The sequence below is a fragment of the Bufo gargarizans genome, chromosome 8, assembly GCF_014858855.1.
Source record: "Bufo gargarizans isolate SCDJY-AF-19 chromosome 8, ASM1485885v1, whole genome shotgun sequence".
Classification (NCBI taxonomy): domain Eukaryota; kingdom Metazoa; phylum Chordata; class Amphibia; order Anura; family Bufonidae; genus Bufo; species Bufo gargarizans.
In genome coordinates, this window is record NC_058087.1 from 3,081,843 (window position 1) to 3,153,931 (window position 72,089).

General features: G+C 44.4%; 1 protein-coding gene across 1 annotated transcript; it reads left to right on the forward strand.

Moving 5' to 3' along the window:
- Positions 1–14,883: 14,883 nt before the first annotated feature.
- Positions 14,884–43,395, forward strand: RND3 (Rho family GTPase 3). Its single transcript, XM_044303734.1, has 5 exons — positions 14,884–15,191; positions 15,645–15,732; positions 37,521–37,630; positions 39,724–39,858; positions 41,613–43,395. Exons 1-5 carry the CDS (start codon positions 15,042–15,044, stop codon positions 41,862–41,864), a joined length of 735 nt encoding a protein of 244 aa, XP_044159669.1. The 5' UTR covers positions 14,884–15,041; the 3' UTR covers positions 41,865–43,395.
- Positions 43,396–72,089: the final 28,694 nt, after the last annotated feature.

A 72,089-nucleotide genomic window follows, 5' to 3' on the forward strand; every position in this document is an offset into this window, starting at 1 on the left:
GGCCACCTCCTGACATGCAGTTAGATAGCCCAGGCTTCTAGCTGTCACGAGGAGAAGAGTTACCTCCTGAGATACATGCAGTCCCTACAAAGTACAGTGCAGAGCAGAGCAGAAGTGTTTCCAGCTGAACCAGAGAGCTGAAGGGCAGAAGGATCTATTGTCACGGATGGTGTTGCAGAAAACTAGAAGACAACAAATGAAGATCCGACTGACTTGATCCCAAACTAAGGAACATAAGGGTGAGCCCTGTAAAATCCCTAGAGCTCTCCCTGACTTCTCAGCCCATACAAAGATCTCTATGATAGATAATTGCATGCCCTCGTGCCTCGACTGTATGACACCTGAACACCCTATAATAGTGAGGGGACACGACCACTGGCTCCCTACACTTAATACGAAGGGAGTCAGGGTCACCTAGGATCAAGCCAACAGGAAACAAAGGAACAGACTTATCTGTAGAAACATAGGAACAGACTTATCTGTAGAAACATCAGTTGCAGCATCCAGCATGGGCACACTCCAGGAAGTTGTATAAACCGCAAAGTGATGCAGTATGGGAGGGGATTTAAAGGGATGCAATCAGTGCAACTAGATGACAGCTGAGAGAGGGAAACGAGATGACAAAACAAAAGCAAAACAAAAGAACCTCAAGCAGGAGGTTCTGAAGAACGTCTGTCAGAGCTTCTCAGATATCTGGCGGGGACATCTATTTAATGCAAGAAGATATATACCTGAGGAAGTTTCCCTAACCAAGGATAAAGCCATCAATAGGGCATACGGGCCTTGGGATAAAGACAGACAGGATTCTGAGGAAAAGTGCAGCCTGATCTGTAAGTGTTTAACCCTCTGAGTATCTTGCAAGAACATTAAGCCTGCCATTTGTGTAAGCCTGCTATTGACTGCTGCTGTTATATGGAACTTTGCCAAAAAGACTGTAAATAGTTGCTTGTTCCAGTAAAAGGACGTTTTGGTTCACCACAACATCATGTTCCTCAATTATCGGTGTGCCACCGTTACCGGCACTGGCGTCACAAATCTTAAAGGGATCTTGCCACCAGCACGTTAATCCTGTAACACCCAGGGCACCTCACCTACCACCGGCCTGGTCCCTATACACAGAGAGTGCCCAGAGGACCCCTGTGCCAGCCTCTCCATCACTGCTGTACGCCTGCCCAGGGTCTTCTATGAACTGTGAGTACTCTGTGCAACCCTCGTTCTGCCTAATAACCGTGACCTACCACTCACCTAACCCTGCAGGGCTGTGTACTGCACTTGCCTTACTTCAGCCGCAGGGTGCAATACATATATATCTTTCTCTTTCTGTGTCTCTTAATCTCAACACTTCTTCCCAAATGAACAACTACTGATACCCAACTGTGGGGTGTAGTTTTCTCCAAACAGATGGCCAGTCTGTCCTCACGTATGCAGGAAAGTTTCCGCTTTTCTCAAAGATGCTATGTAGCCCACAATCTAAAGGCCGGTTATCTCCGAAGTCCTTTAGCACACACCTCTCCTCTCACAGGATGATACACTGCAAAATAACGCTCAGTTGCTTCCTCAGAGGCTGATGCAGTCTGTGTCGCTCAAGCCGGCAGGATTATTTCCCCCGGGCTGTTTTGCTCAACTCAACAGCCTACTAAACTCAGACCACTTCATATGGGGAGGGTGTAGCAGCCCTGCCTTTCAACTAGCCCTACAGACTGTTGACCCTATTGCAACTAGTAAAAGGAAAGAAACACATCCTAAGGCCTCATGCACACGACCATTCCGTTTTTTGCGGTCCGGAACGGAACGAGCGGCCCATTGTAGACATGCCTATTCTTGTCCGCAAAACGGACAAGAATAGGACATGTTATATTTTAGTTGCGGGGCCACGGAAAGGAGCAACGGATGCGGACAGCCTATTGCAGTGAATGGGTTCGCACCCGAGCCGAAAAAACTGTGGCTCGGAGGCGGACCCGAACAACGGCTGTGTGCATTCGGCCTAAGTCCCACACACTTTTAACCCTTTTAGCAGAGGGCTACTGGCCCACTGCAAATAGATTGTAAGCAGCCAGGTCCTGAGCAGTGCACTACTGTAGGTTGTCCTAGAGTCCTCCTGACACGTGTACAGCTGGATGTAGATGGGGGCATGGCTGAGCTGTGTCAATGGGTGGAGCTTAACCAACAGAGGGAGGGGCTTTGCACTTGAGGGATTCAGTGTGCTGGAGGTGAGTATTCACAGCAGTGGGATAAAGCGACCAGTTTATAGTGTCGGATAATCGATCACATGTGGTGTGTGTCTCACGTGTGCTGTGCTTGTAGGATGTGTCTGCTATACTTCAGACGCAGGTACGGTATATGTTTTTGCTGAACGATGCCACTTGAGTGGGGGCCCATGTTGATTTATTTAGCACTCACATATTCCCCAGTGCTTTAGGGCTCATGCACACAGCCTTAGCTGCCTTTGCGGCCCACAAATCACAGATCTGCAAAACATGGATACGGCCAGCCAGCCTATCGCCTTTTTTTTTTTTACTCCTTCACAAATGTCTATCCTTGTCCGCAAAAAGGACAAGAATAGGACATGTTCTATATTTTTGAGGGCCGTGGTACAGATTAACGGAGTGCTGTCCGCATCTTTTGCTGCCCCATTGAAGTCATGTCGTGTGCATGAGGCCTAAGTCATGCAAAAATCTTTAAAACATACAGTATGTCAGCCCATTCCTGTTGCTAGTCACTACTAGTTACTAGTCATTATGTATGTAACCGGTAGTCAGGGGTGCACCTAGCCTTTCTGCTGCCTGAGGCGAAAACTGAAACGGCGCCCTTCCCCCAGTTTCTTAACCCTTTCATGACCTGGCCCAAAAAAAGCCTGAATGTCCAGGCAACTTTTTGTGATTTTGCGCACGTGGTGGTTCAGTGACCATAGCTTTTTTTTTATTTGTTTAACTACCAAGATATATTTTTTGCTTGACACTTAGGACTTTTTATTCGAATGTTTTTTGAGAGGTTTTTTTTTCTCTTTTTTAGGTTTAATTTGGAGGAAAACTGCTAATTATTATTAAAAAGTAATTTTTTTTAAGTATAGTTTTTTATTTCTTAAATATTAAAACTGACACAAAAATTACTTATTGCAATGGGTTCCCAATTTTGTGACAGTCGTTTTCATATATAACATGTATAGGTTTGAGAGAACGGGGCGACTGCGGTGACGTTTCTGTTAGTGACTGCATTTAAAAAAGAAATTATTTTATTTGTATTTTTTTTACTTATATTTGAATTTCATTTTGGCACCTAATATGTCCCCCAGGAGGTCATTAAAAGACCTCTGGAGGACACTGACTATTTTTTTATTAACTTTTTTTTTTTTTACTGTTTCCACTGTAAGGCCTCTTTCACACGAGCGTGTCTGGATAAGGTCCGGATGCGTTGCGGCAAACCCGCTAGAGTAGGTATGCAATTGCGGTCAGTTTTGACTGCGATTGCGTTCCGTTGTTCAGTTTTTATCGCGCGGGTGCAATGCGTTTAGCACGCACATGATAAAAAACTGAATGTGGTACCCAGACACGGACTTCTTCACAGAAGTTCAGGTTTGGGTTCAAGGTTGTGTAGATTGAATTATTTCCCGTTATAACATGGTTATAAGGGAAAATAATAGCATTCTGAATACAGACTGCATAGTACAATAGCGCTGGAGGGGTTAAAAAAAATAAAAATAATTTAACTCACCTTAATCCACTTGTTCGCGCAGCCGGCATCTCTTCTGTCTTCTTCTTTGAGGAATAGGACCTTTGATGACGTCACTGCGCTCATCACATGGTCCATCACATGATCGTTTACCATGGTGATGGATCATGTGACAGACCATGTGATGAGCACAGTGACGTCATCAAAGGTTCTATTCCTCAAAGAAGACGACAGAAGAGATGCCGGCTGCGCGAACAAGTGGATTAAGGTGAGTTAATTTTATTTTTATTTTTTTTACCCCTCCAGCGCTATTGTACTAAGCATTCTGTATTAAGAATGCTATTATTTTCCCTTATAACCGTGTTATAAGGGAAAATAATAATGATCGGGTCCCCATCCCGATCGTCTCCTAGCAACCGTGCGTGAAAATCGCACCGCATCCGCACTTGCTTGCGTATGCTTGCGATTTTCACGCAGCCCTATTCACTTTTATGGGGCCTGCGTTGTGTAAAAAACGCACAAAATAGAGCTTGCTGCGATTTTCACGCAACGCACAAGTGATGCGTGAAAATCACCGCTCATGTGCGCAGCCCCATAGAAATGAATGGGTCCGGATTCAGTGCGGGTGCGCCTGTGTGAAAGGGGCCTAACTGGGGCATTCACAGGAGCCCCAGTTACCCAGGAAACAGCCCCCTGTGGGCGCATGACACACAGGCAGAGCTGACCAGGGTCTCCTTAGACCCTGCAGCTCTGCTCCTGCCCCTGCTCCAGACCCCCCCTTCCCCCTCAGAAACCAGGAGAAAGTTCCCTGGATAAAGTTAGAGACCAGATTACAAAGCAAAGTACAGCCTACAGATACAACCAAGTTCTACAGTTATCCTGTTAGCACAGCAGAGCCAGAGAGCAACTGACGTAGCAGATAGGAGTTTGCCTGCCACAGTTAAGACAGAGCCTGTAAATTATGTTGGAAGAAAGTTTGTTCAAGTAAGGCCTCATTGCGGAACGGCACGGACAGCCATTAATATAAGTGCCTATTCTTGTCTGCAAAACGGACAAGAATAGGACAGGTTATATTTTTTTTTTTGCTGACCACGGAACGGAGCAACGGATGCGGACAGCACATGGAGTGATGTCCGCATCTTTTGCGGCCCCATTGAAGTGAATGGGTCCGCATCCAAGCCGCAAAAACTGCAGCTCGGATGCGGACCAAAACAACGTTCGTGTGCATGAGGCCTAAAGCTGTTATCAATTTCATCACAAGGTCTGGACTCAATTTGTTTCATTATTCCCTTCACCAACTATCCCTGCGGAGGGCCACGCCTGGGGTTCCAGCATATCCAGGTAGGAGCACCGTCACAAGTGCAACACCATTAAGGGACATTAGGCCACACCAATCTGGCATTCCTACCCTGGGTACCATCCATATCACTAAAAGGGACCCTGTGCCCTTGTTGCTTCACTGCAACTGGCGTCATGACAAAATATGTATTTTAAGGGGAAAAAAACAGGTACTGCACCCGACGTGTGCACATGCGCTCGTTCAGCGCTCTCCTGCCGGCACAGGAGAAGGCAGATGCGGTAATAAACCACTCCTGTCTTCTCCTCAGGGTCCCTACTGTGTCTGTCAGCCGGGACCCGACCTGTTCCTGCTAGATTGCTGGAGCAGGAGCTTTAATCCCAGCGCTGATCATTGCTGGGATTAAAGCACTGCCTGCACGTGTATACATGGGGCATGTGCAGATAGGACATATATACACAGTGGGCAGTCGGGAAAGGGTTAACCTAACCCCTTTGCCACAATGAAAGCGCTCATTGCCCATGGCCCTTCTGCTGCCCCCCTCTTGCCCCTACCTGGTACTGCCTGAGGCGATCGCCTCACCAGGCCTCATTGGTGGTGCCCCCCTGCCGGTAGTCACCCGTAAATGAGCAATACTGTAAAAATAAATACGAGTCCAAGGATTGGCCATAACCCCACAGCCGAATGTGTGAACACGGTGGATTCCTGTGGTGTCCACATAAGTAGCCAAACACTCGGTCTGAAATAAAGAGTAAAAGACAAATTGCAAAAGTACTAACACCCCCCTTCCCTTTGCACACTCCACACCTTCACCTTAATTTTTCCTCCCCAGTCAAGAGTAGAAAGTGAGGACATGGGATTGAAGCCAGGATCGAAAAATGTCATCTCTCTTCGCGGTCTCAGTGATTGCTATGGCAACTGCAATGCACTGAGCCCAAAGGCCGAGCAATGGAGGCAAAATCATTACAGCTCATCTGTGCTGACGGATGGGAAGCAGAGTCGCAGGGGATACATATATTACAAAATATTCTGTATACTGGGTACAGATGGTTTATTACATGATATGTAATATTATAATAACTGATCGTCAGGTGTTTCAGTGATTACAGAGGTCATTTTTTTCATTTCTTTAGAAACACAAAGTTAAAGGGGCTGTCCAGAACTCGTCCACTTAAAGGGGTTTTCCAGGACTACCAAAAATTTAACAGAAGGTCAAAAATATTCTAAACCAAACGAAGTCCCTGAGGCCTGCAATATTCCGCACTGTTACGCAGCTGACGCTACGGGATCCCCTCACACTTGTCTGCGGTACTGCAGCTATGACGTCACCACCTGCTCCACTCCCTGGAGTACAGATATTGAAGACCTATCCTTAGGATTGAGGGGAGATTGAGAACATAGTAATGGGGTCATTTATCAAACAGGTGTAAAGTAGAACTGGCTTAGGTGCCCATAGCAACCAATCAGATTCCATCATTCATATTTCAAAGGAGCTGTCAAAAATGAAAGGTGGAATCTGATTGGTTGCTATGGGCACCTAAGCCTGGTCTGCTTTACACCTGTTTGATAGATGACATCATAGGGGTTTTCGTCTACTAAATATTTGGGGGACCTGGAAACCCGGACATCTGACTGGACCACAGAGCGCAGCACATAATCAGCCGCTGAGAAGTAAACAGAGAATGGAGGGGATTGGTTATTTATTATTTTAAAGTGCGCCGAACCTTTCTAAGAAACAAATGTATACTAGACAATCCCTTTAATTTGACAAAATGTATGTGGGGGTGAATAGTGAAGGGGCTATAGGCAGATGTATAAAACTAGTGCAACCCCTCCTCCCCACCCAAAAAAGTAAAATCGGCTATAGCATAGAGGCAGGGGCGGAGCTATAGGGGAAGCTGCTGCTTTGGGGCCCTGACCCAAAAGGGGCCCATCCAGGAGGAGGAGGACTAAAAGATTTTGTCAGGGCCCCCTTAACAGTATTACACAATGAAATGATATACAGTGACAGTATGGACATTATAGGAAACGGATGGAACAGCTGCCGGGCCTAGTCTGAGAGAGCGATCTTTAGTAGCCACAGAAATGGGGGCGGCATGAAAGGAAGGGGATGCGAAAAAAATTACTAGGGGAGCCCAATTCAAAAATTTGCTGTGGGGCCCAGTCATTTCTAGCTATGCCACTGCATAGAGGGGTTTATAAAACTTTTTAAAAGAAAAAACTTGTTGTTGCCCATAGCAGCCAATCACAGCGCAGCTTTCATTTCTTGCTGTGCGCTTGGCAAATGAAAGCTGTGCTGTGATTGGTTACTATGGGCAGCAAACAATCTTTCTTATAGACAGTTTTCATAAATCTGATTGGCTCCAGCAGTCAAATGCTATATGCCAACACATTACCACTGCTGTTTGTAGGAGGATTGTATGTATTTTAGGGTGTGGTTTGGGGGTCTGTATTCTGGTCAGAGGTCTGTATTCATTAGGGTGTGGTCTGGAGGTTTGTATTCTTTTCGGTGCGGTCAGGGTTCTGTATTGTTTAGGGTGTGGTCTGGAGGATCTGTATTCTTTAGGATGTGGTCTGGGGAATCTATATTATTTACGGTGTGGTCGGGGGGTCTGTATTCTTTAGGATGTGGTCTGGAGATTTGTATTCTTTTGGGTGTGGTCTGGGCTCTGTATTCGTTAGGGTGTGGTATGGCCTCTGTATTTGTTAGGGTGTGGTCGGAATCTGTATTCTTTAGGGTGTGGTCAGGGGGGGTCTGTATTTTTTAGGGTGTGGTCTGGGGAATCTATATTATTTACGGTGTGGTCGGGAGGGGGTCTGTATTCTTTAGGATGTGTTCTGGAGGTTTGTATACTTTAGGGTGTGGTCTGGGGTCTCTATTCTTTAGGATGTGGTCTGGAGGTTTGTGTTCTTTTGGGTGTGGTCTGGCCTCTGTATTTGTTAGGGTGTGGTCGGGGGTCTGTATTCGTTAGGGTGTGGTCGGGGGTCTGTATTCGTTAGGGTGTGGTCGGGGGTCTGTATTCTTTAGGGTGTGGTCTGGAGCTCTGTATTCGTTAGGGTGTGGTCGGGGGTCTGTATTCGTTAGGGTGTGGTCGGGGGTCTGTATTCTTTAGGGTGTGGTCTGGAGCTCTGTATTCTTTAGGGAGTGGTTAGGGGGTCTGTATTCTTTAGAGTGTGGTCTGGGGAGTCTATATTCTTTAGGATGTGGTCTGTGGGCTCTGTATTCTTTAGGGTGTGATCTGGGGTTTGTATTCTGTAGTGTTTGGTCTGGGGGGTCTGTTATCTTTAGGGTGTGGTCTTGGGTCTATATTTATTAGGGTGTGATCTGGGGTTTGTATTCTTTAGGATGTGGTCTAGAGGTTTGTATTCTTTAGTGTGTGGTCTGGAGGGTCTGTAATCTTTAGGATGTGGATTGGGGCTTACATTCTTTAGGGTACGACCACATGGCCCTGTCGTATCATGGTTGTTATGTGTTCAAGTTCTGTATGGCCGAAAGGGCCGCAGCGGGCTCTAGTTAAACTAATAAAAACTACGCTGTTCAGTGGGTTTGTATTGTTAATGGCTGCGCCTTCAATACTGTGCTGCCATTACTCATACAAACCCACTGAATAGTTCCGTTTTTAGTAGTTTAATATAGCGTGCTGCGGAATTTTTGACTTCATGGCACTTGAACACAGCATGATAGCGTGTTAATCGTGACATGACTAGTGATGAGCGGCAGGGGCAATATCAGAATTTGCGATATTTTGAGAATATTTGGTAGAATATTCTTCATATATTCGCAAATTCGAGAATTTGCGAATATGGTCTTGATTGTGAAAATCAAGCTAACTAACTATCTAATGTAATGACACAGGAAAGCACAGAGCACAGCAATGACACTGCTGTCTCTATCAGATCTGCAAAATACTGCGTACTAGGGCTGCTGGGGAGGTTCTTATATAGGAAGGGGTAGGCAAGTTTCCTATTGGTTGCTAGGGATGTTGCTAAGCTCAGACAAAGACATTGCAGCCTTCTCATTGGCCCACAAGCAAGAAGGGAGGTTACCGATGAAAAAAATCTCCAAATATATATCAGTATATTCTAAATATTTGCAAATTCTCAAAGTGCCAATATTCGTGATTCAAATATTCATGCCCAACACTAGACATGACCACACCATGTGCTTGTACCCTTAGGGTTTGGCCTGGGTGTATGTATTCTTTAGGGTGTGGTCTGGGCTCTGTATACTTTAGGGTGTGGTTTGGGGGTCTGTATTCTGTAGGATGTAGTCTGGGCTCTGTATTCTGTAGGGTCTGGTTTGGGGTCTGTATTCTGTAGGATGTAGTCTGGGCTCCGTATTCTTTAGGGTGTGGTTTGGGGGTCTGTATTCTGTAGAGCATGGTCCTTTGGTCTGTATTCTGTAGGATGTAGTCTGGGCTCTGTATTCTTTAGGGTGTTATCTGGGATTTGTATTCTGTAGAGTGTGGTCTGGGGGTCTGTATTTTGAACTCTGCGGGTGTGTATTTATTTTTGAATCTGGAGTTTAAGCTTATTTTGGTGTCTTAGTCTGGGGTATGTTAACTTTGGGGTATGATGATGGAGTCATATGTGCTACTACTGATTCAAATGCATTAGGTTAGCAGTACTTGGGGTGGCAGATCCCAGTATTCTCAGCCCCTGCCAGCCTAGTTGTGGTCCAGTGACTGGGGCACAAACATGGCTGGAGCCTGACGAGGTGAATAAACCATTGGCTACCAGCTACTTGACTCATATCTGTTCCCATTGACCCCTTCCCTACCAATGACCCAGTCACTACCCTTCTATATAAATTCTATAGTGGTGGTGGTGGTGTTAGTGAAGGGCGGGGCACCAAAATGCATGGTGTCCACCCTAAATATTGTCCAAAATTCTGACTAAACCCCACAACCCCAGACGTTTATAAAATGTGAGGTCTGACAAGTGTGTTTTTTCTCTGGATGAATTCGCATTATAGAGTTTGAGGATTTGGGTTACAATGCAGATTATTTCTGAAATATGTTAAAGAGAGAACCATAGATTTCCTCTTCCAGGGGAGGTAACACCCAAGTCGCGTGATTCTAGAGAAGACCTGACAGCTGAGAAGAAATGCTGAATATACATACATTATACGTCCTCCACACCCTTCACTATTATTTCATGACATCATCTTAGACTGCATTCTTGGCCTTGCATCATTATACTGAAAACCTTCCAAAGTACAGGGTGGATTGCAAGCGCTACTGTAGCGGGCAGAGCCTTATAAATTAATCATTTCCTCTACTGCCATCTCCTTGGTATTATTAGAGACGGGACAGTAATATAGAATTATTGGGGCAGCTGTGATCATAGATTTATATCTAGGTCCATACATATTGAGATCAGCATGGTTATGGCTGTTGTGTCTGCAATTAAGAATTGAGTCTTCCTTGTCTAAAGGCAGTGTCGGACTGGGGTTCCTTGGGCCCCACAAAGGAAATGATTTTCGGGGCCCAACCACCATATCTTCAATAAAGTCTAATAGGCTTTGATTCAAAAAAATAGACCCTGGTGGCACATGACTGGTCCCAAAGGTACCTTCAAATGGGATTTTTTTTCTCCAGTGGAGATCTTCAGGTACTCTTATGGACCAGTCCAACGCTGTCTAAAGGGGAGTTCCAGCCAACGATGATCTTCTGATATCCTATAGACTAGGAATGCTAGAACATTGTACTGGAGGAGTCTGTGAGCTTGGATGACACAAGACTGTGCAGGCATCTTTATCTATTGCACTTGGGTCGGTGGTGTCCTGGTCCATGGCTTCTATGAACAGTGGCAGATTGAGCCAAAGTGCTCCGTCATTTGGGGATCTCCAACCATGCCACTACTTTAAAGGGGTTGTCCAACATGGCTGCTTTTTTTTCCAAAAACATCTCCACCCCTGTCCATAGGTTGCCTCTCAGCTCCATATCAGTGATTTGGGCTGAGTTGCAATACCACGTACAACCTGTGGACAGGTTTGTGGAAGACAGCAGACATTTTTTTTTTTAAACTGGACGACCCCTGTAGGGGTTATCTGATTATTTCTAACAGATGACATGTCCCCTGGATAGGTCCTCAGTATCTGATCAGTTGGGGTCCTACACCCGGGACCCCCGCTGATCAGCTGTTTGAGAAAGCACTGGTGCTCTTGTCAGCGCTGCTGCCTTCTCACAGCTCACAAAGCACAGCAACGTACATTTTATAGCGGCTGTGCTTGGTATTGCGCTCAGCCCCAAATATTATGGCTTTACCCTTATCATTTCTCTCATTCACCAAATTTGGCATTGAACCTGACCGTCCTGTGTTTTTTATTCAGCCCAGTCTGTAGATATGCTATATACAGGTTCCAGGACATATGCACCCAGTTTTAGGGGGTCATGTAAGAACTAGAAAAAATGTAGGGGGTGGCATGAGCTAAAAATAAAAAAAAAAACACTTACCTTGTCGCAGCTTCTAGATTGCAGTGCTGCACCCCCAGTCTCCACTGTTTGCAGTGCCCTCTAGACATTTCTCAAATACTACACCTACCTACCTTTCCATAAGGAGTGAGCACCAAGTGCTGTTTAAGGGTTCTTGCACCGGGAAACATGGTCTGTGTGTCGGCCACATCTCCCCTGACTTGAACTGATGGTATCCTAGTCATTTATGATACAGTCAGTTCTTATCTGATCGCGGGCCATTGCACTGTACTCACAAGATGCGGCCGACACATGGACAGATCACAGTTGTGTGAGCCCTAGGTTCCAGAAAGACCCCAATATGCCCCACCGCTATCATAGGACTATCGGCGGTATGAATATGGGCCCCAGAAATGGATACAAAGTAACTAGGATCTAGGTGAATGTAATCCTTATCTTGATAGAAGAAATCAACTCAAGACCCTGAGATTGATTTGGTTTACGGGGGAATTGCTCCAATTAAGGTGGTCCGCGGCGATATTAATGACTAGAGTCATCGTCTTTTTCCACTTCCTTCATCCAGCAGAACTGCAATGCAAGAAATGAATCTACAGTCAATACCTGTAATGCACTTTCAATATTTTTTATCTGGATGCATTGATGTTCTGTATAATTGTATTTAGGATGAGACCGACGATTGATTTTTCTGCTTCTGATGATTTCGGACTGTCAGGGAATTGAAAGGATTTACTGTCTTTGCTGGGTGAGATGCTAAATGTTTTCATAATTGCGATAATTCAGAAATCTGATATTACAATATAACTTTTTTCCGGCAAAGAACGGCAAGGTAATCTGGAATCTCGTGGACAACATGCAGAAGCCTGAGCAGTCATGACCAATTATGGGACTCTGCTGGAAAGTGATCATAAGGAAAGCTCTCCTGGCCTGCTTCTTAAAGGGGTAATCCAGGTCACATCCTCATTGGGAATAGGGCTAACAGAGATATTTACGGGGAGCATAGAAGGGTCTACCTCCAGGGGCGGACTGGGAACCTAAAGTGGCTGTGGAAATAAATACCTAAAAGTGGCCCCATGTTGTAGGCAAGTCTAAATCGACAGAAGACGAGGCAACACAAGTAGCACAAGTAGGCAGGGACAACAGAAGTAGGCAGGACCAGGAATACTGTAGTGCAGCACAAAATACCGCCCCAGAAGAACCAAATGTCATAGTGCAGCATAAAATACTGCGCTACCACCATACACAGGATACAGTTGAATTTCAGGAGGGCGCCTGTGGATGCTGGCCGGGCATAACTACCTGATGTTCCTGCAATTAATTAATGCAGAGAGCATCAGATCACTATGTACCTGGCCAGCTGCCATGAGAAGGGCTTGGGTGACCTCCTGGGCATCAGCCCTCTGGGAAATTTCTCTGTAGGTTCTGTGAGGCCAGTCTGCCTCTATGGTACACTCATCCACCCCACAGTGTGCGGTGTACCTGGGTGAAGGTGGACAGGCTGAGCACGGCCCCCAGGTGGTGACTGGCAGGTGGTGCGACTTCGAGTGATGGTGGCAGGCTATGTAGATGCAATGCTGGGCAGCAACCAAATAGTGCAGATTGTGCTGCAGATTTCAGTGCTGAAATACTGTGGGGAGTCATTTATTAAGAGCGGTGTTTAAGATGCTGGTGTTAATAACCCCTTGCACTGGCGGTGGAGCCAACGAAGTTATGATAGGCGCTGGCCTCTACATAACTTTGGCGCATCCACCGCCGGTCTGAATGTAAGCCAGCTTCCTTGCTGCCGACCCGTCCTCTTTCCAGCCCACATCACACTCCCTTCTTTTAGACCTGGCACAAGCAGGGAAAATTCCCAAATTGTGGTGCAAATAAACTTTGCGTCACAATCTGCACCAGATATACGGCGTATACGCCTTTATACTATATACTGTAGTAAGTAGAGCAGTAATGCAATTTATATTTATTCATGTTGCCGTTGTTTGCATGTGTCTTTGTGCATGGCAGTGTGCTGCTTGCATTTATATTGCAGCCATGGTAGCGTGCACCTGAACCCTGGCGCTGGTCAAGCTTTATTTATTGCATTGTACATTTGGGGAATGGTTGCCCTCATTTGGACTGTGCACTCCCTGCCCAGGGTTTCTAATCATAGTATAATATAGCTGCATTCTTCATTGTCCTACAATTTCCAGGCCAAAAGCCCAGTAGAGGCAAGTCTGATATTTTAGGTCCTGTCTGCGGAAGCCACCTTGTCGCTGGTGGATGGGCTCGACACAATGTTCATAAAAAATGTGCTCAAAGAGCATCTTATTTTCAAATAGTAAGTATAAGAGTGATGCAATTTACATTCATTCATGTTTTCCAGCATTTGCAGGGGTCTTTGTGCATGGCACTTGTAGTCCTTGAAATTGGTGGATTGGTCGTAGATTTTATCCTTTGCATTGCAGAAGGTGAAATCTACAGTAGAAATCCACAACATAAACTGACATGATGTGGACTTCAATCTGCAATGCCTGTCAAGTTATGTGCGGAGTTTCTTGCGGACTCGTGAAAATCTCATTCACTTTGCAACTCTAAATGCTGCAGATCTTCCACGTGCAAATCCACTGCATATATGCCACGTGGCCATGCCCTAAGGGCTGTTTAGATGTCTTCTTCTTCTCAAGATCAGGCCCTAAGGCTAGGGTTACACGGCGACATGTGTCCCGTGACATTTATTGAAATGATAGTCTATGGTGTCGCACTGCAACATGCGACGGTGACACGAGCAGTTGCAAAAATCCATCCAAGTTGGATTTCTGTGTGGCTGTCACGCAGTGCGACACCATCCTATCGCGCGACACATGTTGCAGTGTAGTTGTTCCCTTTTTGTCACGCGACACAAGTTGCAGTGTAGTTGTTCCCTTTTTGTCACGCGACACATGTTGCAGTGTAGTTGTTCCCTTTTTGTCACGCGACACATGTTGCAGTGTAGTTGTTCCCTTTTTGTCACGCGACACATGTTGCAGTGTAGTTGTTCCCTTTTTGTCGCGTGACATATGTCACCGTGTAGCCCAAGCCTTTAGTCACAAGTGGTGGGGCAAGAAGATGCTTCAGACTTTGAATAAATTGCCTCTTGTGCCCCTGCTATATAATCCTTATTCAGCGCTTCCTTTTCAATTCCAAGCTCTGTTCTTTCCAGTGCAGTGAGTGGAGCATGACTATAACAACCTATATCCTTGACTCTCTGTCATTGATTTCTGCTTATGTTGGTTTATTCACTTGCCTACTGCTGTAAAGTTCAATGCAATTCAGCCCTAGCTACACTAGAACATAAACCAGGAGTAATGATTGCCATGGTGTCTTTTCCTTAGTGTCCACTAGATGGCGCGCTGGACACAAGGCAGCAAGGGGAAGCTGCAGCATGGTGCTCCCTACAATGAAAAGAGGGAGGATCTCTGACACAGGGAGAGTGCAGGAGGCTGGACACATAAAACCAGCCAGGAGTAGTGAAACAAAGCTCAGTCACCTCTCTATTGGATGTGTTATTACAGCTCTGCTCTGGGAGGATACAGCAGCTGGAAGGGATTGCTGGGAACAAGCTGCTCCTTTCTCTGCATAACTTCTATTGTATCTGCAAGAAAAAGGGGGATAAGTTCACATCAATGAAGGAGAGAAGAAGCAGCCAGAAACTGTCTAGCAAATCTATGATGGATCCCAACCAAAATGTGAAATGCAAAATTGTGGTGGTGGGAGACAGCCAGTGTGGGAAGACTGCTTTATTGCATGTCTTTGCAAAGGATTCCTTTCCAGAGGTAAGTCCCTGCGTCGTCGGTGCACTGAAAGGCTTATCTGGCTACTCAGGGGTTAACAGGCCCCCACTGAGCGCTAATCTCTCTCCCCCATCTGTTCTCAGGGGTATATTATTACTGCAAAGCTCCCGCCAGACTCTCTGCAATATTAGTTACAGGTTTATATTTGATGCAGCGATTGCATCTAGATTGCAAGCTCTGCGGGTTAGAGGAGGCAGGTTGCGTCAGTAGGTGACGCTTTTATTGCAAGCTTAACTTTTCTGCAATCCTTTTCAATTTTGTGTAAATTTGCACAATGTATTTTTTTATATATATATTTTTTTTCTTTATAGGAAATCCATTGTAGCGTCAGGCAGCAATGTATGGAGGGCTCCCCTCTGAGTAGTTACAGATCTAAGTTTGTAGGGGGGATGACATTGCAGTCCTCTGTATAACCTGATTTCTGTCTCTCCGTAGAATTACGTTCCCACCGTATTTGAGAATTACACGGCCAGTTTTGAAATCGACACGCAGAGGATAGAACTGAGCCTATGGGATACGTCTGGTAAGAAAGCCTTCATTTATTTAACGTGTGGCTTTATGTAACGTTTCATGGTGGTTGCTGTAGAACCGGTGTGGTGGGTGGAGGACAACTTGGTTTCATGTCACTGTCCAGGTCAGGAGGGAGTCCTAGACGCCCACCCTGTTGTATCGGACCATATGTTTCAGGAGTTGGTGGGAAGGGGGGGGGGGAGAGGTTGATGCGTTAAGCATTGATATGGACCTCAAGACCCAACTTCAGGTCCTACAGGAGTCTCCTGAGTGATTGCCCGACCATGCTCTGCAGGGTTCCTTGGCTTCGGCGATGACGGAATAGCCTCCCCTTTGCTATGGTCGCCTCATTAAAGTCGCAACTCCGCTGGGGACATCCTCCTCTAGGAGTCGCACCGCTCCGTTCTTCATCCTGCTGTCACTTTTTGCGTTGCCAGGCGAACGTTCTAGCTTTGCGTCAATGCGTTGGTCTGTTATGCGAAATCGCTGCGTGAGGTCACCACCAGCCGTTGCATAAGATCTGACGGGAGCCCCAATAGACCTGCCGTAATATTGCATACTTCAGTGATGTGTAATATGCCCGACTGTTCCATGGCACGTATCAAATGCATGCCTCATTTCTGTCATCACGCCAGGGAGGGTGGCATGTGGTGTCTCCTGACGGCCGGGCCTCACTGAGATCGGCTGTACTGTATAACGCATTTGTATGATTAAAGTTTCCCCCGGTGCAGCCTAGCTGATCTTTATAAGGGTGACATTGAGTTATAATGGGCCTGTAATTTGATTATATAGGTGTCTGAGCAGCTCCTTCAGCCCGTCTTAAAATGCCATGGAGGCAGCTGAGCCTGTGCTGCCGGACACGTCAGACTAATGACCATTGTCATAGCCATTCATCATGTCCGCTGCGGTATCATAAAGTTATCAGGGCGGTCTTATTTTTTTACGTTCCGCTGAGCAGCGCTGCAGAATCTTGGGGGCTTTACATCTGACGTGTCCTAATTGGGGGGTAGATGTTGCTGTGCTGTGGATTTTTATGGATTTTTGTCTCCCTCCATTTTGCGGTAGTCACAGTTGCGATCTCTATTTGATATCCAGCCCAATGATTTATTGCTGTCCCTTAAGTAGCGTAAATAGATTCCTGCGTGCTTTCTTCTAAAGGAAGATAAATGGAGCCCATCTCGGCGTTGGAACAGGAAGGTGCCGTACAATGGAGACCGGAATAGATAGGGAAGTGCTTAGCCCTTCAAATAGAGTATCGAGGAGTGCGCTGAGGAAACCCGTAACAAGCCATATGTGTGTACGTGTGCGCTTTCTCAGTTTCTTTAAGGTTGCCCACACATGCTGCTATTTTCATGGTCGCACCAGCTGTCAATGGCATCTATTGGTTTAAAGAGGGTCTCCAGTTCCGCTCAACATCTGCTGGATCTGGCAGATGTAGAGTCATTGGGACAGCAGATGTGTCTGACATTGCTCAATCCAGCCATGTACGGGCAGATGTCTAATACTGATAGTCAATGAGGCCTTCACCCAACCATCCCTGGATGTGAGCAATGTCCACCATACACACATGTCTGCCCACTTCCATGAGAAAAGTGTAGAACCTATGGAGACTTTCTGGCATGGTTGGGATGTTGAAAGAGATAATGAGCGCTTCTAATCCATGCGATCAAAGCATAGATGTAGGTGATAAGGCTCTTTGAGGTCTTCTTCTAGCATTCAGACCCACCAAGACTTCCAGTAGGCTACTGGACCACACTGTCTGGTAGATATATTGTATATCCTTGGCTGGATTTGCGTGTAGCTGATATCAATTAACCTCTGATAAGGCCTCCATAAACAATCTTCCACATTGTTTACCCCAGTGGTCTCCATTTTAAGCCCCCTCCCCCCATATGTTTGTTCCGTACAAGCTGCTGTAGGTAGAAGGAATGTAGTGGCTCCTATGGAAATAGTTGACATTCCAGAGATTTCAGGCTTCTGGTCTGCTGACTGTGAGGTTGGAGATATGCTGGTAGAGTGTGACTTGATGCTTGCAATTCAATTTTAGGGTTGAGTAGATATTCCCACATCTTCTGACTGCATGCTTTAATTTTAACCCTTTATGGACAGATTTGGTTATTAAGCCCATTACTTGTGAGAAAGGGCTTGACGCGGGGGGGGGGGGGGGGGGGGGGTTGGGGAACTCAGGCTCATGTCAATCATCATAGAAGAAATTCATTGTAACATGCAAGTTGGAACATTCCTTTAAGGATTTATGAATTTACCTCTTTGTCTGTGAATGCAGTATATCTGATAAGCTGGCATCTGTCCTTCTGATTCCCTAAGGAACTCTCCTGTACATGAATATTCTGGAATACTTTAGTCTTGTTTGAAAATCTGATCATCGTGGAGATCAGAATATATAAATATATTCACTTTGCAGAGTGTGTGAACATTCCTGGAGGACTCTCTTCCTAGCAAAATGTAGATGATCACAAGACGAAAGATGATGACAAATGGGGGTGACCTTTGATGACCTGCCAGGCACACTGTAGGGTAGAGGGAGGGGGTCTACGTCCTGCAGCCTCAAGGACATCCTGGTTTCATGTGCAGTCCTTGTAAGCTGATCTCAGGGGACAAAGGGTGGGGAAGATCCTGAGCTTCAGTCCAGGCTCCAGAAAGCTGATCCCAGGCAAAGGAGGATGGGGGAGGAAATGGGAAAATCCCTCATGTTCTGACTTGTGGCTTCTCTCAACTCGTTGTCCTGATATTTTGTCTATGTTCTTCTAATTTCTATAACCTAAAACAAAACAAAAAATCTGTTACTAGAACCTTTTTTTCCTAAAGGCCCCTATAAGGACTAGATTATGGTCAATCAACCATGCCAATTATGTCTATCTAATGGAGGCCTTCCGACACTTCATCCAACAAATGATGTTGGAGGTGGAAGAAGTATTGGCCAAGTTGAATTTAGATTCTTGATCTTCTGCATCTGGTCGTGCGAAATTAAAGATTATTGTAAGACTTTCCTGAGTGAGGGTACGTTCACACGTTCAAATTTCCTGCAGCATCATTTCCGTTGAATCTCCATGAAAGTCCTCGTGGATGAAATTTGGAAAAATCTCATCCACTTTGCTTGTACTGTTATATACTGTGAATTTTCCGTCTGCTATTCCCCAGTGGAAAATCCACAGCGTATCTGCCACGTGTGAACATTCCCTCAAAGTGTCTCGCTGTATATAGAATTTGACCATTACAATTAAAAGCATGGATACAAAAGTGTCCTGTCCTTCCTTCCTAAGAGATTTTTACATCGGCATGGAGGTTGGATGCCAATTTTCTGGTGGAAGGGGTTGGTACCTATCATCAATATATACACCACACTGGTCATGCTGTAGTATAGTGACGATGCAGGTCCTGGATGGAGCATGCCCACTTGGTACTGCAGCAGCGAGTGCCCGTACAGCTTGGTGTCCTTAGTCTTGGTCTCACTTGATCAGGTTCCCAGGCCTTCTAGAGAATAGCGTCTCTTGTGGTTATTGTGGATTCATCTTTCCGCGAAGAATTGTGTTAACAATTATACAAGTATGGCATTGATCAGGCCACATACTTGGAAGTTAAACTCTCCCGGATGAGTTTTGTTTTCTTTTAATTTGGAGCATCTTGTCTAGAATTTACTAAACCACATGTGAAGCGTTTTCTCTTGGCACCATTTCCTTTTTTTTTTTTTTTTTTTAAAGCATTTTCCACCCAAAAGTGTAGGTTTAGCTGACTGTATAAAACAGAATATTAAACAGTTTCTTCCTTAATTTCTCTATTTTAATGGATTTTCTTTTTGTTGTTAAGGGGAAGGTCTTAGCCTGTTGTCATGGGCGGGGCTGTGACAACCTCAGCGTAGCCTCTGGTGCAGGGATTATACTGTACAGCATGGTGCAGGGATTATACTGTATATTATACAGCATGGTACAGGGATTATACTGGTACAGCAAATGTATAGAGTTTACACCATGCCGAACAATATAACCCCTGCGCCATGCTGTACAATATACAGTATAACCCCTACACAGTGTAGCGGTATACTGTATATTGTGTGGCACAGTGTATGCTATATGTGTATAACACAAACATATTCCACATGAAGACTTACAATTACTTGGCTTAGCCCTTGGGGATCTCGGACGGGTTTTTTGGCTGGGGGGATAGGTCTAAGAAGATGCTGTCCCCTCCTCTTTTGCCGCGCTGCACATGTTCTTCTCTTCCATTAGCAGCAGCACATGAGGAAGGAGGCGAGGCCAGCTTGGAGCGGCGCACAGGAACGTCCTGACACTGGATAATCGTGGGTGCCTGTTCTGAGTTCTAGGGCCACCCACTACAGCAATGCACACAGTGAAAATTGTGTGCATTGCCAGGGTGGGCTTCCCCAGAGTAGTGAACAGCCATACACCATTACATGAAGTCCGGGCTGCGGCGGTGAGCGGGCCTACAGAGGTCCTGAGCGGAGACATAAAGGAAGCTGCGCAGCCGCGCGCTCCCCGCGCAGCTTTCAGGGCACACTGGCCAGGAGCCAGCAGCGGGGAGCAGGTACATATGCTTCCCTCTGCAGGTTTGGCCAAATAGGGGGGTGTCTTCCAAAAGCCCCCTAGAAGATGAACAACCCCTTTAAATAGTGTGTTTGTCTCTGGAGGACCTAACTCGTCATTTCATGGGCAGCCTATTGATTTGAATGAGAACTATGTAATGCTTCATTTCCCCAGAGATGGCGCTGTAGGGGAAACTGAACTGGTGGTTTGGGGTTTCTCCACAAGTTCTAGTTGATTAATGAGGGGTCACAGCAGTGAGATTCCATGTAAGCAGGGACTGTCTGAAGTGGACAACCCCTTTAAATAATCTTTAAAAATCTTATCCATTTGCAGAATTTTTGCACGCAGAAATTTATCTGCTTTTTAAAATCCTGCCTCCCCCCAAGTGAAACCTGCAGGATTCGCCACGGATTTCATGCATCCGGGGAATTTTTTGTGGCTCCTCTTGGTCTTGATGCACAGTACCACTATCTGTCCTTTGCTTGTATGCCTTGTAAAGTGCTGATCAAACTGCGTGGTATTCCTTCCGGGAAAATGCAGTAGATGTATTACAGAATTGCACCTGTCAGTGGGGTCAGGTCATGACGAGCAGGGGTCGCCTTCTCCTGAAGTCCAGTTCCCGGCAGATGAATTCGTACCACTGTATACTTTATAAATTCATTGCATTTCTGTAGTTGGAAGATGCAGCATCTGCCCTGGTGCCGGTGCCAAGGCCTGAGCAAGAAAGTTTACATGTCTGCATCAGTCACATCATTATCAGCAGCTGATACCGCACTTACTTGGCAAGGATATGAAATTCGGAGAGGAGTATAATAAAAAACTAAAATATACCGCCACTGCTGCTTAATATTATTGTACCCATTTCTGTGGTTACATATGCCAGTGGAAAAATATGAAATTTTCATAGTGTGGAGGGTAGTGTTCTCCAACGTGGGGCTCTCCAGTTACTGCAATACTACAACTCTCAGCATGCCAGTGGTCAGGGCAGGCTGGGATTTTGGACCATTAAAGAGGGGACATGTCTGTTTTAGTATGAACTCGCATTCCAAATCAAAAGATCTAGACTCCTGAGCATCTTAGAATGTGTGGTTTTTTTCTTTTGTTTTTTTTTAAAGATATTCCTCTGTTATTCCTCCTGGAAATGTATGAATACATTATCAGCTGGTTAATGCTGCGCCCTTCCATCCAACTCTTGTTGTCAGCTCCATCAGGAATGGTAACACCCACTTGTCAGTTTATTTACTCATGCACTTCCAGGAGGAATAACAGAGGAACAGCACCATGCCTAGTTCTAAGAAAAGGTGTCCTGATATAATTGTAAGGGGGGGAATGCAAATATTTCCAGGCGAGCTGACAAGTCCTCTTTAATGTGTAGCCTATTGCTATTACCCAACCCCCACCAGCAGGAATTTTCCTTTATGTGTATTTTCTATGGCACTTTATGTGAATACCTATTAAAGAGGTATGGAAAATTCCAGCTAAATCAATGTATATACAAATGAACTAACGAAAGACAGCTGGAAAAACAGCACTGATTGTCGCATTGACCGTAAAGCAGAGAATCTTGCTTTGGTGGAGCCCCCCAGCACCACCCAATAGCTGAGGAGTTTCTGAGATGAAACCTGCCACTTATAATTATTGCAACTATTATTATGCCCTAAGCTGAAGAATTTATTCCTGGCGGTGGGTGCCCTTCAAAATGTATCACTATTAGTAAATCCTACTGATAAGCTCCACCCCTGAGGAACAGAACATTAATCCATTTTGGTCCTAGTTATGGATTCACTGAACAATAGCCAGCAACGCACAGGGACTGCTGTATATCCACATCTCCTCTGTGGCCTATTATGACCTAGTACCGAGACTTGAAGCAAATCCATTTATTGTCCTGTCTCCTAGCAATCTAGACAATCTTCTAGGTTCTTATCAAGCGTCCATGTGGATATACAAATATAAAGTCATTTGCTCAGCATTGCTACAAATATTTCGGACATCTTTGTGTGTAATCTGTGCCATATTATCCTTAATCCCTGTGATATTGAAACCAGATACCTCACACAGAAGGTGCAATGTGCAAAAGGCACATGTCCGCTTTGACCATTAATGTAGAGGTGCTCAGGTCCAAGAAAAAAACAGCACTGCGAGCACTAAATCTAGTTTTCTTGGTCTGTATATGTATGCTTTGGGCTGTGGTGCTCCTCAATGAACCCTAGATGCCTTTTGGGGATGGGGAGTTTATCTGAAACATTCTGGGGGAGATTTATAAAACTGACTTTGTTGCCCATAGCGTCCAATCACAACAAAGACAGTCTTCCTTTCACAATATTTCGTTTCATTGCCATATATCCTAGTTGCAATGATATTGGGGCCCTAACAGGTTTTGCCTTCTCTGGTCTAGTAAATGAATGCTCATGATGGTCACTGGACACACTGGATAGTGACAAAAGGCTCTGGAACTTGAAGTAATTTACGAAGATAGTGAGGAACCCATAATGGTTCTTCACCTGAAGCTGACATAAAGAAGATTCCGTTCCTTTCCATCGATGACCTCTGGAGTTGGCACCTGGTGCGATTATAATGCTACTAATTCCTGCCTGAGGGTCGGTCCTCCTCTGTCGTCATCATATGCTAGGCTGCTGATTGGCTCAGACTTGTCATATGAGGTCAGGGTCACCAGAGCTTTAGGTTCCTCCAGCAACTGACTTAACATGTATGTGTGACATACTCAAAGGTGAATTTTTCCCATAACTAATCTGATTTGCAATGTCGTTGAATTGTTTTCTGTGCCCTGATGAGGTGCAAACGTCTCCTAGACTGGGTCATTGGTTCATTCATCTTCACTGTTGTGTGGGGGAGGGGGATTGATAACAACTGTAGGTACAAAATGGCATCTCAAGTGGTTCCCTTTTTTTAGTTCCACAAACCATTAGCTTGGAGTGTCCTAGGTTAGCTATGTAGCTACAAGATCACCTTAGGAAGCCTTTTACTGTTATTTCCCCACTTGGTTAGGTCCTTGGAGTCTTGGACTTTGTGTGAAACTTTTACATCAAGACCCAACACAATCTGTGTGAAAAGCCAGATCCCAGACATGTGTTTTTCCCAGTTTGAGAGACGGGTTCTTAAACCCTTCTTCTTCAAGGGCTTAGTAAACATTTGATTATTCGTCTTCCAATTCCTGTGTGGAGAGTTAGCGAAGGCTTTGTACTTTTCCAATCTGCTGCAATTTATATGTGGAAGGATATTACGTTTTAATTAAAAATGTTTGCTATCTCCCTCTTGTGCTCGAGCTCCTTTTGTGTCCAGGATGGAAGTTTTGAGCAAAGCATGAAAATGATTAAAAAGATCTGCCAAAAAATGTTAGGCTCCCGGTATATCTGGATGACTTCCAGGTCTCGATTGTGCAACCTACCCCTGCTAGGACATGTTATGGGCCTCAGTCAGGAGAGGGGGTTTGCTAATGTTCATCAGCAGTATAGGATGTGTGTTCTGTGGGATTGTTTATGTGAAATTCCAGACAAATCGCTTCCTGACTCTTAAATAAGCCCTAGAGTTTGTGTGGCCCAGGCAAGTATCTCGCAACCTCTTCTCGGGAAGATGATCTTCAAAATCTGGCTCATCTTAAACCTCTTTATGATGACCATATATCGCTCTATCATTTGTTGGGTAATCCTTCTCTGAATGTTGGCACTACATAGTATATATTTTTTTTTTTTGTATTATATTTTTTTGGTGTAATTATGTAGATCTCTGTGGCAATGTGTCCACCTCTTTGTTGGATGTTCCACCTCCATCATAAATTCTGTCTCGTTTTGATAACGACAAAATGACAGTCACCTCGACTGGACCCAGCGGACCCCATTAGATCCCTCAAGCATTATTGGTGATGGATCCTGCACTGCCTTTGTAGTAGAAACCACGACGAGGCAGCTGGGAGCACTAAGGCTGGGGCTACATGGTGACATGTATCTGGGGACCTGAAGATCAGGTTGCATTGCAACATCGCATCTAATGTTCATCACAAGAGGGCCGCGATGCAAAATGCTGTGCCTGGAACACAACAGCTGCAAATAATTCAACACAGTTGAATTTTTGTTTGCAAATCACATGTGACTCTGCCATCATTGACTGCAATGCAAGTCGCATGCAACTTTTCACACCTCTAAAATATTGGCGCAGCGGTAAGGTGCCGACAACTGCATTTAGTGGCACAGCTTTCCTGAGACTTGCTGTCGTGCAAAATATGTCACTGTGTAGCCCCAGCCTTAGGGGATGTCGCACAGTATTATCTTTGTGTGGATTTCAGCAGATATATTTCGTGCAGAATCATGCCCCATGTATGCAAGAGGAATTCACGCTGCAGTTCATGCAGTCATGGATTATTTTATTTTTTTTCCACGTGAATTTCAAATCTGCTTGCAAACCGTCTTGGGTAACCATACGAATGGAGCCATTCTGCCTGAGGACCTGTAGCCGTTGTAAATGCAAATTCACAGCTTTAGGCCTCATGCACACGACAGTTTTTTTTCACGGTCCGCAAAACGGGGTTCCGTTGGTCCGTGATCCGTGACCGTTTTTCCGTCCGTGGGTCTTCCTTGATTTTTGGAGGATCCACGGACATGAAAAAAAAGTCATTTTGGTGTCCGCCTGGCCGTGCGGAGCCAAACGGATCCGTCCTGAATTACAATGCAAGTCAATGGGGACGGATCCGTTTGATGTTGACACAATATGGTGCCATTTCAAACGGATCCGTCCCCATTGACTTTCAATGTAAAGTCTGGAGTTCTGTTATACCATCGGATTGGAGTTTTCTCCAATCCGATGGTATATTTTAACTTGTAGCGTCCCCATCACCATGGGAACGCCTCTATGTTAGAATATACTGTCGGATATGAGCTACATCGTGAAACTCATTTCCGACAGTATATTCTAACACAGAGGCGTTCCCATGGTGATGGAGACGCTTCAGGTTAGAATATACAAAAAAACTGTGTACATGACTGTCCCCTGCTGCCTGGCAGGTGCTGCCAGGCAGCAGGGGGCAGACCCCCCCCCCTGTTTTTAACTCATTGGTGGCCAGTGGGCCCCCCCTCCCCTGTTGTTAACTCGTTGGTGGCCAGTGTGCGCACCCCCCTCCCTCCCTCCCTCTATTGTTTTAATACATTGGGGCCAGTGTGCGCGCGCCCCCCCAACCCCCCCTCCCTCCCTCTATTGTTTTAATACATTGGGGCCAGTGTGCGCGCGCCCCCCCAACCCCCCCTCCCTCCCTCTATTGTTTTAATACATTGGGGCCAGTGTGCGCACCCCCCCAACCCCCCCCCCTCCCTCCCTCCCTCCCTCTATTGTAATCATCATCGGTGGCAGCGGAGTAGAAGATTTTCATACTTACCTGGCTGCTGGCTGCTGCGATGTCTGTGTCCGGCCGGGAGCTCCTCCTACTGGTAAGTGACAGGTCTGTGCGGCGCATTGCTGTCACTTACCAGTAGGAGGAGCTCCCGGCCGGACGCAGACATCGCAGCAGCCAGCAGCCAGGTAAGTATGAAAATCTTCCACTCCGCTGCCACCGATGATGATTACAATAGAGGGAGGGAGGGGGGGGGGGGGGGGGGGGGTTGGGGGGGCGCGCGCACACTGGCCCCAATGTATTAAAACAATAGAGGGAGGGAGGGGGGGTTGGGGGGGCGCGCGCACACTGGCCCCAATGTATTAAAACAATAGAGGGAGGGAGGGGGGGTTGGGGGGGCACGCGCACACTGGCCCCAATGTATTAAAACAATAGAGGGAGGGAGGGGGGTGCGCACACTGGCCACCAACGAGTTAACAACAGGGGGGGGGGGGCGCACAATGATATTCAAACTGGGGAGGGGGGGGGGGGTCTGCCCCCTGCTGCCTGGCAGCCCTGATCTCTTACAGGGGGATATGATGGGGTTAATTGTACTATCATATCCCCCTGTAAGAGATCGGGTGCTGCCAGGCAGCAGGGGGCAGTCTTGTACAAAGTTTGCAGTGTATTCTAACTAGAAGCGTCCCCATCACCATGGGAACGCTTCTGTGTTAGAATATACTGTCGGAAATGAGTTTTCACGAAGTGAAAACTTAGATCAGAAAAAGCTTTTATGCAGACGGATCTTCAGATCCGTCTGTATGAAAGCAACCTACGGCCACGGATCACGGACACGGATGCCAATCTTGTGTGCATCCGTGTTCTTTCACGGACCCATTGACTTGAATGGGCCCGTGAACCGTTGGCCGTGAAAAAAATAGGACAGGTCATATTTTTTTCACGGCCAGGAAACACGGCTCACGGATGCGGCTGCCAAACGGTGCATTTTCCGATTTTTCCACGGACCCATTGAAAGTCAATGGGTCCGTGAAAAAAAACGGAAAACGGCACAACGGCCACGGATGCACACAACGGTCGTGTGCATGAGGCCTTATGCCATGGATTCCACAGCAAATACACATCGGGTTTTCCTGCATGTATTTCTGCTACATACCCTTAAACAAAATATGTCATTGAATTTTTATTTTTTATTTTTAACCCCACACAGAGTTTGAATGGGCACATATATTTTGCTGGTGTGCCCCCAAAAATTGGGATCTGCCTTAATACTTCTACCCAGCTTTCTATGGATGGTGGAACGGGAAAGCAGGAAAATTAAAGTAGATCACTGGGAGACCATAGATCCCCAGAATAATCAAAATCCTTTCATGGAGCAGGGCCCTGTTCCAAGTTTTTCTATGGGGGCCCCATGATTACTTGGTTACATCACCGAAGAGTGAGATTTCCATAAATGTCTCTCATTATGTTGCCCTTCTGCACCAGTGATTTCATTGGAGACTTCCATGTTGAGTGCAGAGATGATGGGAAGGGTAGTACTATACGGTATTTTGACTTTGACTCTCTATAATGACCCGTCTCTCAAGCGTTGAAGATTAGCGAAGATATTCCATGAGGCTGGAGAGAAGGCAGATGTCGGATCCTGAGAGTAGAGATACGTTTCTCGTCCTCGCTGTGTGGAAACTGGAGCTTCTCAGAGTCACTATCTCCAGCCGCCTCAATCGGGAGAATCTGCCCTTCTACATCAAAGCCTCACGCTCCTGCCTGTTACTGATATTAACCAAACAGGGGGGACATTACCCAAAAATTCCACTTCCAAAGATCCTCTTACACAATGGCTGCAATCCAAGGGCTGTTCCCACGTAAGCCAATAACAATGTCTTCTGTAGGAACATGTGCATTGAATTTATAGCGGCAGGAATGCGGGGCATAGAAGTTTTAAGTCTTCTAAGAAGACTGTGATGTTTGCCAGGGTTCTCAGAGCTTCCTTTTATAGTAGAACTTGATGGAATTCGGGCATCTCCTACACAAATATCAGTTTGGAGGGTCTCAAACCTCCTAGAAGTGATGGAGAAGTTTGTCTTAACATAGTTTAGCTGTTATAATTAATAAACATCTCAGGAATATCCTTAAAGTGAATGTTCTCCTCGGAAAGCTGCTGATTTATTTTCTTAAAGCGACCCTCCAGTTCACAAAAAAATAAATAAAAATTCACTGGGAACTAAGAAAACACTTACCTGGTGACTTTCTTTCCATCTCTTTTCAGAACCCTTAATTCCCGGGCTCCTCTTCTTCCACCGATTCTCAGACTACCTGGTGGACACTGTGCATTTGGTAGTCCAAGACACTTCCTGCTCTCCTTGGATTGGGCAGCACTGCTCATGTGAGCACTGCTGGCCAATCCAAGGGCAGGACAGGACCACCAGGGAGTGTCTGGGACTACAACGGTAGTCAGCGGAGCAGTGCAACCGCCTTGGATGACAGAAGAGGAATCCGGGAATCGAAGAATCTGGAGCTGAAAGATGAAAAAGATGGCACCAGGTGTTTTGTTTGTTCCCCAGTTAATGTGACTTTTTTTTATTTTTTATCTTGAATCGGAGGGACGTTGCAATATATCTTGATAGCAGTCAGAGCACAGTTTTCCTGCTTCACAGCTTAAAATCTCTGTATAAATTTTAAATATAACATGCAGGTTGCAAGCAGCAACCACTAGAGGGAGCTTAGGAGCTCATCATTGTGCATATTCTATTCTGCACAGTGTTTCATTTGTTGGAGCAGAAGTGTGTGCTCCAGAGCTGTCCTTCCTATTATAATTTAGAACAGGAAATTGAAACTATAGGCAGCCTTTAGAAATAATGGTAGTGCCTTTAATCGCCTACCCTGGATGTAAGTATACACAACACCTTCCAACCCTGACCTACCTCCTCCTCCTCCTTCTCTTTTCTACACATCTCTGTCCTGTGTATAGTCATTCCCCCATATATCCCTGAATTATTATGGAAGGGAATGGCTCCTGATGCAGGATCATCCAAATGACCGCCATCATTTGCCCAAGCCACTGATGCAAATGCCTCCATTTTGGATTTTCTTTTATTTCAAGTAGGGACATTGCATGGCAGATGAAAGATATACATAAGGGAAGCTTTGAAGAAATAACTGCAATTGGAACTGCTCGTGAATGAGCTGTAGACCTTCAGCTAGTGTCGCTGTGTAGTTTCTATGAGGTAGCAGTTTGATCCCTGCTCTGAGATCTCGGGGACCCCTGCTGCAGGATCGTGCTGTGCTCTTTTCAACTCGCACAGCAGCTGCTATTGATGCACTGCGTACATTGACATCCATGTTTTAGTGCAACGGTGATTGGGGGGGGGGGGGGGTCTTTATTTCAAAGAAGCCAAAAAGAATAAACCTGAACTGATTTTCTTTAGAAAAAAATAATTGCTGCCTCATATTTGGTGTTTTTTGTGATTTGCAGTCTATGGAGACCAGCCCCACACGTAATCTCCGATCCTCACATGACCTCTTCCTTTGCTCTCCTCTTGTCTTTCTTTGCACAATCGTCTACAAGATTTCTCCTTTGCATCCCCCCATTCTCTCTGTCCCGGTACATCAGAATCACTTCCATCATCCAAACCTTCAAAAACAACCTGAAAACCCACCTCTTCAGGAAAACCTTCCACCGGCAGTGATCCTGCTGCCCCCACGGCCAGATGAGCAGCTTTTACCCTCACCTACTGTCTCATCCCTCTTCCTTTGTAGATTGCAGGGTTCTCATCCCATCTCTACCAGTCTGTTAATAAGTTCATGCTTTTTGTACTTGTTTTTTTATTTTTTCTTGTTTTGTTTTATATCATAGATGCACAACCAATTGGAATTCCTGATGTTTTAAAAGAAATAATAACAAAAAGAAAAATTGCAAAAATAAAATAAAACAAACCGCTCTGAATAGGGATTCATAAATTTGTAATTACTTACAAGGCCACTGATATGGACCGGTTATTGTTTCATTAAAAAACCTTAATTGTTCCTATGTATATTTTTTCCTTTTCATTTCTTCTTTTGGAACGGTAGGGAGTGGGGGGGGGGTCCCAATTTGCCTACAGTGATTACAATTTTAGGGGTTATACTGTAGCCCCAAACTGTTTCTGCCGCTCCTGTTGACTATGAATGGAGTAGCAGGGTGCTGGCGCATGCCAACCCCTCCTCGCTGAGATCATGGGGGTGAGGAGAACAAGTGACCTGGAGAACTTCTACTGATCGGTGGAGTTTCCGGTGGTGATGAGCGTATTTCATAGGAACACTCCTGTGAAAGGGTATTAGGATCTTATAAAGTGATGGCATATCAGTAGGATATGCCATCACTTCATGATCAGTGGAGACCCAGCCTGAGACTACAGCCTGGAAATGGAGACCCAGCCTGAGACTACAGCCTGGAAAAGGAGACCCAGCCTATGGGAAATTCACTGATCCTGACGCTGAAGGGCAGCAGTGCTAAATCAGAGTTTTTTTTGTTTGTTTTTGTTTTTCCAAAGGGAACTGCAGCACAATCCTGTTAAAGTGAACGCTGCACCGCTGGGAGATTGGGAACTCTGCTGGTTAGGGCAAACTCAAAATGGGGCGCAGCGCTACACCAGTGTTTGGTGCGGTTTCCAGAAGTCAAACCCCTGCAGATTATAAAGTGATGGCAGATGCTAGCAGTATGCCAAAAAGATGGAAATACCCCTCTAAATTTCCACACATCATAAATATGTGGCAGGCATTACTATGGCCGGGTGGTCTCAGCGGCCTGACCGCGTGGTGGGATCTCTAAATGTGTCCTGTAAACTCTTTTACGTGTTTTCACCAATATTTGTAAACTGCTGTAAGAACATTTTTTAGCTGTCTCTGGAAATCTGCCAATGGGATGGGAGCCGCTTCTGTGCAAACATGGAAGTCATGTTCCTGTTTTTTTTTCAAGCAATTATTAGGCAATACTGATATTTATTTATTTTTTCCTTAGAAACCGGCAGCAGCCGGTTCTCGAAAGATGTTCTTGTGGTCAGTAGAAATGTTAACATCAGGGCTGATTTCGCATGCGAAGGTAAATCTGCAGATCTCGTGAACATACTGTGCACATGTGCAGATTTTCCTATTTTTAGCATGCTCATTCTTTTGGATTTTTTTTTCCTACAGCTTTAGCTACTTTTACTATAGCAGGGGTGAAATCCATAGCGAGCCCACAGCGAAATCTGCATGCAAAACAGGCAGAGTTTTGCACCGAGATCTGTTGTGTAAACCTTCCCCCCCCCCCCCCCCCCACGTTTGGACTTGCCCTTAAAGGGATTGTGTGACCCTGAACTGAAAATGAATTAAAGGGATTTTCCGAGTTAAATTAAACCTTAATTGTGAGTGTGATAAAATAAGTAATGTTCACCATTTTTCTCCCCTGCCGTTCCACGCTGGTTCTGTTTCTTTTCCCCCAGCTGCACCATGCCACTGGTGCAACTGAATCCCTTCAGCAGTGATGTCTCGTATACTATGGAGGCGTGTGAATGGCTGCACACTCATATATAGTAAAGGGTTGTTTTTGTTAGATGCCCCCGAAAATAAGCTGATCACAGGGTATCCCGCTGCTGCTTTCATAGCGATCAGCCATAATCTCTGAGGGAAACCTGGCAGTGTTCAGTTTCCCTGCAGCGCCTCCAGAGGGTAATTGAAGCATTACATGGTGCCCATTGAAATCCACTGACTGTCGGTGAAATACAAGGATGTGTGGGGTCTTCCATATACAGAGTTGCTCTTTATGGCTTTTCTCTCGCCTGGCTCATTGGTACTGGTCCTGGATGAGGGACCCCCCCCCCCAAAGAGCTACTGAAGTGATGGTAGTTTTTTCAGTGTTTTTTATATATTTATTTATAACTTTTTTATGATTTAATGACCCTATTTTAAGTCAAATTTAGGAGTCCCTTATATGCACATAATTTTCTTTTTGTTGCATATTTTCATATCATTTTAATTTATTTTTTTGTTTTTTCTGTTCAACGCGCCTTCCTTTTTCTTGCCAGTGGCTTTAACAGCCGCCCCGTTTCTTAATAAAATTCAGGCCTTACAAGATAATCGCTCAGTCAGGATGATTGATGGGCCGCAAATCTTTCCTCGCCTGTGGCTGCCATTCCTACAGGGCGCAAGCAGGGATTCTTCAGGGTCCTATCACCAGTCACATTAGTCGTACGTGCTGGTAGAGAGTATGAAAAATGAGATTCAGGTCTCTCGAGGGCCCTGCTGTACACATGGGGAGCCTTGATGCTGCTCTAGATTCACACTTGGTAGATACAGTATATATTATGGATATCTCCTCCTACCAAAGAATGCAACCAAGGGCGGTCAGGCGGTATAACTATACGTTGCAGGTTTATGACTTATTCATCTTGTTTTATGTCGGTTCTTGAGAACCTTTTTATTCCATTGGAATAGTAACGATTTACAGAATTCTCAGCTATATTTTTAACACAGATTTTCATAAATATTTTGATTTAGAGTGTAATTATTATGTGAATATAATTCTCCTTCCTCCTGCAGTCAGAGCGATGATGCGCTATGTAGCTGAGCTCTTTGCAAGGGGCATCTGTCCGGTGTAGCCCTAAAATCCTGGAACATCTAGTCATTGCTTTTGGTTATGATCATGGGGGTAACTGACTTAGACCACCATCAATCAGCGTAACAAAGAGCTGAGGGCGGCAGCTCGTCCATAGTTGTACCCGAGACAGCGACATCTAAGCTAGTGGCTGTGACTGGTACTGCATCTCAGCCCATTTAAGTCACTGGACTCAGTGGGGGGTGAACTGGGAGCCACACGCATACAGACCTCCCTGTGTTGTATCAAGACTCATTGTTCCTCTGCTTTTTGAAGCTATATGGTATATGGAGCTCCACTAATCACGAGAACGGGGACACCCAAGATAAATGGAGTTGCAGGTCAAGCATGCGCATGCCCAACCTGATACTCCATTCATTTCAGGGGTCCCCGTTCTCATGATCAGTGGGAAACCGCTGATCTAACAGTGATATCCTATCCCTGTGATGGCTAACCTCCGGCACTTCAGCTGTGGTAAAACTACGACTCCCAAGATGTACACTTGCTAGGCTGTTCTCAGAACTCCATAGAAATGAATAGAACATGCTGGGAGTTGTAGTTTCACCACAGCTGGAGTGCTGGAGGTTAGCCTTCACTGATGAGACCTATCCTGTGGATGGGGGATGAGTTGTTACAACCGGAGTATCCCTTTTAATGATGACATGATTTTAAGATTAAGTTTTATATTTACAAAATTGATTTTTTTTTTCAAAGACCCAGTAAATGTTACCGGCCGGTCTCAAAATGAGGAAAGTTGACACATGTGCGTTATTATGTATTAATGTAACCATTAAATGATGAAACCTAAACCAAGAATTTTTATTTTACAAGTAATTAAAAATAAATCTCCATTGACTGTAGCTAGGAAAGAGGAACTCGTAATCCCGCTGTCCTTCCGTAATTACCCTCTTGAGAAGCACCACAAGTCAGGGAGGGGGTCCCATATCCTTCCTTATAAAACCTTTGAGTACATATATAACCTGAAGACTTTTCAACCAATGTCATAAAAGGAATTTTAAGAGCTCTGTGAATGCTTAGACATCAGCGTGACAAATAGACTGGTTTATGCCACCGGTGTCTTGGGTGCAGTTTATGGACATATATGGTGTATTGGATGAAGCTGCGGTGATTTCACACGGCAGGTATGTGAGCTAGGAGTAGCTGCCTATGGGCGAGGTTTGAGAAAATCACACATGGCATTTATTTTCCTTCACAGTTGAATCACATCATGTTTCGAGGATGAGCGTGTTGCGTAATGCCTACAAGGTGAGCAGCCGTTTCGCATGGCTCCCTTTGAAGTGTAAGCTGGGATTAAGTTGATTACCAGTAAATAGAGTATGAGATTTCACTGCCTTTTCACATGGCCGAATCTGGCAGCCATGAGTGCGCTATCCAGGTTAGCTCATATGACAACCATTACGTCGGAGACATGCTTTATCTCTCTTAGATGAGATCCAGCATGTTCCATCATCACTTTCGATGATTATCCGTTAGTGTCTAACTCCAGATCTAGCAAGCGTTAAAGTAATTCCAAGCTTATCACACTGACTTAGTTTGACAATGGGCAAAGCTTCCAAAGCTTAAAGTAGACTGTCGGGGAAAAATGCATTAATCCACTGATGTTGGCCCTTGCTACATCTGTATGTCCCGTGGGTCTGGAAGTAAGCAAAACTTGGGCCTTGTGGCTGGAAGCAACACTTTGCCAGAAAAAAAATCATCATTGTGCTCAATTTCTAGCATGGGCGTTACTATAGGGGGTGCAGAGGTAGCAGTTGCTACTGGGCCCAGGAGCCTGAGGAGGCCCAAAGACCCTTGTGCCACATAAGAAGACACCAGTATTATGGAAAGTGCATGCTGGTCAAGTTACACCTCTGGCTGGAGGGAAGGGGTTAGGTCAAGAATTTACCGTTGGGTGGGGTTGTCATTTCAATTTTTGCCTCATGTAGCATGAAGATCAAGTTCCTCCCTGACGCTTTACACAAAGCACTGAGGGAAGGGGGGCCCAAGCTGAACCCTTGCACCAGGGCCCATGCCCCTGATCAAAATCTTACCCCTAAGCAAAACTTGCTGGTGATCAGCTGATTGACATGGATCCAGCAATAAAAACTTCTGCACTTCTCATTCCTACTGTGGTCACTGCAGGAGAAATGTGGGACTACATGGCACCCATAGTGGAACCAAATTCTACAGATTGCAAGCCACTTTTTAGGGTTCTCTGGTTAACAGAGGGGTGTTCAGCCCATATGCCCTAATATGACAACCCCTTTATGATGTTAGCATTTTGTAGTGTGAGCAAATTACAGTACCTATATACCATAAATCTTTCACAATCATGGGAAGAACATACAACCTCCATGCACATGCTGGTTGGTTTGGAAGCCATGGTCTAGGTGCTAGAAATAAACTGTGCCGACCATAAGCCCACTTTGCTGGCATGTTTTTTTTGTTTTTTTTACATAGTTTTTATTAGTAAAGAATTATTTCACTTTGATATTATTTATTCTAAATGAACTTTCTGCTTTATGAAGCCTGTTCCGCTGCAGGACACCTACCCAACATGATGGGGTCTTTGACCGTTGAGCCGTTGAGTTGTGAAACCTGAATTGGGAGAAAAATAAATTATTAGAACTTGCATAGTTTGGTTTGTATTCTTTAAAGGCAATGGTTCCTGACACATGGTTCTCCAAACTGAAACCTCCAGCATGTTTAGTCACAACTGGAAAGCCACAGGTTGAAGACCACTGTTGGTCTACGCAACGATTCGAACCATGTGTCTACACTTAGCAAATCCCTGCAGCCTGAATGAGATTATGGCCAGGGTATCTCATTCAATAGCATGGCTCTTACAGAATGTCTAGCTAAATAAATGAGGCATGCAAAAGTTTAATTCTCCAAGAACATGACATTGGTGGAAGAGCGTGATAAGACGGTTTTTTCACAACAGCTGGAGAACTGCAACGTCCAAGCCTTTTATATGTAAAATTCCTCACTAAGCACCAAACACTGTGTAATATTAAGTGTGTGTGTGTGTGTGTGTGTGTTGGAGGGCAGTTTATAGAGTTCATGTGCCAAGAACATTGTGTATCACAGTTTTTTAAATAATTGTTACAGATCCAGAAACAATCTTCTGCTGTCACTTGTTTAATGTAATGTGAAACAGAACAAAGTAAACATGTGAAGAATGTTCCGGGGTGAGATCACCAGGATCTTCTCTCTACAAGCGGCTTCGTGTAGTATTTCAAGGGCAGACGGCTTACATGTACTTGTGCTTCTTCCATTACATGATCCTCAGAGAACTCAAACCCACTCATATTGCTGGTCAAGTTAACGAACAAGCTGGCGTCTGGATACATTTTTTTCCGATATATTATACATTTTTTTTTTTTTTTTTTTTTCAATTTTACCTTCCAAAATTTTCAAAAAATACTCAGCATCTGAAAATTTTGGTGGGCATAAAATGTGCAGAAAATCGTACCCCAGAATACGGACTCCCCTTTGTTGGTATCAACAAAAATGAAAAAAAAAAATATATATTATTTATTGAGAATTGAGCTCCTGTGTCCCGCCATATTAGGCTACTTTCACACTAGCGTTCGGGCGGATCCGTTCTGAACGGATCCGCTCATAATAATGCAGGCTGAGGCTCCGTTCAGAACGGATCCGTCTGCATTAAAATGACAAAAAAAAAGCTAAGTGTGAAAATAGCCTCGGACGGATCCGTCCAGACTTTCAATGTAAAGTCAATGGGGGACGGATCCGCTTGAAGATTGAGCCACATTGTGGCATCTTCAAACGGATCCGTCCCCATTGACTTACATTGTAAGTCTGGCACGGATCCGCACGGCCAGGCGGACACCCGAACGCTGCAAGCAGCGTTCAGCTGTCCGCCTGTCCGTGCGGAGGCGAGCGGAGCGGAGGCTGAACGCCGCCAGACTGATGCAGTCTGAGCGGATCCGCTCCATTCAGACTGCATCAGGGCTGGACGGCTGCGTTCGGGTCCGCTCGTGAGCTCCTTCAAACGGAGCTCACGAGCGGACCAGCGAACGCTAGTGTGAAAGGAGCCTTAAAGGGAGTCTGTCACCTACTTAAGACAGATCATTCAAGTGCCCATGTCCTCCAGAGACTGCAATTATCTCCTACCATGTTTCACTTTAAGCCAGGCAAGTGCCGTTACGTCACGGACTCTGATCCTTAAAATCAGGTGCCGTCACTGTTGGGCTGGCCCGGCAGTTCACGGAGAAGAGTCCGTGACGCGAGCCTGGCGTTGGATTTCAAGGATCAAAGTCTGTGACCTAGGGGCACTGGGCTGGCTTAGAGTGAAACATGGGAGGAGAGCTAACTGCTCCAGAAGGCATGGGCACTTGCATTTGGGGAGGAACGTCGTTTTTGCAACATCAAATAAACAGAAACGAGAAGCATCGGTACGATTTGCATTGGTGGCCAATCATGTGTGCTGCCTCTCCAATCATCTCTTTGGGACTGCCAGAGATAACCCATGGCTCTTCTCTTTGGCAGTCCCATAGCAAGGAATGGAGCGGCAGCATGCATGCTCAACCACTGCTCTTTATATGGGGGTATACAGGACCCTCATGATCATGGGGTCCTAGTGGTCAGATCCCTACCATTCAGACACTGATTTCTTATGCTGTGGATAGGTTATACATTTATATCTTGAGACCACCCCTTTGGGGTTGTCTAGTGTTTTGTGGCTTCAGGATAGGTCATCAATATCAGATTGGCTCCAGAACTAAATAACTCTTTCCATTAGGGCTCATGCACATGGCCATAGCCGTTTTTGCGGTTCTGCAAAGCACGGAAATCGGCCATGTGCATTCCCAACATTTTGCGGAACGGAATGTTCGGCCCATAATAGAACAGTCCTATCCATGTCTGCAAAGCGGACAAGAACATAACATGTACATTTTTGAAGATGCCACGGAATGGACATATGGATGTTGACGTGAATGGGTCCGCATCCAACCTGCCAAAAAAGTGGATCGGATGCAGGCAAAAAATACGTTTGCGTGCATGAGCCCTTACGTAGTGGATAGAGCTGCTCCCTGCAGTAAATGTAAGCTTTATAGATCCGGTGCTTCCGGTGCTGGAACTACTCCCCAAGAGCTGACCCCCACCATCTGGTATTGATGGGCCAACAATATCAAAATACTAGAAAATCCTGATAAGCTAAAAAAAATTACTTTTTTTTTTTTTTTTTTTTTTTTTTTTTTTTAAATCTAAGAATTTTTTCACCTTGCCCACTGTTATCATAACACGAATATTCTTCCTCTTCTCAGGTTCTCCTTATTATGACAACGTCCGTCCACTCTCATATCCAGATTCCGATGCTGTCCTAATATGTTTTGACATCAGCCGCCCCGAGACACTCGACAGCGTTCTTAAGAAGGTAAGAGTGCCTTTTTGCAGAGCATGTGGTCTGTCAGCAGTGAGAGAACGCTCATTTGCAAGTCATCATTTTTTCCATTCCTTAATTGTCCATTTTCATGCAGTAAAAAAATGCGTGTTAAATTCAAGTGATTATTATTATTTTTTTTCACTTGATGAATAAGAGCCGGCGGGTGAATTCTTGTATCCACTAATTTGTGTTCAGTCTTTAAAGCATCCATCACATAAACGCTTACTAAATATCTCATCCACTTGGAAGAAGCCAGCAGACGCAAGACAAATGGTAGCACCATCCGTATGGCTATTGCCATGCTTCTTGAATAGCCCTTCCCGAAAAGTTTTTTGGGTGGGAAAGGGCAAGTTGCCTTTTTTTATTTTTTTCCCGTATGCTCCCACTCGTTGTATAACATCCTGTAATTGTTCTCCATGAATCTGGAAAGGCAAACAAAACTCCTCATGAATGCCTGTGGGCATCAGGCGTGGAAAATGGGGATTGCCACATTTTTCATGCTTCATGATACACTGTGAGAAAAAAAAGTTACAAAAAATGTAAAAATAAAAAATCAACACCATTGCATTGTTAGGTTCATTTAAAGACCCTGATAATTTTTTGTACAGGGGATGCTTCCTTCCAAGAACTGTACCACAAGTGGAACTGCCACTATAATGGAATTGGGCTGCAATGCCAGATACAACCTGTGGCACAATTTCTGAAAAAATACAGCCATGTTTTTCCAATACAACTCCTTTATTTAGGGCTCTCCCATGACTGCAGTATCGGTTATGCCATAGGTTATGAAATAGGCACCTGTTCATGCTTTGTTAACCATGTCATGTCTTGGTGTCCCACGGATATGAAGTCATTTCTTTGACAGCGTGTTCTGCTCTTGACGTACTCTGTGGTTCCTTGCGTTCACGTGTTCTTCAGCTTGTCATTGTCCTGGCATGCATGGTTCAGATCATGTCATTCCTGTTTCTTTACGTTGCAGTTTATGTAACTGCATTTTGCTATAAGTTACCTTTTACCCAATTCTTGCACTTTTATAGACATATGGCCTGTTTTCGCTGGGACTATCGTCCTGTGTCCGCTCGGACAAGTTGACATTGTTTATAATACGAATATATATATAATTAAAAAAAAATCTGAATTTTTAACAGTTGTGTCGTATTGTAATACAGATGTTGTCAAAGAAACTTAGAAGATTTGACAGCAGGAAAAGACCACCCGGTCTATCTACTCTGCCCTTATGATATCTTATTTTTTATTTATTTTTATCTTAAGAAAGACGTGTTTATCCCAGGTTAGGCTACTTTCACACTTGCGTTGTTAATTCCAGCATAGAGACGGCAGAGGATCTAAATACCGGAATTAAACGGATCCGTTTTGAATTTGCACACCAGGAAGCATCCGTTCCGTTAGGATGTGGTTGTGTGAAATCAAAACCGAAAAGAAAAAACAATCCTAAAAAAAAAATATCCATCACCATTGACTTGCATTGTTTTTTAGTGACTGATACGTTTTGTTCCGTTTCGATAACTGGACGCGGCTTGCAGCGGTTTTGTGTCCGATTTACAAAACGGAATGCTGCCGGAATGGAAGACATCCTGATGCGTCCTGAACGGATCTTTTTCTATTCAGAATGCACGAGGACTAAACAGAAATGTTTTTTTTCCGGTATTGAGATCCTCAATACTGGAAAACAACAATGCAAGTGTGAAAGTAGCCGTACCGAGCACAGTGCCATATATCATATAGTGGCTGTGCTTGGTATTGCATCCTAGGCCCATTCACTTGAATAGAACTAAGCTGCACATAGGCCACATGGCTGATGGCAGGTGTGCCGGTCGTTGGGCCTCCACCAATCAGATATTGATGATCTATCCTGAGTAGGCTAGAGACTAAAGGGTGAAAACTTTTAATGAAATACTAAAATGATTGCCCCAAAGGTACTCGTTGCCTTTAATAGTATGATGACCATAGAAAATTTTATTATTTGAAGTTTTTATGAATAATTATTATTTATGTACTTGAATTGCCTGCATGCACATTTACATGGGAATTTATGTCCATTTTTTTAATATGTCTTCTTGTAGTGGAAAGGTGAAATTCAGGAATTTTGTCCCAACACCAAAATGCTGCTGGTTGGATGTAAATCTGATCTGCGTACAGACCTCACGACGCTGGTGGAACTGTCCAATCACAGACAGACACCGGTCTCTTACGATCAGGTACGTTTTCTACAAAACTCCCGCCATGAAATCATTTATTAAATCTTTTTATTTATTTAGTTTTTATATATGAATTTCTCGTGGTTTTAGATTTTAGACTTTTATTTTGTCTACGCCTGGTTTCCCTGTTCCCACGAGATAGCTTATTATAGATAATGCAATCTCCACTAATTACATGCTTTCTGACTTCTGTGTATGGTAGTTAAGATTTATCACAATATGCTATCTAAATCCGTCAGGCCTTCACATAAGTCAGGCCTGATGAAGGTCTTATGCTGTGCAATTATCATCTGGCTGGATTCTCGGGCTATGTACAATTCAGGGAGGCCTCCTGGAATGTGACTCGGGAACGAGGCTTCTGCTCATGTGAATGTTATATAACTAGCGAGTTACATAAGTGCCATCTATGGCTAAGGGTCACTGCGTATTCATTGTCATCCTTGAGTTAGAAAACCTTTTATTAGTGTTCGTATAAACGTTATTGTAAGACACCTAGATTAGTACAATTTTTTTTTTTCCCTCACCTTTGGTGCGTGGTGATGTCATAATTTCATGACGTCACATTAATGAAATTACAGATGTCTAAGGCTACTTTCACATTTGCGTTTTTGCTGGATCCGTCAGGGGATCAGCAAAAAACGCATCCTGTTTATAATAAAACCATCTGCATCTGTTCAGAACGGATCCGGTTGTATTAGCTCCCAAATGAACAAGATGAAAAAAACGGATCCTGCACCGTTGACTTACATTGTGTTTCATGGAGATCCATCTTGCTCAGTATCCCATAACGTACTCAAAAAAGATGCAACGGAACGGAATGCATTCTGGTCCACTCTGTTCCGTTCCATTTTTCCCCATTGACAATGAATAGGGTCAAAACTGAAGCGTTTTCCTCCGGTTTCGAGATGCTCTGATGGATCTCAATACCAGAAAGGAAAACGCTGCTGTACTGAACTGTGCCAAAATTATTTTGCACCACTCAATAAATTTGACAACTTTTGAACTGTCCTAGGGTTAGAAAATAACATTTCTAATAAGGCATAGGGCTAAAGGTCTAAAAGTTTTAAGCCACACACTCCTCTCCAAAAAACAAGCCAGTTTTTCAATTTTTTTTGGCAAGCACAATGCAAAAAGTGTCAAATTTTGGCGGCTTTGCACAAATTGACTTCTTAAGGCTCTGTTTATGCCAAAAAATGACTAATGGATGTGAGCCCATTGTCTTAAAGGGTATGTACACTTTGACAACCTCCTTAGTACCCTAGCGTATGTATCAGAAAATTTTAACCAAGACATTTTTGAGAACCGAAATGGCGTTTTGTGCTTACGGCTCCAATACAAAGCTTTAAACAAACCCTGTGTATGATAAGATATGGTACTGCAGTCATGTGTTATTCAGTTTGCTCTGTCTTCTACTGAACGTATGTTAGCTAGAAGTATAGTGACTTTCAGATAGACATATGGCCATCTTTGGACTTTCTATGCAATGCCAGTACAGGAGGAACCCAATCATGGACAGATTTTCCAAAATTGCTCAAAGCTGGTAATTTAGACAGTCATTTGCTCTAGCTTTTCCTAGATCTCCCGATTATGACCCTCTCAATACAAAAAGTTGTATAATTATGTTTTTTAAGTAGCTACAGTAAGGTTGATTGGTGGCTAAATGGTTCCAGTAGACAACATTTTGAGTCCCTCATTGTTTTGGCAAATATTTGGTAGTCCTGTTTCCTAACTTGTTGTTTTCTTTATCTTCACAGGGTGCTAATATGGCCAAGCAAATTGGAGCAGCCACTTATATAGAATGTTCAGCCCTACAGTCTGAGAACAGCGTAAGGGACATTTTCCATGTCGCAACCCTGGCATGTGTAAATAAATCTAACAAAAATCTCAAAAGGAATAAAACACAGAGAACCACAAAAAGAATTTCACACATGCCTAGCAGACCGGAACTGACCGCCGTTTCCACTGACTTGAGAAAGGACAAAGCCAAGAGTTGCAGTATAATGTGAGGGGTCTTAGTGATGGAGTGAAATGAGGATTTGGTTGAATGCTCGATGAAGGTCACTGCCAAAGTGTTAGATTCTGTTGGTAAACCAGAGCTGTTAAGGATTTTTTTCAAATTCTATTTGGTACTTAAGGATGCAGCATGTTGACCGCGCAGAGGAAGAAAGTTGGAAACTTTTGGAAAGAAGTTTCACACAAAAATAGGAAGCGATTTAAAAGATGTTGATGGTGGAAGAGAAAATTGTCTTCATCTCCTAGAAAAAAAAAAAAGAACCTTCGTCTCAAAGTTCAGTTCCCTGTATCTATAGCCAAAAAGTTCTAAAGTTCTCAAAGTACTCGCGTTGACTATAGTGCCGCCGTTTGCACTCTTGAAGAATGATCCTTTTGATCCACCATCTCTAAAAGTTCTTCGCAAGAGGACCTGTAGACCAATGCAGCAAGGATTGATTGGGGTGTTCGGAAAGTTTTTTTTTCCCCAAAATTCTATAATCTTCTTGCACAGCTAATTAATATAGGCCTAGATAGTTCATGGTACTTTTTTATGACCTAGCTTTTTAAAGTCATAGTAGTTTGTTTTTTTCCTTAAAAAAATAAAAAGATATGAATAGCTGTTATTTAAACTGGGAATGAACCAGGCAATGAAACGCATCAGTTCCATTCTGTAAAAATGAAGCTCGAGGATGCTTAAGACGTTCAGTTAGAGGGTCGGTGACTTGAAGTATCACTGGCTCCAAAAGGTCTTTGGAAGTTAACACGTTAGCAGTCAACTTCTGACATCATTGACTATGATCTGTTTTTATTTTTTCCCAAAAAAATGTACATGTTTACATAGGAAAATATATCTACTATTGCATATATCCCAAAAGCTTTCATTAGATTCTTGTCAGCCATGATGTTTGAGCATTCTGCTAAGGAAAGGGTTAGACTTAAGTCCCTTCAGTTCGGGATGCAGATGAAAATATAGAGATGGCCTTGTTAGAATTTAGTCTTCAAAGCTTTTCCTGGGGGAGGTCTGGTCACATAAACAAAAATTTCAGCTAGTACATATCTTGCCGACTGTTGCTTGTTGAGTGCAAGCATTTTCTCCATTAATGGCTTCATTTTTTGAAGCGACCAAATCTGTGTTATGACCATAAAACACTCTTGTTTCATGTGTAGACAAGCACTGTGTCACATCTGTACAACAGCACGAGAAAACCCGACATTCCAGACATTTTCCCAGAGGTTAGGCCTGGAATGTCCAATGATGGATCCTACTCCTGTCCTCCTCCACTAGGTTCCAATATTAAACACTGCAGTAGGCTTTCAGTAATGCAAGTACGTGCTTTGGGCAGTATTACAACACAATAGCTAGCAAGTGCTTACTCTGTATTTAGGTATCGCAACAACCAAGATAAGTTATAACGGTCTTAAAACTGGACAGCGTTATTTTTTATTTTTTTCCAGTGTCTGTCACTTTGTATGTTTGATTTGTAAATGTCTCTGCTGTATTTATTACGTTTTTCCTTTATGTAATAAAGGTTTCATTAAGGTAAATCCATTTCTAGTTGTCCAATTTTTTTTTTTAGAAAGGTCCTCTGATAATAAGTATATCATGAGGTCAAATCTCATTGATCATCTGTATTCTGTGGGAGGAGTTAACCTGGCAGTAAGTACTCGTCAGTGCCACCACAGGAATAATGAGGTATTACATTGGTGCCCATTCAAGTCATTGGTTTGTCCATATAATGCACAGGTCTGTTGGGTTCTTCAGAGAGCGAAAGATACAAAAGGAGTCAATTCAGGTATGTCTGATGGTCATCTAAGAATATATAGTGCTGTCAGCAAGTTTGAGGACTCAACTGCTAGCAGCACTATTTAGGTAGGAAAGCCTGGCACAGACATGCCTATAGAGATGGTTGCATGATCAAGTAATTGATGCGTGCATTCTTCCTGGCGCAGTGAACACAAGTGCCCAGGAAGTGTTCTGTTGATGTTCGGTCCCCTGGGCTCTCTACATTGAAAATTTCTTGATTGGACACTAGAGCTGTCACCTAGAGGAGAGTGGGTGGGAAATAATCGGTGTAGAAAGCCCAAGACACAGAACATGAGGACCCTACCTCCTGGCCACTTCTGGTCACTGCATAGGGAGGATGAAAACATCGATCATGCCTCCTGCATGGCCATCACTCTGGTTATATCTGCATTGCTTTCCCAGTCACCTATATAATCCTCTTAGCAGTTTTGGGGGCTGACAGACTCCCTTTAAGTAGGAGATTTGAAAATAGGCCATCAAAACCAGACTGTCTATTCCTGAATGGAGGAAACTATTCCTATACTCAAGAAAAGGTATAACTGACGCAATGGGCCTCAAATGGCTCCAGGAAAGATGTCCTTGTTGCTCATTGCTATCACTGTAGTTACTTAGGTTGAAAAGAACACGTCCTTTAAGTTCTGCCTTCTCCTACCAACCTGCCAGGCAGAACCAGCTTGAAATGGCACTCCACATTTAAAGAGGCTTTTCACAACCTACATACTGATGGCCTATGCTCATGATAGGTCATCAATATCAGTGGGGATATCCATCACTTGGCACCCCCAATGAACAGCTGTTTTGGCAAGCCATCAGTGGAACCAATCAGTCGCCACCTCATTCTATTTTCATAGGGCGTCTTGCGGGCACTGTGAATGGAGAGGTGGCTGCACGTGCACGTCTCTCTCCTTTCACTTCTATGGGAATTCCAAACTTAGCAAATGGCGATGAGGCCTCTTGCACACGACCGTTTCCATTATGCGGCCTGCAAATCGCGGATCCACATAATACTGATACCGGCTGTATGCATTCTGCATACTGGCTACTCTTGTCCACAAAACAAACAAGAATAGGACATGTTCTATAATTTGCAAAATGGCCACATGGATGCAGATGTGTGCTGCCCTCATTTTTTGTGACCCCACTGAAATGAATGGGTCCGTGTGTGATCCTCAAAAAATGGATCAGGTGCAGACCAAACTACGGTCGAGTGCATGAGGCCGTACACAGTAATTTCTGAAATCCTATAGAAGTGAGGGGAGAGGGGCATGCGTGTGCAGCCACCTCTCCACTCTAATCGGCCACGATACAGGGCCCCTTTGGCAATACCATCAATGTCGAGAGCTCCTTGCTCTCCCCGAACCTGCTGCTGATTTGAGTTCCATGCTTTCTGTAGATCATGCAGACATCAGTGAGTCTCTGAGGCTTTAGTTCAGTCCCGTGAGGAATGGAGCACATGGATTTGCTTCCTCTACTTGCTGGAACCCTCTAGATTCAGCAAGTGACGGATCTAGGATCCACACCCAAGCTTCTTGTAGGAGCTGTGCCAGAATTGATTAACTCTGTCACTTCCATACATTACCACACTGGGTACACGGAGCTTAAAATTACCTTTAATAACATGACAAACCTTAAACGGCAAACAATTTGTAAGTAACCCCACAATAGGGTACCGCACCCACGTATACAGATTTTCACTTCTCATTGTGATGCACTGTCAGACAAGGATTTTTCAGTTCTGAGTAGACGAGACCAAGGGCTCAATTTACACAACCCATCCATTACAAAGTCGTGGCAGGAACACATCTTTCATTACTTCTAGGCTAGAATCCTTCTGTAGCCTGTAAGCAATATCTACAGATCCTGAGAGGAGCAGGAGATGAGATGGCAGGAGAAGATGGCACAGAACAATAAGTGCGCTACATAATACGGCAATAATAGGGCGCTGATGAGACTGTAATATATCACAGCCAGGCGGCACTCATTAGATGGACACTAATTGAGTTATGGAAATCGCACAAGTGAACGCTGCTCAGGAGGTGGATTGTCACATTGAGCAAGATTAACAATGCCCAGGGTCGGCTTAGAGAAACCAGACTGAATATTCATGCTTCGTGTCTTCCGCTCAACAAATACTCATTTCTGTGGGACGGAGTAACATTCATATGGTTGGTCTGGGCGTACGGAGACGTGATCTTACATGTGACACATTGATGTAGATGAGAAATACTGGTTATTTCAGAAAACTAGAAAATAGAATCTATCAGACATTGAAAATGACTCTGACATCGTCCTCCAGATACCGAAGATTTTCTTAAAGGGCAGTTCCAGTCACAATGGATATTAACGTCGGTGATATAGTAAACATTGCTGAAGATTTTCTTAGAAAAACAGGATTTTTTATTTGTATTTCTGAATGTCACTTCATGCATGCCCCATAATTTCATCTGACCTACTGTGCTGAATATCCTTCTTCTACCAGCACTACAGGGAGATTAGATAGATAGATATTCACTGATCATAGGAAGATGTAAATCCTAATCTATGCTGCATGTTGTGTGGTGGCCTGAAAAGTAATGTCCTCTGCCGCAGTCATCGCAAGGACAGGCCTTTGGATCTTCTCCAATATCCATGGGATGAAATGCTAATATGGTTTTAGCAGCTGGCATCAGTGGTGTCACTTAAATTATTAATCATATTACATAATTATAAACGTGGATGGAAAATGTGACGGGAACAAGTAGGCTGATGGGTCAACAAGTCCCTGGTAGAAGGACACATAAAATACATGAATAGTCAGCTCTCCAGAAGACCATCTCTCCAAGAAAGACCTTATCCATACCAGGCAGATTTTCAGTTTTACATATATTATACACACTGGCTATCTTCTTTGAGAAGTCCACCCCGAGAAGATTTCTTTGTGGTCATCTCAAAGAGGTTTCATTGTATGTACAAAGTTTCATGTGTTTGAATTCCTGCACATAAAAGCTTCCACATTATAGGAGACAGTGCAGCAAGCATCGGGAGGGAAAGGGGGAAGGTATGAGTGGTGGTAGTGACAATGATGGTGGCAGTAGTACTCACAGTGCCTCTCCTCACTCTGGCACTCCCTGGGCCGTGCACTAAAGGAAGGGGCACACCCTTACTTCCCCTTGGGGGACACCCTGGTTTTGGCCTGGCCTCCAGCCTGGTGGTAGGTGTGGTGATTTCAGTGGGGTGTTGGCGTGCAAGACAGGGGTCCCTTGAGGTACAAAGCAATGCAATACTGTGGCAATGCAGGTGATGAGGCTGGTTTTGTTGCAACAAATAACAGTTCTTTGTGAAACCGGTGGCAAAACACAAATCCACGTACTTCTAGAAGTGGGCATGATACTTAAATGTCTCGCAGTTGCTGGGGCTGCAAATATAGAGTTCGCCAGTGCACATGCTCTCTGAATCACTTTTTTCCAATGTATCAAGCTATCTTTCTATTTCAGCCAAGGGAGGCAATTATCTTTCTTCTCCTTCTCTATATATCCCCTTGTTCAATCTGTATTTCTACAACAATCTCTGAATGGTATATTCTTTATTAAACTTAACAGATAGCCAGTCTGTCTCTTAAGTATGGCAGGGAGCCTGACAGCTTTATCCCAACCAAGTTGCAGCAAAGTCTATAGCCAACATACGCGCATTACATTTGATGGCTTGTATTTCCAGCATCCTGAAATGTCTGCTAAACCATCCAGAATGTTATTTTACTTCTTCAGAGGCTGATGTTCAGCACTGTCTCCTGTGGTACCCTCTGGCTGGCTGCTTCCTGCTAGATGGTGCTACTGATATGTCTGTCACTCTGCTTACTGAACTAAGCAGCAGCCCCCTCTAGAGGGGATGGGTGAAGCAGCCAACACCTAAAGGCTCCAATGTTAACTCTATATTCCCCATTCTCAGGGCAAAATGTAATACACATTTTTTTAACCTCCTATCCAGTAAGAGCTTACACTCTACAGGTGAGAAGACTGCCTATAAGAGCTTACACCCTACAGGATAGAGGACCCTGCCTATAAGAGCTTACACCCTACAGGAGAGAGGACCCTGCCCATAAGAGCTTATACTCTACAGGAGAGAGAGGACCCGCACCATAAGAGCTTATACTCTATAGAAGAAAGGACCCTGCCCATAAGAACTTATACTCTACAGGAGAGAGTCCCTGCCCATGACAGGAGAGAGGTCAATACTAGAGATGGCCTTGAGGTTCGCCCGGTGGTCGTTTTGCAGCGAACTTTGATTGTTTGCGATTCGCCGAACATGTGAACATATGGATAAATTCGCGCCTGCCATATTCTTTTACATTATGAAGAACTTTGACCCATGACACATCCATCAGGTGGTACAGGACAGCCAATTGAGACGTTTCGGCACATGGACACCCCCTACCTTATAAATAGACCCGATCTGGCCGCCATTTTACATTCAGTCTTTTGCCAGTGTAGGGAGAGGTTGCTGTGTGGAGCAGGGACAGGCTGTTAGGGACACCAAACGCTAACTAATAGGGCCACAAAAGTCCTTTTAAGCACTAGTATAGGTGTGCTATCGATAGGTGTGATACACAGAGGGGTGCGATATACTTATTATATACCTATATAATGAGTCAAAAACACATAGATCTATATAGTGATCACTTGGAAGTCAGGGGCTAGGGGCTAGGGGCTTACTAGGGCCATTTTTATATAGGGTAAGGTTCCGGACGGGGTCGCTCTTATCAGGGCGGGTGGTCTGTGGTTAGGCTATCAGGGCCAGAATAGCCCCCCCTGTAGGGCAAAATCAGGGACAGTTCTTTGCCCACCCTGTCCTTCAATACCACATCATCATCGAGCCCAGGGATAGATGTTTTTTGCTTTCCCTCCAGGATTCATCGATGTGCACTGGAACCCCCCGGATTGTGGTAGGACACATGGTTTCTGATTTGGTGCCGCCGAGCACTTGTTATTGCCGACCACATCTATGCTTTTCGCTTAACTTTAATAATTTAATTTATTTTCATTTTGAGGGATATCTTTTCCATTCACACGTCCGCAAAATGGGTCCGCATCCGTTCCACAATTTTGCGCAACGGGTGCAGACCCATTTATTTTCAATGGGGCCGGAATGTGCTGTCCGCATCCGCTGATCCACATCCGCATTTGCGGATCCGCACTTCCGCATCTGTGCTTCCGTTTCCGCAAAAAAATAGAACATGTCCTATTCTTGTCAGCAATTGCAGACAAGATTAGGCATTTTCTATTATAGTGCCGGCGATGTGCGGTCCGCAAATTGCGGAGTGCACACTGCCGGTGTTCGTGTTTTGCGGATCCGCAAAACACTTACGGACGTGTGAATGGACCCTCATAGTAACATTATTAAAGGTTATGTTTTATCTTCATGTATATTCTAATGGATTGCCTTCCGTGTACAATGTTATAATATACTTTCTATGTTAGACGGTATATTATAGTACATTTGTATTGTGCGGCAGTCGTGTGCGGTTCTGCTGCGATACTGCAGGTATATAGAGGGACAAGTGTTATTGGAACAAATAATTTCTACTGGTGTGATATACCAGTCGCCCCCCAAAAAACTGATAAAAGCGGGGTGTTATATACCAATATACTTTCTTTATAGTGCATTTGCGCATGCGCTTACGCGAAAACTATATTGCCAATATTTTGCATTGAAAAAAATAATGAATGGAGATCGCAAATTAGAATAATACATCTGGTGTCACTGTCCATGTTGTGGGACTATTTGTGCACTTCTAGTAATTATTTCTTGAGCTGAAGGTTTTTCAGGTTCGCCTGCCATTAAAATGAATGGGACCCGCCGCAAACTTGCGGCAGATGTTCGTCCATCACTAGTCAATACTAGAGTTGAGTAACTCAATTCTGCAGGTTCGGCAAATTCAATAGTCGGAAGTGCAAACTATAGTAATAGAGAGAAGAAATTACTTTTCAAGGCACCTTTACAAGTGGGAATGTCAGGAGAAAGTCTGATGGTCCAGGACAGTAAGTTCTACAGAATGGACACACGGTTGGAGAAGTCCTGCAGACAGGAGAAGGGGGATGTAAAAAGGCAGGATGAAAGTCGTAAGTCATCTGCTGAAGAAGGGCATGAGTGGGGTTGGAGATAAGAACCACAATTTATGAAGGTACAGCAGTGTGGAGAGCTTTGTAGATAGGAGTCTTACTTTGTAGTTCTGCCTGTTTAGAATCATCAAGTTCTTCTAGGACTATCTCCTGATAAGCTTAGTGATAAAACTTAGGAGAGAGAAACTGTGTGAATCTCTCACTCTTTTATCCCCACACCATCGATGGAACAATGACTGGATGGCTTCCATATTGCCATATACTGTACGTTATTCACAAGATGGGAAAACAAAGTCAAAGCTTTCCTGGGAATTCAATAATTAATGGCCTATCTTTAGCATAAGACATCAATATTTGATCATCATGGAGTGTCTGACTCTTTCAACCTTCAGCTGCATGAAGACCGACCTCTTTATCATATACACAGGCACAGCGCCTTTCAGTTAAATGTCCCCATTCATCTACACAACTGTTCCTGTGTGAAGAAGGAAAGGTTTGCGGCCCTCGCTTGATCTATCAGCCTGGATCGATCATAGTTTACAAACATACTTAGTCCCTATGGTTTCGTTGCATCCTGATTTCTTCTCTGCAATCATCTTGTGTTGCCTGGGTGGGAGGGGACTAAACCAAGTCTGTGCAGCCAACGGAGCTAGTCTGTTGTACAGTAGGAAAAATGTATGTTCTCACTAAGGATGTGGCTACTGTTAAAGAGGAAGCCAGATCCGTCAGATGCTGTATACCACTGGTGCCCAATGGAGCTCATTGACTTATAATGAGACCCACATAATTTCCGTGGCTTTGACAGACCATAGGGTTCCATGCGGCACTATTCCCGTTGAAAGGCATCTGTCAGCAGATTTGTGCCTATGAAACTGGCTGACCTGTTACATGTGCGCTTGGCAGTTGTAGGCCTCTGTGTTGGTCCTATGTTCATGAGTGCCCGCATTGCTGAGAAAAATGAAGTTTTAGGTTTTGCAAATGAGCCTCTAGGAGCAACGGGGGCGTTACCATTACACCTAGAGGCTCTGCTCTCTCTGTAACTGCCGCGCCCTCTGCACTTTGATTGACAGGGCCTGGCAGTGAAAACGTCACCACGCCACCATGAAAATCAAAGTGAAGAGAACGCGGCAGTTGCATTGAGAGCAGAGCCTCTAGGTGTAACGGCAACGCCCCTGTTGCTCCTAGAGGCTCATTTGCATATATTAAAGCATCATTTTTCTCAGTAATGCAGACACATAAGAACATGGGACCAACACAGATGCCTTCAGCTGCCAAGCGCACATGGAACAGGTCAGCCAGTGTCATCGGTACAAAACTGCTGACAGATGCCTTTAAAAGTGCATAAACTGCTGACAGCAGGGTGAACCGGGCCTAAATGTTATAAATTTTAGTACATGTGCTTCCATATCCAAGCACGGTAATTACCCTAGAAGGAGGACAACTTGTTGTTAGGCATCCTGCAGAAAAAGGCTAGCAACATCCTGAAATGATATGGCGAACGCTCTTTCCGGCAACCCCTACCATTGGGATGCCGGTGTACACATTAGGCTGTCAGCAGATCCTGTTGATATTCCCCTCCTGCATAGTAAATATACTGTATTTTTCTACAGCTGCATCCCTGTTTCTTGGCATAGAAGCTACGCAGATGTCGCAGCAGAGCTAAGCATGCACAAATCACCGCAATATCACAACTCGTGGGTTATTTGCCGCCTTCCTGAGATATCATAACGAATGACGCAACGCTGAGCAGCCAAGGGACAAATTCAGCTCTACTACATCTGAAGTGAAGATGTAGAAGTTAGAAATCCACTTGCTGCTGCCGGGAGGAGCTATTTACCGTCAATGTCCTTAGATGCATACTTTACTTTGCCCATACAAGGCTGCAGTAATCCGAACAATTGCACAATGTATATAAATATATCTTATTCTGCTCCCCCCCCAAGCTATTGTTTACTGAGGCTCAGATCTTGCTCTGTAATTACCGCTGGGTGAGTCACGGAGAGACGTGCTAAAAGAGAAATAGAACAAGTTCCATGAAATGTGTCTGAATTACCGAAAAGTCAGAAGAGGTAACCCCAGACGTATGGAGGGGGGGGGGGGTACCTTATATAGGTTTCCTTTGGAATTAATGTAATCGTTTCCTTAAAAGGAAGGGGGATGCAGGTCCGGAAGGTAATATGTCCTGAACACCACAATGGGTATGAATGCAGTTCATGTACATACTGCAGCAGCGGGGATGGGCCAGGATGGAGAGAGAACGGAGCAGATGATACATCGTTAACTGGATAGACTATGGCTAGATTTGCACAATATGACTGCCATAGCTGGAGCAGAGGATGGAAGTGGTAGTGGCTCTGGCCGTTACAGTCAATCACAGTGGCTTCCCTTACACCATTGCTGTCTAGGGCCGTGCAGTGAAAGGAGGGTACACACTTTCTTCTCTTGGGGCGCACCCTGTCTGATAGTAGTCAGGGTGCCCGTTTGTATGGGTGCAAGGCAGGGCGAGTAGGATGCAATGGCCGGCGTATAGTGCACGAGTCAGTAACCAGGTCAGATTTACCAGAATAAATGTCTCTTTACTGTAGTGCAAAATGGGAGTTGTAGTACATCCAATGATAGCAAGAACACAGTTTTCTACAATATACAGTGTGAATCTCGCCAGATGGTTTTATATGGATTGGAAATTATCGTATTCTTTCCTCTCTATCTTTCTCAAGTCTCTTCCTGCAGAATTTCACTTTTGCAGTTGTGACTGTAATTCGCAACTGAGATGTTAGAGACACAACCGGCCAGGTCGTGTTCAAACGTAAAACACGTCTTAGCAAGTGTTCTCCTCACTGCAGTAAAGTCTAAATAGCTTAGGTAACAGGACACCTTACTGACTATGCTCAGCCGTGCAGATTTCTAAAACTTCTTGTTTCTTTCCCTCTTTCTTCTTTTCTGTAGATAATCCAGAAATCTGTGAGTCTACTCAGTATACAGAGAATCAAATGACATTAAATAACACGACAAGCATTAAACAGCAAACAGTTTGCAAGTACCCCCTGCTCTGTGGTACTGCACATGCGGCCCAAACCTTGCCCTCCCATAGTGGACAATGGATTTTGTGGGGGATACTTTTGTTTTGCCCCCAAATTGTGCACCCATTAGCCACCATGGGGAATCTGGAGAGTGGAAACCCAACCTAAGGTCTCATGCATATGTCCATATGAGAAACTTATAGTGATCGACACTGTATGGATGGAGAGCACGCTTGTGAAGTTCCATATGGTGCTGCATTTTTATGATATTTTACCGTATGGTGTCCTGTTCAGGTACTGTATGAATTCCATGTTCTCTTGTATAAATTTCAATTGCTATTCTATACGGTCATTAGTTTCATAGGGAATGCATACTGTACCTGTGCAGAAAACCACATAAAACTCCTACTGGAGTACATGTGTGCAAAGGAGCAGAGTGGAGGATGGGAGTGGTAGTGACTGGCTGCAATGGTTATTCACAGTGGCAATCCTCACACCAAGGCTCCATAGTAGTGTTAGGAGGGTGCATCCTTTCTTCCCTCAGGGCACACCCTGATGTTGCGGCTCCTGCCTGGTGGTAGTTGGGGGTGCCCATGATGTTGCATGTTTTGTCAGAGTGCAAGGAAGGAGGTGTAGGGTGCAATGGTCGATGTGCTGGAGTCAGTAATCAGGCTAATTGTAGAAAACAAATGTTTCTCTTTACTAAAGTGCAGAAAAGGAGTTGCAAATAGTTGACGGTGGAAATCTTCTCAGATAGCAATGTATGAATTTGTGCAAGGATGCAAATTATAGTACTCTTTCCTCTCTATCTTCCCAGAACCTCTCTCTTTCTGTGCAGAATCTATGACACTCAATATTACTCTTGTAATAGTGGCTGTAATTTCCAACTGAGGGGTACAGGTTTTAAGAGACGGTTGGCCAGGACCATGTCAAAGTGTAAAGGGTGTATCAGCAATGTCTGTCTCACTGCAGTAAAGTCTATCAGCTTTGATCTGCAAAATACCATACTGATTCACTCCAATGCCCGGCAATGCAGTTTCTGGGCCTACTCTGTATCTTTGGACCAGTCCTGTGATGAATGAAGCGCATGAGCAACCTCTCACTTCCTCTTCTAACTCTAGACTCACACAGACTATACTGAACTAGGGGCAGATCAAGGATCCAACTTCCTGCAGGGGCTGAGTCGGGGTAATGAACCCTGTCTCATCCATAAAAAATCTACACTGGAAACCTTCCAAAGTATGAGCATATAAAATAGCATTAAATAACACTGCATAATGTGACACAAAAACAATTTGCTGGGGTACTGCACATGGAGCCCATGGGGTACTTCCATATGATGTTCTTCTCAGGTACTATATGAGTCAATATGTATTTGCTGCCAGTCGTCCATCCGCAGTTTAGAGTAGAAACTGGGACTCATGCAGAGGTGTATACATGGATCCATACACATAGATGCAATAGAACACATACTGTACCTGTACAGAAAACTATATGAAACTCCTACTGAAGTACATATAGCCCATAGGGTACTTAGATATGATGTTTTTCTGTTCAGGTACCATATGAGTCCCAATGTATTTTTTGACAGTCCTCCATTAGCAATTTACAGGAGTAACAAGTACTTTACTGTTTTATATGCAATGTTATGTAATGTGTTTTTTTTTACCATTTATTACAGCAGGGAGATAATAGTTGGCAGTGGTTGACAGGAATAGGGCTAACAACCCTGTTCCTCCACTCTTGGTAGGAGCTGGGCTGGTCCTACTTCCTGCAAGAAGGGGAGGTTCCAGTCTAGTGAGAGAAAGGAGAGGAGATGGACTTCCTGTTTAGATAGTGGGTGAGTAAGAAGCACATGTCACAGTTCCTACTCCCAGGAACTGTATCTTATTTCCCTATGAGACCAATACCCCAGAGGGAAACTCAGCAACCAGATATTCTTCTCCAGATAACGTAATCCTGCCTCAAGAAAACACTAGAGAGAAGAGACAGCAGAGCGATCTATGAAATACAGATTTACATACACTGCTGCAAGGTGAAGGACAACAGCTCAGACACCACCACTTACCTAAACCACTTCTAGGCCAGACTAACATTAAGCCTACATTACAGTGGAGACCTATATCTACAAGTGCTTGCTAGTGATAACCTATTGCAATCCAACCAGCCACCATAACTCCTCATCTGGTATCAGAGAAACTGCACTGTATTTATTGCTGCAGAATATGTCACAGAGAGACTGATTCTTTCAACTACAACTCCAGGGAATGACGGTCTGAGGGAGTACACCATGACACAACATCTCATCAGGGCCACTACCACTCCCATCCTCTGTATCAGCTCCTCAGGGACTTGCTGCACATTGTCTTCTCTGGAGAACTTTGTCATCCATACTACATCTGAGTTTGATGCTATATTTTTTATTTGGTAGCAGGAGTGTGCAAAGCAAACCTCTACAGAGACCCACAGTAGCAAAACCTCTGTAGGATATCACCACTCTATTGCCACTTCATACAACAGTGGAATTTATACTATTCCTACTACGCTCATGTGCATGAGGTCAAAGTGCTACAGCAGGGTTACAAACTGTGGCTCTTCGGGTATTGTGAAACTGCAACTCCTAGCATGCTCTGAGGGCCACCATGCTATAGCGTACACCAGATTCCTTAAGCATGTACACCACTGTGATAAGAAAATGCAGCCTCAGATATTCTCTTTTTTTTTCCTAGAAACAGCCTCACTCCTCACCATATGTGGTATTGCAGCCAGGCCTGCTTTCACTTATTCCACATTACTAGTAGTAGTAATCCTACAGCGCATCTCCTTTTCCCTGCTCCAGGCTCAGCTTAGGCATCTCAATGTCTTCAGAGCCATGGAGTAAACATTTTAAGAGTTCTCAGAAGTTAATTTTTGTTGTTGATGACTTTGCAGAATTCTGAAGAGGTCAGATAAAGCAGCTGAAGCTTCGCTACTCACATGGGGGACAACCGCAAGACCCATGAAAACATCTATTGTTGAATGCAGATAGGCGTACTCATAGGCTATAAATACATTGTACATACTGTATACTCATAGCGTATAACTATACTGTATGTATGGTATACTCATAGGCTATAAATACATTGTACATACTGTATACTCATAGCGTATAACTATACTGTATGTATGGTATACTCATAGGCTATAAATACATTGTACATACTGTATACTCATAGCGTATAACTATACTGTATGTATGGTATACTCATAGGCTATAAATATACTATACAAATTATAGTACCATTAGGATATATATTTTATATATATTTTTATATATACAGTTGCAAGAAAAAGTATGTGAACCCTTTGGAATTATATGGATTTCTGCATAAATTGGTCATAAAATGTGATCTGATCTTCATCTAAGTCACAACAATAGACAATCACCGTCTGCTTAACCTAATAACACACAAAGAATGAAATGTTACCATGTTTTTATTGAACACACCATGCAAACATTCACAGTGCAAGTGGAAAAAGTATGTGAACCCCTAGACTAATGACATCTCCAAGAGCTAATTGGAGTGAGGTGTCGGCCAACTGGAGTCCAATCAATGAGATGAGATTGGAGGTGTTGGTTACAGCTGCCCTGCCCTATAAAAAACACACACCAGTTCTGGGTTTGCTTTTCACAAGAAGCATTGCCTGATGTGAATGATGCCTCGCACAAAAGAGCTCTCAGAAGACTTACGATTAAGAATTGTTGTCTTGCATAAAGCTGGAAAGGGTTATAAAAGTATCTCCAAAAGCAGTTACTGCAAAAGCAACAAAAGAGTTTTTTAAGGGAAAGAAGTGGAATGTTCTGCAATGACCGAGTCAATCACCGGACCTGAATCCGTTTGAGCGTTTCACTTGCTGAAGACAAAACTGAAGGGAAAATGCCCCAAGAACAAGCAGAAACTGAAGACAGTTGCAGTAGAGGCCGGGCCGAGCGTCACCAGGGATGAAACCAGCGTCTGGTGATGTCTATGCGTTCCAGACTTCAGGCTGTAATTGACTGCAAAGGATTTGCAACCAAGTATTAAAAAGTGAAAGTTTGATTTATGATTATTATTCTGTCCCATTACTTTTGGCCCCTTTACAGGTGGGAGGCACAGATGCAACTGCTGTAATTCCTGCACCGTTCACCTGATTTGGATGTAAATACCTCAAATTAAAGCTGACAGTCTGCAGGTAAAGCTGACAGTCTGCAGGTAAAGCTGACAGTCTGCAGGTAAAGCCGACAGTCTGCGGGTAAAGCTGACAGTCTGCAGGTAAAGCTGACAGTCTGCGGGTAAAGCTGACAGTCTGCAGGTAAAGCCGACAGTCTGCAGGTAAAGCTGACAGTCTGCGGGTAAAGCTGACAGTCTGCAGGTAAAGCTGACAGTCTGCAGGTAAAGCTGACAGTCTGCAGGTAAAGCTGACAGTCTGCAGGTAAAGCACATCTTGTTTGTTTCATTTCAAATCCATTGTGGTGGTGTATAGAGCCAAACATGTTAGAATTGTGTCGATGTCCCAATATTTATGGACCTGGCTGTATATATATATATATATATATATATATACACACACACACACACAATATATACCGTATACAGTATACACATAATTTATAAATACATTGTACATACATGTATACTCACAGGCTATAAATATACTATATATATACACCACATAAGTATAGCAGTGCTGAGTCTGCTATATGGCATAACTCACCCTTGTATTACAATGGGGGAAAGTAATTAAGATTGGTGTGTAATATGCCAGGCTTGCCAGACTCTGCGCCTGCGTGAGATGCACATCATTTATTAAGAGGCACATCTCTGGCCCTCCGTGTGCCACAAAGTCAAAACTGCCCTAGATATAAATTGGTGTAGATTTCAGCAATACCTTATGCTAGTTTCTGGCATTAATTATAGTAAGTTTGCCAGGAAAGGGAGGCTGTGCCCCTCCAGCTTAGTCGCGGATATGCCTTGCCCACTTTTCAGAAAAGTGTCAAGCATGGCGTAAAAGTGAAAAAAATGCACAACTTTATTTTTTTGAACGCACACAGAACATTCCAGAGGCAACTATTTAGACCATGCCACGGGAGGGATGAATTCATGTTTGCTACAGGACTTTGTCTTCAGTGCTAGACAGACAGACGATGGCCTCCAGTCCCCAATGGGGATATTATGGTGTGTATTTGGAGGGATCTTGAGAAGACTTTGTCAGGAGACCTCACATTTTACTTTAGAAGTTCTCAACTTATATATGAGACATCTCCTGAAGTAAAAGTGCTCGGCGGAGGCGATTGTCTTGTGTCAGGAAGCTTCCGCATTCTGCATAAGACAGGAAATGTGTGATTCCATGTATGGAACTGTGTCATGGAAATAGAAGCTTTTCCAGGAACGTGGTCTGTACACAGTGTTCTGGAGGAGACGCTCTGGTGTCCAGGGATATATAATAACAAAAACATATACATTATCGTCAGACATTGCCAGGAACATTGGCGGAAATAGGAAGGATTTACTTTGCTCAATATCCATCAGTTATCAAAAGTGGCACAAGTGCAGCAACCTAGAAGCGAGGCGAGGGTGGGAGAAGTGGTAGTGGCTATGATTGGGATAGTAGTACTCATGGATCACGATGGCTAGCTCGATTCTGGTGCTTCCTATGGACAGGCGGTGATTGGAGGGACGCACCCTTTCTTCTCCTTGGTGCTGGGGCTCCTGCCTGGTGGTAGTTGGGGTGCCCTTGATGGTGGATGTTAGGACGGATGCAAGGCTGGCAGATGGATGGTGGAGTCAATGACATAACTCGTTAGTTGCAATAGATAATAAAGTCTTTCTTTACTGGATTGATGATAGGAGTAGTAGTAAATAGAGCAGTAAAGACACAGTTCCATAGTATCTCGCAGAGGTTACTTTTCCCAATAGCTGTGTATGGACAGAGTATAATGGTAGCAGTAGTGCTTCCTGTCTCTCTCTCTCTCTAAAGACACTTTGGCAGTCTTTCTAAATAACCACAGCCGTGCAATCCTGTACCTGTTAACCCTTTCTGCAATTTCAAGGCTGAGGGGTGCAGAATTTAAATCTGGACGGCCAAAGTGTGGTAGGTGCTCAAGGCAATAATCCTTTTCACAGCAGCAAAGTCTCAATGCCATAAACAAGCAAATACCTTGCTATCGGAATCCTGTACAGCCTGGATGGTTCTGGACCTTCTATAAAGTATCAGCTCTTCCCTTCAGGGTTTCTCTGGTGCTAGAGGTGCTTCTTTGGCAGCTGTAGTCCCAGAGACAGAGGTTCTCTAGACTTGGGTCTGGTCTGCAGGAGCTCTCTCACAAACATCCTTCCTGTAGCTCTCCTCAGACTAGACTAGACTCCTCAACAAACTAACTAGGAGCTTACTAAGTCCATCACCCTAGTAACCTGACCAGTCTACCAATATTAACCCTATATTGCCCGTAAATGGGATACACAGTACATAAAAGGATAAGCAATTAAGTGACATAGCTTATTTAGTGCTGATTGGATCCTGTGCAGAACATTTTCTATGCATGCCGATGATGTTGTGGAAACCCCATTCATTAGGATTAGAGGCAGAGTAAATTCAGATCTGATGCCGATTTTGTCAAAATCCAACTCACTGGATTTACCAGAAACGGATGTGCATTATAGCTCTAGTCTATGTTGTCCCCTAGCTGGCTTAGGTCTGAGCTTCTGGAGCATGGAGAGCCAGAGATGATGGGCAATGCATTTCTAAGACGCCTGGGTCACCCGGTGATTAAATGATGACTCCATAGCGGCTACATATGGTGGTTGTAGCTAAGCTAATTTAAGGACTGAGCTACGTGAGGGGAAAGTGAGGTCAGGGGACTGACGGTGCCAACAGAAGGAAACCCAGCACACAAAGATAACAGATGGGTGCTGTAATGTGAGATACTAAGCCAATCAGGGGTGCACCACCAATGAGGTTAGGTAAGGCGATCACCTCAGGCAGCACCAGGTAGGGGCAGGAGGGGGGCAGCGGAAGGGCCATGGGCAATTAGCACTTTCATTGTGGCAAAGGGGTTAGGTTAAGAAATTGCCATGGAGGGGAGGCGCCGTTCAGTTTCCGCCTCAGGCAGCAGAAAAGCTAGGTGCACCCCTGAATGCAATTGTATAGGTTTATGAGGGACTACACTACTGGGCCATACCATCTGCATGGAAGACTAATAAGAGGTCCAAGTCAGATACTACTAGAAATAAAGACTAATGCCTGTATTTCTCATGCAGTAATTTATTCTGATTTATGCCGTATTGAAAGTCATTTTCATAGGAAAATCTAATTTTACACAATATCTTCGCACTTGTGTTGTCTTCTCATGAATTTTCATGAACATTCATCTTAGCTCAGATTTCACATATTTCCATGTTAAAGGGGTTCTCCTAGGACAATTCCTACTTGTTCCCAAGGGTTTCCCTTATAAATGAGCCACAAAGTTACAAAATGTCCCCCAGCGATCAGCAGTCATTTGTAGGCAAAAATTGGCAGTACAGTAAGTGTTCAATTTCCCTGCAGCGCCACCACAGGGGGAAATCAAGCATTACACAGACAACCCCTTTAATAAGTGGAATATGGATACAGGGCATTATTATTGGTTTGGATGTTAAATTGGGTTTTATCACTAGCTGTTGATTAAAGTAATATTCCCATTCAGATTCATCCATTTATAACGTAAACTGACACAAATAAAATATTGACCTTGACAGCCTCATTGCATCTCGTATGATTTAGAGGCGTGGAACATCCACACGTATCTGAAAATGCTTCAAACAAATACCTAGCAAATTGCCATAGCAACCTGGAATGCAGCCTCTGGTGTAAAGCCGAGCTGATATCACCATGGAACCCCTCAGTATCATCTCTTCAGGGAGATCTCACACGTTCTCCTAAAAATATAACACTTCATTCCTGGTGGCCAACACTCTAGAACAGCCGCCCACCAGAGAAGATCCATCACCTGCATTTGTGACTGCTGAGAAATCTTTCCATAGTGTTCTTTACTGACATAAACTTATATTAATGCAACATCCATCCATACTTTATAGGTTTCCGTTCCATGACATGGACTGACATGAGGAATATCTGTGATTCAGAGACGTCTAAGGGGAACAGATAAGAGACAAATAGGAAGAAAAGGTATTGGGTTCATCGAAAAACAAGCAAGGTTAACATAAGCAAGCAATAGACAAGAAGGTGGGTGGCAATGAGCAGAATTAGCCAGGTTTAAACAAAGCCCATGTAAAGGTGGACATACATATTCACCTGATTTCCGCAGAAGGGCAACCGTTGGTGGGTTTTCTGCATTAGGCCTCATGCACATGACAATGTCTGTTTTGTGGTCCGCAAAATACAGATGTGGTCTGTGTGCTGTCCTTACTTTTTTGCGGACCTATTGACTTCAATAGACCCATCTTTTAGCAAAATGGACATACAGATGTGGAAAATACACAGATGATCCGTATGTCCTTTCTGCAAAAAAATATAAAATATGCAGACCACGGACCCAATGACGTCAATGGGTCCGCCAAAAAAGGCAGATGCAACATGGACGGTATCCATATTTTGTGGTTGTGCATAAGACCCAAGAGACATCTTGCACTTGAACTTTCAACTATTGTTGTTATAAGACATTCACCATGCTAAACTGCTAACAGCACTAGGTAGGGGCCGGGAAGATAATTTTGCCAGATTCTGCTCTTGCAAGTGTTCATTGTGGGGCTTCACTACTTTACCGTCCCTCCCCTATGATCTGAGTGAAGCAGCTCAATGCAGAGAGCACATCACAGTGAAGCTCTGCCTCCTGGGCACTGGCAGGAGGAGAACCTAGCAGAATAAAACTTCACATTCACACTACTCCTGATGATAAAAGCTCCACAAAATTATATTTGTTCTGCCCTCCCCAGCCTTAACCAGGGCTATTAGCAGTGTCTCATGAACAAAGCTACTTTAGTGCATTATTATCTTATTTCTGTGATTATCTTCAATAATATGGCCAGTGACATCCGCAGATTTGTATATCATACCGTCAGTCAGTCAGACTCCAAAAAATTACTGAAAAAACTAAAATAAAAACACCCTGCACGGTATGATATACAAATCTGCGGATGTCACTGGCCATATTATTGAAGAAAATCACAGAAATAAGATAATAATGCACTTAGTAAAGTAGATGCAAGCATTAATAAGCAGATGTCTCATTACTACAACCCCTGTTTAGGTTGAAGCTGGCTGTGGTCCATCTTCAAAACAACATGGCTGGAAATATAGTATTACATGTTGACCATTGAAATACATGTCTGATTATGTGATATACGGACAACTGGGTACACCAAAGCAAGGGCATGTTGTAGGCTCTGTTCTATGGAACATAGAAAAGGGTTGTCTTTGTGATACAACTAATTTACAAATGTATACATTTCCCCTTACATGGCCTGTATATCTGGATATAGGGGGAGAGTTACCATCTCCTTACACCTGCTTGATGGGTGCAAGGCAGGGCGTGTAGAGTGTAATGGCCAGCATATGGTATAGGAAACAAGGCTAGTGGTATCTCTCTTTACTGTAGTGCAAAATGGGAGTTGTAGTACATCCAACTATAGCTAAACACATTTCCAATTGTACACAGTGAAATTCCCTCCCAGATAGCAGTATATGGATTTAGGCAAGGATGAGGGTTATGGCACTCTTTCCTCTCTATCTTGCTAAAGTCTCTCTCAGTAGAATCTGTGGTGAGAAATAGTTCTATTGCAATGGTGGCTATAGTGTCCACTGTAGAAATACAGGGCTTTGATGACATGTCTGGCCAGGACACATCCAGGTGTGAAGGATGTTTTAACAATGTCCCCCACTGCAGCAAAGTCTGAGTGGCTGTACTAGTACACCACCTTGCTGACTCCCATGCTTGGGCAGGCAGATTACAAATTCTCCAGTTATCTCCTCTTTCTTTAAATCTTGCAGAGATCTGCTAGTCTCTATAGCTTTCTTGGGCCTGAGAAGAGGCAGCATATGGACTTTGCTTCTTTTTTTGAACTCTCCCTACTGCCCCACATTATGTAATTTGCCCCCCACACTGCCTCACATTAATTTGCCCCCCACACTGTCCCACATTATGTTGTTTGCCCCCTACACTGCCCTCTATTATGTAATTTGCCCCCCACTAAGTAATTTACCCCCACACTAAGTAATTTTGCCCCCACACTTCCCTCCATTATGTAATTTGCCCCCACTGAGTAATTTTGCCCCCACACAAGTTAATTTTGCCCCCACACAAGTTAATTTTGCCCCCAGACTGCCCTCCATTATGTAGTTTGTCCCCCCCCCCCCCATACTTGTGTCGCTGATCCTGCACAGTCTGTACTTGCCGGCTGCGCAAGCATGAGTTCAGTTAAGTTCAGTGTCTTCGGCACGCAATCCTGTCCTACGGCGCGTGATCCCTCGAGACCCACCTCGGGAGGTCACGGGTCTTGCGGGATTGCGCGCCGAAGCGACTGAACTCATGCCTACACAGCCGGCAAGTACAGGATCAGATCAGCGACACAAGTATAAGGGGGGCGGGTGCTAGTGGTGTTGGGAACTTGGGTCCGGCGGGTGACACCCCATCAGACTGATGTCACCCAGTGTGGTCCGCACCCGCCGCACCCACCTCGCAATGCCACTGGCAGCCAGACTCCAGAGCGTCGGCGTCCCCAGCAAGAGTGCCGCTCTACGCGGTGGCCTACTCTGCTTATGGGTGGAGCCGACCCTGCGCTCACTGTAATGCCATAGCCATGTTGGTTACTGGCATAACAGTGAATGGCTGGCCAGAATGCGTCATCGGGTGCTATATAGCACCCGATGACACATGGTTCGGCTAAGAGTTAGTCAAGGCGAGCTGCAGCAGAAGGGACAGATAGCGTAGGGAGAGGAATTGTGCTTTTTTTAAGGGAGTTTTGAGTGTTGAAAGGTGCTTAGAGACCCAACGGTCCTTTTAAGGACTATTGTTTTACCTGGCTGCAAAATATATTACCACAACATGCGCTAAATTGCGAGCAATTGTTTGGCTGCTGGTGACAGCAGCAACATTACCTGCGCTACATCTCCTGTATAACATTTTCACATCCCAAATAGCTGTGACATTCCCTGTAATTTTGAATTAGCCACTGGTGACAGCGACATTACCTGCGCTACATCTCCTGTATAATGTTTGCACATCCTAAATATCAGTGACATTCAGTTTAATTTATTTGCGCATACACTTACAAAACCTACGCTACTGTACGTGTGACATACTTGCAAGCATAATTAGCATTTTATATAAAGAAGGCGAGCAGTAAGGGACGGGGAAGTGGCCGTGCTGCTGATGGTGCACGCAGAGGCCATGGCCCTGGGTGCGGTGAAACTGTGTCTGCTGCCAGAGCACAAGAAACACACTCATCCACGATACCTAGCTTCATGTCCCAGTTTGCAGGGCGGCGCAGAACACCACTCTCGAAGTCAGACCAGTGAGACCAGGTGGTCGGTTGGATTGCAGCAGATAATGCTTCCAGTCAGTTAAGCACCACCCTGTCTTCCACCAAGTCCAGTCTCAGTAGCCAAGAGTTTGGTCAACAGAATCCTCACCCTGATTCTCCTTCCTCCCACCATGGAGTGTCTTGCCAAACAAGTGATCCCACACTCGGATATTCCGAGGAGCTCTTTTCAGTGCCATTCCTTGATTTGGGCCTCTGGCCAAGTCTGCTTGAAGATGGACATGATAAGATCATGTGCACTGATGCCCAAACTACTGAGCATCCACAGTTACAAGAAGATGACGGTGGGGAACGGCAATTAGTGTTTCACGAGGTGATGGATGATGATGATAAGACACAGTTGCCAATAAGTCAATGACAATTAGTGTCTCAAGAGGTTGATGATGAGGATGAGACACAGTTGTCAATAATTGAGGTTGTTGTTAGGTCAACAAGTCAGGAGGATGACCAGAGCGAGGAAGTGGAAGTGAAATCACTGACCCAACCTGGGAAGCTGGCAAGCAGAGCGAGGACAGCAGTACAGAGGGGGAGGGATCAGCAGCCCGCATCAGGCTGTAAGAGGCAGTAGGGTGGCAGAAGGGAGAATGCGGGCCACACCAAACAGGCCCGCAACTGTTCCCCGGAGCAGGAAAGTGCTGACGATAAAAGAATTGTCATTTGCAACCTGTGCCGCACCAAAATGAGCAGGGGCAGGAACACTAGAAACCTCACCACCACCAGCATGATCCTCCACATGGCATCAAAGCACCTTAAGTGGTGGGCCGAATGCCTGGGTCCACAATCAGTGTCTGCGGGTCACACCACTGCCTCCTCTTCCCCTGTGTTACGTGCTGGCCAATCCCCTGTCGAAGGCGCAGTCCCGGATGCCTCCTGCCCTGCACCTGGACCTTCGCAAGCACCATCAGCTAGCATATGCACTTCTGTGTCCCAGTGCAGCATACAGATGTCCATACCCCAGGCCTTTGAACTAAAGCGCAAATACCCAGCCACCCACCCACCCACAGGCCATAGCACTAAATGCGCACATTTCCAAATTGCTGGCCCTGGAAATGTTGCCATTTAGTCTTGTGGACACTGAGGCTTTCCGCAGCTTGATGGTGGCGGCCACCCCTCGTTACTCAGTCCCCAGCCGCCACTATTTTTCCCAGTGTGCTGTCCCCGCCTTACACCAGCATGTGTCCCGTAACATCACCTCCACCTCCTCCTCCACTTCCACCTCTGAATTAGCAGCACCAGTCAGCCATCAGTCAGTAGCTGGAAGCAGTGTAGCACTGCAGTGGGGAAGCAGCAATACTAATATGTTTAGGTGACAAACAGCATACCACCGCAGAGCTGTGACAGGGTATAAGGGACCAGACTGAGCTGATTTTTTAGATGGTCAGCTCAGCAGCAGACCCTCATCCCTAATGTTTTAGATGGTCAGCTCAGCATCAGACCCTCACCCCTAATGTTTTAGATGGTCAGATCAGCAGCAGACCCTCACCCCTAATGTTTTAGAAGGTAAGCTCAGCAGCAGACCCTCACCCCTAATTTTTTAGAGGGTCAGCTCAGAAGCAGACCCTCACCACAAATTTTTTAGATGGTCAGCTCAGCAGCAGACCCTCACCCCTAATTTTTTAGATGATCACATCAGCAGCAGACCCTCACCCCTAATATTTTAGATGGTCAGATCAGCAGCATAGCTTCACCCCTATTTTTTTAGATGGTCAGATCAGCAGAAGACCCTCACCCCTAATTTTTTAGATGGTCAGCTCAGCAGCAGACCCTTACCCCTAATATTTTAGAAGGTTAGATCAGCAGAAGACCCTCACCCCTAATGTTTTAGATGGTCAAATGAGCAGCAGACCCTCACCCCTAATTTTTTAGATGGTCCTATGAGCAGCAGACCTTCACCTCAAATTTTTTAGATGGTCAGATCAGCAGCAGACCCTCACCTCTAATTTTTTAGATGGTCAGATCAGCAGCAGGCCCTCGCCCTAATGATTTAGAGGGTCAGCTCAGCAGCAGCCCCTCGCCCCTAATGTTTTAGAGGGTCAGCTCAGCGGCAGACCCTCACCCCTAATGTTTTAGATGGTCAGATCAGCAGCAGACTCTCGCCCCTCATTTTATAGATGTCAGATCAGCAGCAGACCCTTACCCCTAATTTTTTAGATGGTCAGATCAGCAGCAGGCCCTCACCCCTAATGTTTTAGAGGGTCAGCTAAGCAGCAGACCCTCACCCCTAATGTTTTAGATGGTCAGATCAGCAGCAGACCCTCACCCCTAATTTTTTTAGATGGTCAGATCAGCAGCAGGCCCTCGCCCTAATGATTTAGAGGGTCAGCTCAGCAGCAGACCCTCACCCCTAATTTTTTAGAGGGTCAGCTCAGCAGCAGACCCTCACCCCTAATGTTTTAGAGGGTCACCAGCAGGCCCTTGCTCCTAATGTTATTGAGGGTCACCAGCAGGCCATCAATCATAACTTTTCAAGGGTGTGTCTGATGCCCTCCTTTTTGTGTGATAAAGGGTGTATTGGAGTGCCGGTTCCTTGTAATTTTTGGCAGCCCTTTTACTTAGTGCATAGGCTTTATGAGTGTAGGAGTCCCACTACCTGAACAATAGTACCACAATGTGAATGAGGCCATCCTTTATGTGATATACAGGTTGTATCGGAGCGCCTCTTCCTTGTAATTTTTGGCGGCACTTGCACTTTATATACAAGTAAGTATATAGGAAAGAATGTTTCCTAACAATCTTTTCTCTAAAATCGATTTTATCTTCGGTTTTGTGCGTATTATTGTCAGTCTGTAAAAGTGGCGTACTACTCGGACAACATCGTTCCCAGCAGCGACCTGGGAGTCCAAGATGCATCCAGACATCCTCCCCATGCTGTTCCTGAACCATTTCAGTGGTGTTTCCACCAATTTCTGACCTTTTCCTATGAACCAGACACCCTCCCCTCTTCAGAGCAGGGGGTGCCTGATTTAATGCTTGGGTTCTCCCATTGACTTCCATTGTGCTCGGGTGCATCCCAAAGTGTTCTACCCGAGCACCCGAGAACTTTGGTGCTCGATCAACACTAGTCACGACCCCTTGAAAGACCCATCCAGCAATGTGGTTCATTTGGTTCTTGAGCCCTGAAAAGGTGTGCTATTCCTGTTTTTTCTATTAGTGACTGATTCGTTTTCTGAGCACATAATCCTGTTTGCTACCAGACCTGACCTTCTGCCTCTATACCATTGGGAATGAACTCTGCCTGCCTTGACCATTGCCTGGCCATCTATAATTACTCCTATAATGTCTTCTGCTTTGGATCTCCGAATTGTTGTTGTCTGTCCATCCACACATCAACCATTTCGAATGGAGACTCCTCCAGAAGTAACAACCTGTGGATTGTCTGCAGGAAATGCTATACCCTTTCTCAAAGGAGAAGGAATCACACTCCTTTAGACTCCAATCCCTGGCTTATCCCTAAACCAAATCTGTTAGCGACCCAGTGGGTCCACATTACCATGTTAGCTGGGCTCGCCTCATTCCGCATCAGAAGTTTTAACTGCCTTGATAGTTTAGGTTGTGTTTGGCAGTGATCTTATTTTTGGAGGGAGGGTGGGAAGCTCTTTTTATATTTAAGTTTTAGAATTTGAATCATTATGACAGCATTTTCTGATAGACCCAGTACAACAAATTGAAAAGGGATTAGCAGTTTCGGTGAACTGTTAAAAATACATTAGACTTCTCAGATTCACCCAGAGCATTTCCAAGAGCATGAAGAAGTGAATGTGCTATCTTCTACATACAACCCTTTTGAGGCAGGAATGGGCTCCCACTACTAGGAGACGGGGTTATTAGTTCCAATAGTGAGAGCAGCATCTGCTCTCTCCTAGCTTGAAATCATGTTTAATAACATGAAAATGTTCAGCGGCCAAATCCCTGTTGGGAAGGATGAATCTGAACAAAGGCACCCAACTACCAGTAATTTCCATAACAGATGTAGTAAGCGATGCATGACAACTCAGCCATGTATTATCCATCAACCTCAACTGCAAGAAGCTCTTCTGATCACATTAATTGTGAGGGTGCGGTAGACACTCCTGGACAGAAACATTGCACTCTTCTGCTCTTTGACTGACGGAAGGTTATTGAGAGTTATTTACATATGGACACAAGGAAGTCCTAATGCTAACGATGAACAATTTTTTGGGCTTTTTTGTTGTTGCCCAAAGTTAATTCTCCCAAAAAAATTTACTGATGGTCACATACAATATATTTATCAATGCCATAAGAATATAATGGTGTTTTAAGAAAGCTTTGATCTGTATTTGCAAAAAACACTCAATTTATGCCCTTCTTTTGCATGAATTTCCATTTTTCTGCCTAAGTAACTGTCATGTTAATAAGAAAGCAAGGGGACACGGGGAATATCTTGAAACTATTGCTACACTGGCAAGATTGTTATTGACACCTCCTTGTAGTTACAAAGTTGATATTGTTTTAAAAAGACATGGGTCCATCAAGGCCAAGCGATAATCCTATAGTGTTATGAGGTAGTTGCCACTTAATTTCCGACCTCAGAATGCATTCAACCAGCAACCTATGTCAAGAAAGCTAGTATCTTTAACCTGGAATGGTTGTACTTTCAAGCAAGGCATCGAGGCTCTTCTTGAAATTACTCAATAAATCGACCATCACTATCTTCTCTGGCAGAGAGCACCCTAGTCTCTCTGCTCTTACAGTAAAGATTCTCATCTAAGATGATGGTGAAGCATTCTTCCTCTAGAAATAGAGGATGCCCTCTTGTCATAGTTACAGGCTTTGGTAAAAAATATCATTAGAAAGATCTCTGTACTGTCCATTTATACATAGTATACATAAATTACATCTTCCCTATGCCATTATTTTTCCAAAATTAAAAAAACCCACCTGTCTTGGTACTTCTGTCCTCTTGTTCCCTTATCATTTTACCTGAGCAGACAGTTTTGGTCATGATCATGTAGTGATTTTTGCATTTTTTCAACCTCGCCTTCAGATAGCCATAACTTATTTTATTTTTTCATTGACCTAGTTCATTGACCTATTTTTTTTGTGTAGAAAAAGTGTGTCTGTGACCCTTGTTCTCCAATTTTGGCTACTTCGATCCCCACAGAGTTCAATGGAGAGCTTGCTCAGTTTTCTGTTCGGTTTACAGAAAGAACTATCAAACTTTGTGGAGATTAGGGTGGCTGTAAATTGGAAAACGGGGACCAGTACCGCTAAGGTATTTTTGGCTCATCCTGTGGCTATGCCCTAAGTACTTAGGTAGAGATCATTTTAAAATTGACCTATCATGGGTCTGCCAAAATGTTGTTACCAGTGTGAACAGATTTTTACTTCTGGTCTCTGCAGAATAAAACAATGCATGAGGTCAGACCACTCTTGATGCAAAGTCTGAATGATTCCTTACATTAAAAATGAATTTTTTTGTGATAATATATATCTAGTCTCTTCAGTAAAGGGCCTAAAAATGTGTGACCATAAGGCCAGTACATGGCTAGGTTGAGAACTCATGTTATTTTAGCCTGGAAGGCCTGTGTCTACATGCTGTATATGATTGCTCTCAGCATGTAAGTACTGGGTCTCTGTGACTAAGTGCCGTCTGTATTTATAGAGCATATCCACCCCCGAGTGACAGGAATTCTATGTCTACACGTTCTACTATGTGCAGGCAATTAGAGCATGTAAACATTAGGTTCCTGGGGTAAAAATAAGTTAGTGAAGCTCATAAGCAACCAGGTGTGAGAAGACAAAACTATTGGGCACAATGTACACTTTACTTCTTTGAATTAGACTTATGCATGACTGTCATGGAGAAAATCCATCAAAATGTGCAATAAATATTCTATTATTCCAAAAAGTTTTATCCACAAATAGATGGTCGGCTCAAATAATAATAATAATAATAGCATTTATTTATATAGCGCCACCATATTCCGCAGCGCTTTACAAATTCATAGGGTTCATGTACAAAACAAAACTAACTGGATAATATGCAACTGAAACACTAGGACTAGGCCCTGCTCGCAAGAGCTTACTATCTATGAGGAATTAGGGGTGACACATAAGGTAGTTGATTGTGATGAGTAGGATTAGAGCCATTATTGAACTGACAGGAGCGGTGTCGGCCGATCTGCTTCGGGTTTGGGACTACTAGAGGATCGAGTTTAGGCCAGAGGAGTTGGTGGGGAAAGGTTTAGTCTGGGAATAGTCAGTTTAGGTAGCTTGATAAGCCTGCCTGAAAAGATGTGTTTTTAAGGCACGTTTGAAGGTGGAGAAGTTGTGAATTGACCTAGTATTCCGGGGCAGAGTATTCCAGAGAGTAGGTGCAGCTCGAGAAAAGTCTTGAAGACGGGAGTGAGAGGTACGAATTATGGAGGTTATTAATCTTAGGTCGCTAACAGAACGGAGAGCACAAGTTGGGTGGTAGACGGAGATGAGGGAAGAGATGTATGGAGGTGCAGCACTGTGGAGAGCTTTGTGGGTGAGGGTGAGAAGTTTGAACTGTATTCTGTGGTGGATGGGCAACCAGTGAAGTGACTGGCACAGACTAGTAGCATCAGTGTAGCGGTTGGATGGATAGATGAGCCTGGCTGCAGCATTTAGGACAGACTGAAGGGGGGAGAGTTTAGTAAGAGGGAGACCGATTAGTAATGCATTGCAGTGGTCTAGACGAGAATGAATCAAGGCAACAACAAGAGTTTTTGCCGTTTCCACTGTAAGAAAAGGGTGGATTCTGGCGATATTCTTGAGGTGCAGATGACAAGAGCGTGTAAGTGATTGAATATAGGGAACAAAGGAAAGATCAGAGTCAAATGTGGCCCCAAGACAGTGGGCATGTTGCACAGGAGTTATCATAGTGCTGCAGACCGAAATTGAAATATCAAGTTTAGGTGAGTTAGTAGATGGGGGAAAGACAAGAAGTTCAGTTTTTGAGAGGTTCAGTTTTAGATACAGAGAGGACATGATGTTAGAGACAGCTGCCAGACAATTACTGATGTTTTGGAGTAAAGCAGGGGTGATGTTAGGGGATGAAGTGTATAGTTGGGTGTCGTCAGCATAGAGATGGTATCGAAAGCCAAATCTACTGATAGTCTGTCCGATGGGGGCTGTATAGATGGAGAAGAGTAGAGGACCTAGTACTGAGCCCTGAGGAACGCCAACCTCAAGAGGAAGAGGAGAAGAAGAGCCAGCGAATGATACACTAAAGGAGCAGCCAGAGAGATAGGAAGAGAACCAAGAGAGAGCAGTGTCCTTAAGGCCAATTGAGTGGAGCATGGTGAGGAGGAGTTTATGGTCTACGGTATCAAATGCTGCAGAGAGATCCAGCAGAATAAGTAGAGAATAGTAACCATTTCTTTTTGCTGTTAGGAGATCGTTTAGTAAGGGCAGTTTCTGTAGAGTGAAGAGGGCAAAAGGCTGATTGTAAGAAGTCAAGAAGAGAGTTTGCAGAGAGATAGCTTATTAAGCGAGAGTAGACAAGATGTTCAAGGAGTTTAGAGATGAAGGGGAGGTTAGAAACAGGTCGGTAGTTAGCAGCACAGGTCGGGTCAAGAGATGGTTTCTTTAGTAGTGGGGTGATAATAGAGTGTTTGAAAGAGGAGGTAAAGATACCAGAAGAGAGAGGTTAAAAATTGTAGTGAGGTGAGCGATGACAGCCGGGGAGAGGGACTGGAGGAGGTGTGATGGAATAGGATCACTGCTACAGGTCATGGGTCGAGAAGAAGAGAGAAGCCTGGAGACTTCTTTCTCTGTTATA

Coding starts and splice junctions, on each gene's coding strand:
- RND3 (XM_044303734.1), top strand. CDS start 15,042: ATGAAGGAGAGAAGAAGCAGCCAGAAACTGTCTAGCAAATCTATGATG. Junction 15,733..37,520: donor GAGCCTATGGGATACGTCTG/GTAAGAAAGCCT, acceptor TCCTCTTCTCAG/GTTCTCCTTATTATGACAAC. Junction 37,631..39,723: donor TCGACAGCGTTCTTAAGAAG/GTAAGAGTGCCT, acceptor GTCTTCTTGTAG/TGGAAAGGTGAAATTCAGGA.